This window comes from Melospiza georgiana, chromosome 4 (assembly GCF_028018845.1).
Source record: "Melospiza georgiana isolate bMelGeo1 chromosome 4, bMelGeo1.pri, whole genome shotgun sequence".
In the NCBI taxonomy this organism is placed as follows: domain Eukaryota; kingdom Metazoa; phylum Chordata; class Aves; order Passeriformes; family Passerellidae; genus Melospiza; species Melospiza georgiana.
This window is the reverse complement of record NC_080433.1, coordinates 75,446,570-75,518,658: the sequence shown is the minus strand read 5'-3', so window position 1 is coordinate 75,518,658 and position 72,089 is coordinate 75,446,570. Positions and strand designations below refer to the sequence as shown.

Here is a 72,089-nt window from a genome sequence, read left to right as displayed (position 1 = left end):
TGAGGCTGAGGACAAACCCTCTCTCTTTAATTGCAAAGAGCCCATCCCGCTACAGACCTCTCAGCTAAGCTGACGTGAAACTGCCCCCTGTGATAGTAAAGGCTTTTCCCCTGCTCCCGACCGCCGCCCCGACACTTAGCTTTTGAAAGACGAGCGGACAAAATCCATCCTCGGTCGGACGTGCGCGTTGAGATGTTCTCGATGTGTGTGATTCGGTGCTGCCGCTTCCCAGCTGTGGCTACGAGCCTGCTCAGGGTACCTAAGATACAACAGAAAATGTGACTATTGCCCTCAAAAACAGTAATCCCTGCAACTCCTCCGCACCGCAGGCCCAGCTCACCTCAAAACTTGATTTGACTCAGGAGGCATCCCAGAAGACACCTGCAAAAAGAAAATGTACACGCTTAGGGTGCTGCTGCATAACCCTCCCCTATGACTCACCCTGCCTAAACACCGACTCACCTGCCCTCCTCTGTTCCTTGGTCATGCTTAGGGCAGCGACAGCACCTGCGAGGAAACAAAGCAAAAAAGCATGCTGAGATACTGGGAAAACACAACCTCCCTACCGTGACAAGTATGCCACACCGATACCTTAGGCCTGCACCTGCCTCGCATGAGCATCCTCGGCCGGGATAGATCACAAGTGGACCACCTAAAAGAATAAAAAAAAAGAAAAAAAACAAGAGGAGACAGTTAGAGCTGCGCCAGAAACTGAGACCTCGGCAATAAAACTGCGTGTGTACGCTACGCAATGCTCACCTTGCCCGCTGGCCTGGACTGCAGCTCTCTGCCTTGACTTCCTAAAAGGAAAGGCAAAAGAGCTGTGACAGCCATAATTTATGCTTCCTCTACAGAGGAAAACAGTGACTGACCTGCTTGGGGGAAGCCCCTCACCCTAGATGCGGGGCTCGGCCCTGGATTTGATCCTTCTGCATCTGAAAGACAGTTAGGAGAAAAGTCAAAGGGCTGCAGGATAACTTAGAGGCTCCAGACATGTCATGTCCATTTACAAATCCCATCTAGAGGCCAACTAGACCCCACATTACAAATTACAAGCCCCCGAGACGCCTCCGATTGCACCCGGCTACGGGGCAGGGCGGAGCAGCTCCGGCACAAATGTGTGCGGACACCCGTGACACGGGACGGGACGAGACAAACAACGAGGACAAAACACACACAGAAACCTGTAGGCAAGGAAAATGACTGCAAGGACTGATAAGATGAAAAATGAGATGACCAAAGTTAGACTGATGGTGAGCTGATGAGCCTCAGAGATGCCTGGCAAAAGAAAATGCTAAACTTAATGATTCGGTCCAAGAACTGCAAAGATGAATGCCCAGGAGCCCTAGAGTCACAATGCTCTAACTCAGCTCACATGCTCACAAGTGCTAATCGGCCATAACGGAACCTTGCAGGGTGCAAGTGTCCATACAGCTGAGAACAAGACCTGAAAAGACCTCTGACAGACTGCTTCTAAAAAGAGATGCAATTCTGATGCCTGTCTGGGCTCCCGGGTGAAGAGTTCCGTGGCACGGCTGCCAGGGCAAAGAACGCTGAGATCACGGATGCTAGGAAAGGTTACTGAGAGGCCCCTCATAGTGCTAAGATAAAGAGACATGACATATCCAGACAGACAACACACAAAAGACAAGGGACACAAGACACACCGGGACTGCTCTGCCCTGCTGCCCGCCTCAGCACCGTAACCAAAACTGAGGCTTTGCTTTTGTGAGGCCTAAGGGGCCACATGTTGGCTACCCTCATCTCCAGAGCCAATTCAAACACCCCACCCTGGGAGTCTGACCTAGCACCCCACTTTCATCCCCTCTGTGGTTCATAGCCCTCTACTTATCTCACAGACATCTGGCGATACTGCTCTGTATCGGGTGCGAAGGAAGGCGGCCTCAGCAGCTGCGGAGTTCCTGCTGCCACCGGGCTGGTGTCTCTCAGACAGCTAGATTAAAGAAAACCAAACATCAGTGCCTGATCTTGGCACCGCATGGGCCAAAAGCCACAAGTCTGCTACTCACTGTTGTCCTACCAATGGCCGATCGCCTGGAGTCACACACATCACCATGCTGAGACACCGATGCCACCATCACAGAGTACACCTGCAGGAAGAGGACAGGAGATGATGTGGGATTGCTCAAAACTGCATGGACCCACGCTCCTCATCCCTACTTGCCCGACTTACCGGAATTCCTCAGTGGATCCGGACACCTACGCAGAAGACAGGGCTGACAAAGTCAGCAAACCCAGTCCTTCATCTGGTGGGGGATGGCAGCTTGACGTGCTCAGAGCGGCTTGACTAAGGCACAAAAACAAGAATGGAGACTTAGACTGGCCCCGGAAAGTGAGACCTCAGCAACAAGGAAGGCTACTGGTCACTGCTCACCTTGCCTTCTTGAACTTGACTGCTGAGATCCAGCTTTCCATCCTAAAAATAAAGACAAAGAACAGACCTGTAACAGGGTCACACTTAGCACACACCCTGCACAGACAACTGTTGACTGACCTGATTTCAGGAACCCCCTCACCCAGAATGGGAGGCGCAGCCAATGGATGCAATGCACCTGCACCTGAAAGAAAGTAAGAACATAGATAGGTCAAATACCAGGAGGATAACTCAAAATCTGCAAAAACCTTCTATCAACCTAGGAATATCATCTAGAGTCAAAGTACACCCAACATTACAAATTCCAAGTCCGCAGGATTACTCCAATTACACCAGGCTAGGCAACAGGGCAGAGCAGCTCCGGCACAAATGTGTGCAGACACCCGTGACACAGGACAGGCAGGACAGGACAGACAACGGGGACACAACAAGAACAGAAATCTACCGGCAAGGAAAATGGCTGCAAGGACTGAGAGAATGCAAAAGGAGATGACTGAGTTCAAACTGACGGTCAGCTGATGAGGCTCACAGAACCCTGGAGGAAGAAGATGCTAACTGAAGGATTTATTCCAAGAACAGCAAAGATCAATGCCTAGGAATCCTATGCTCAGAATCCTCTGCCTGCCCTCAAATTCTTACAAGTCCTAATCCACCACAATGGATCCAGGTGGGGCATAGCTGTCCGGACAGCTCAGAACAAGACCTGGCAAGACACCTGACTGGATGCTTCCAAAGAGAGAACTTTTGACCGGGGAGCTCAGACAGGTATCAGAATCGCATCTATGGCCTGGGTGCCAGGCCAGGGAATGCAGAGATCACAGATGCTAACAAGGATGCCAGGGTTTCTGACAGGCCCCCCTAAGGTAAAAGACATGGCATACACAAACAACACATAATGCACAACAGACAAGTGACACGAGACACACCGGGACTGCTCTGCCCTGCGCTCCTCAGCACTGGGACCAAAAGTGAGACGTGGCTTTTATGGGGCCTAAGGGGCCACTTCATGAACACCCCCCACCTCCAAATCGGACTCAAATACCCCTCCCGGTAATTCCCGAACCAGCACCATGCCTTCATCCCCTCTGTGGGTCACAGCCCTCTACTTATCTCTCAGACATCCGGGGATGCCAGTCTGTCTCAGGTGCAGACAAAGGCCACCTCGTCAGCTGGGAAGGTCCTGCTGGCAACGGGCTGGTGTCTCTCAGACAGCTACATTAAAGACAACCAAACATCAGTGCCTGACCTTGGCACCGCATCGGCCAAAACCCCACCGCTCTGCTACTCACCGCGCTCCTAAGAAGGCCCGGCACCTCCTAACCCTGACCCTCTGCCACACCTGGAATGCAGCTGCACCTGAAAGAAAGTTAGAACATATGTCAAACACCACCAGGGTAACTCAAAAGCAGCAAACACCTTATGTCAATCTAGGAAGAGCATCTAGAGCCCAAGTACAGGCCACATTACAAATTCCAACTCCCCATGGTTTGTCCTATTGCAGCAGGCCAGGCGGCAGGGCAAAAGAGCTCCGGCACAAATATGTGCAGACACCCGTGACACAGAACGTGACAAACAGAGGGACGTGAAACACGACACATCATGCTTGCGGTGAGGGCCTCGAGGGAAGAGGGCAAAAGGGACCCCAAAGACACACCAGGTAACAGGCACAGATGACAACATCAGACACACCGGAGCTGTTCTGCACTGCCCGCCTAAAAGCTGCCATCAAAAGTAGAGTCTCTCCCTTCACTTGTGCTAACATGCCCTTGGACATGATTGCTTCTGCCTCCGCTATTGGTGAAATCTGGCCCAAAAACTCCCAATCTCCTACACTCCCATCTCCAGGCCATGGCCCCCAACTTATCTTTTGGATGATGAGTGATGGCAATCCACGTTGGTCCTGAAATGAGTCTACCTCGGAGGGCCCGTGATAGCCTGTTAGCCTCTTGGTCAGCTACAAGAAAGAAAACCAAAACCAAAGTGTGAGTCCAGAATTATGGGGGACATACCCCAGCCACACAGCTACTTGCCCTCTCCTGAGTCTGCCTGGCTCCCTCAGGCTCCAGCTTCATCCTGATTCAAAGGCTGTGGCCTTCATTAGGGGTGGCACCTGGGTTAGAGAAAGGCAAAGTTAAATGCCATTGCTGTGAGTGCAGTGGATGACCTTGTGTGCTGCAAGACACGGCAATGCCTCTGCTAGGCTTCTGAACAGCCTTGTGTGGGGGGGCCCTCAAATAAACAAATAAACACCCTTTCTCACCCTGCTGCCTGCAAACCCCCTCCCAAGAACTCCTAACTGGATACCTGATCACCCACCCTCTCCCAGTCACAATCCTCAACTCACCTGAAGCCTCAATCTCAAACATCATCCTTGACACTGGGCAGATCTCTCTTGCGACATGATCGATCCGCTGAAATATTGTTGTTCTTGAGAGCTGAGCAATAACAACCACTTCTCTCTGCTGCTCACCTAGGCTGCTGGTATCCAGATTGACTTCCTAAAAAGAAAGACAAAGAACAGAGCTGTAACACAGTCACCATACACACTTCTGCTGCAGAGACAAATGGGGCCTCACCTGCTCGGGGCAATCCCCTCACCCGGGATGGGGCCCTCTGGCACAGATTTAATCCATCTCAATCTGAAAAAAAAGGTAGGACAAGAGTCAAACTGTTGCAGGATAACTGAGGAGCTCCAGATATCCTGCGTCCATCTACAAATCCCACCTAGAGTCCAACTACAGCCCACATTACACATTCCAAGTCCCCGGGCCCTCTCCTATCGCACCAGGCTATGCGGCAGGGCAGAGCAGCTGCGGCACATATGTGTGCTGACACCCGTGACGCAGGACAGGCAGGACAGGACAGGACAGACAACGGGGACACAACAGGAACAGAAATCTCTTGGCAAGGAAAATAGCTGCAAGGACTGAGAGAATGCAAAAGGAGATGACTGAGTTCAAACTGACGGTCAGCTGATGAGGCTCAGAGAACCCTGGAGGAAGAAGATGCTAACTGAAGGATTTATTCCAAGAACAGCAAAGATCGATGCCTAGGAATCCTATGCTCGGAATCCTCTGCCTGCCCTCACATTCTTACAAGTCCTAATCCACCATAATAGATCCAGGTGGGGCATAGCTGTCCGGACAGCTCAGAACAAGACCTGGCAAGACACCTGACTGGATGCTTCCAAAGAGAGAAGAGAGTCTGATGCCTGTCTGACCTCCCCAGTCAAAAGTTTTGTGGCCGGGCTGCCAGGCCAGGGAATGCAGTGATCACAGATGCTAACAAGGATGCCAAGGTTTCTGACAGGCCCCCCTAAGGTAAAAGACATGGAATACACAAACAACACATAATGCACAACAGACAAAGGACACGAGACACACCGGGACTGCTCTGCCCTGCGCACTGCAGCACTGGGATCAAAAGTGAGACGTGGCTATTATGGGGCCAAAGGGGCCACTTCATGAACACCCCCCCACCTCCAAATCGGACTCAAAAACCCCTCCCAGTAATTCCCAAACCAGCACCATGCCTTCATCCCCTCTGTGGGTCACAGCCCTCTACTTATCTCTCAGACATCTGGGGAGGCCAGTCCGTCTCAGGTGCATAGAAAGGCCACCTCGTCAGCTGGGAAGGTCCTGCTGGCACCGGGCTGGTGTCTCTCAGACAGCTAGATTAAAGAGAACCAAACATCAGTGCCTGACCTTGGCACCGCATCGGCCAAAACCCCACCGCTCTGCTACTCACCGCGCTCCTAAGAAGGCCCGGCACCTCCTAACCCTGACCCTCTGCCACACCCGGAATGCAGCTGCACCTGAAAGAAAGTTAGAACATATGTCAAACACCACCAGGATAACTCACAAGCAGCAAACACCTTATGTAAATCTAGGAAGAGCATCTAGAGCTCAAGTACATCCCACATTACAAATTCCAACTCCCCAGGGTTTGTCCTATTGCAGCAGGCCTGGCGGCAGGGCAAAAGAGCTCCGGCACAAATATGGGCAGACACCCGTGACACGGAACGTGACCAACAGGGGGACGTGAAACACGACACATCATGCTTGCGGTGAGGGCCTCGAGCGGAGAAGGCAAAAGGGACCCCAAAGACACACCAGGTAACAGGCACACGGCACAACACCAGACAGACCGGAGCTGTTCTGCACTGCCCGCCTAAAAGATGCCATTAAAAGTAGAGTCTCTCCCTTCACTTGTCCTAACATGCCCTTGGACAACATTGCTTTTCCCTCCACTAGTTGTTAAATCTGGCCCAAAAACTCCCAATCTCCTACACTCCCATCTCCAGGCAAAGGCTCCCAACTTATCTTTTGGATGATGAGTGATGGCAATCCACGTTGCTCCTGAAATGAGTCTGCCTCGGAGGGCCCCTGATAGCCTGTTAGCCTCTTGGTCAGCTACAAGAAAGAAAACCAAAACAAAAGTATGAGTCCAGAATTATGGGGGACATATCCCAGCCAGTCAGCTACTTGCCCTCTCCTGAGTGTGCCTGGCTCCCTCAGGCTCCAGCTTCATCCTGATTCAAAGGCTGTGGCCTGCAGTAGGGGCGGTACCTGGGTAAGAGAAAGGCAAAGTTAAAAGGCATTGCTGTGAGTGCAGTGGATGACCTTGTGTGCTGCGAGACATGGGAATGCCTCTGCTAGGCTTCTGAACAGCCTTGTGTGGGGTGGCCCTCAAATAAACAAATAAACACCCTTTCTCACCCTGCTGCCTGCAAACCCCCTCCCAAGAACTCCCAACTGGATACCTGAGCACCCTCTCTCTCCCAGTCACAACCCTCAACTCACCTGAAGCTTCAATCTCAAACATCATCCTTGACACTGGGCAGATCTCTCTTGCGACATGATCCACCTGCTGAAAAATTGTTGTTCTTGAGAGCTGAGCAATAAGAACCACTTCTCTCCGCTGCTCACCTTGGCTGCTGGTATCCAGATTGACTTCCTAAAAAGAAAGACAAAGAACAGTGCTTTAACACAGTCACCATATACACTTCTGCTGCAGAGACAAATGGGGCCTCACCTGCTCGGGGCAACCCCCTCAAGGGGATGGGGCCCTCTGACACATATTCAATCCATCTCAATCTGAAAAAAAAGATAGGACAAGAGTCAAACTGTTACAGGATAACTGAGGAGCTCCAGATATCCTTTGTCCATCTACAAATCCCACCTAGAGTCCAACTACACCCCACATTACACATTCCAAGTCCCCGGGCCCTCTCCTATCGCACCAGGCTATGCGGCAGGGCAGAGCAGCTCCGGCACAAATGTGTGCTGACACCCATGACGCAGGACAGACAGGACATGACAAACAAAGCACACAACACACAGACAGAAATCTACTGGCAAAGAAAATGGGCGCAAGGACTGATAGAATGCAAAAGGACATGACCGAGTTGAAACTGATGGTGAGCTAATGAAGCTCAGAGAACCCTGGAGGAAGAAGGTAACTGAAGGATTTATTCCAAGAACAGCAAAACCGGATGCCTAAGAATCCTATGGTCGGAATCCTCTGCCTGCCCTCACATTCTTACAAGTCCTAATCCACCATAATGGATCCAGGTGGGGCATAGCTGTCCGGACAGCTCAGAACAAGACCTGACAAGACACCTGACTGGATGCTTCCAAAGAGAGAAGAGAGTCTGATGCCTGTCTGAGCTCCCCAGTCAAAAGTTCTGTGGCCAGGCTGCCAGGCCAGGGAATGCAGAGATCACAGATGCTAACAAGGATGCCAGGGTTTCTGACAGGCCCCCCTAAGGTAAAAGACATGGCATACACAAACAACACATAATGCACAACAGACAAGTGACACGAGACACACCGGGACTGCTCTGCCCTGCGCTCCTCAGCACTGGGATCAAAAGGTAGATGTGGCTTCTATGGGGCCTAAGGGGCCACTTCATGAACACCCCCCACCTCCAAATCGGACTCAAAAACCCCTCCCGGTAATTCCCAAACCAGCACCATGCCTTCATCCCCTCTGTGGGTCACAGCCCTCTACTTATCTCTCAGACATCTGGGGAGGCCAGTCCGTCTCAGGTGCATAGAAAGGCCACCTCGTCAGCTGGGAAGGTCCTGCTGGCACCGGGCCGGTGTCTCTCAGACAGCTAGATTAAAGACAACCAAACATCAGTGCCTGACCTTGGCACCGCATCGGCCAAAACCCCACCGCTCTGCTACTCACCGCGCTCCTAAGAAGGCCCGGCACCTCCTAACCCTGACCCTCTGCCACACATGGAATGGAGCTGCACCTGAAAGAAAGTTAGAACATATGTCAAACACCACCAGGGTAACTCACAAGCAGCAAACACCTTATGTAAATCTAGGAAGAGCATCTAGAGCTCAAGTACATCCCACATTACAAATTCCAACTCCCCAGGGCTTGTCCTATTGCAGCAGGCTACACGGCAGGGCAGAACAGCTCCGGCACAAATATGTGCAGACACCCGTGACACGGAACGTGACAAACAGGGGAACGAGAAACACGAGACATAATGCTTGGTTTGAGGGCCTCTAAGGGGAGAAGGCAAAAGGCATGCCAAAGACACACTAGGGAAGACGGCACAGTGGACAACATGACGCAGACCAGAGCTGTTCTGCGCTGCCCACCGGAAAGCTGCCATCAAAAGTAGAGCCTCTCCCTTTAGCTGTCCTAAGAGGCCCTTGGACAAGATTGCTTTCCCCTCTGCTAATTTTTAAATCTGGCCCAAGAACTCCAAATGGGCTACTCTCCCATCTCCAGGCCGTGACCCCCGACTTATCTTTTCAGTGATGGGTGATGGGAATCCACGTTGCACCTGAAATAAGTCTGCCTCCGAGGGCCTCGTAATGACCTGCATGCCTCTCGGTCAGCTACAATAAAGAAAACCAAAACCAAAGTGTGAGTCCAGAGTTATGTGGGCCAAATCCCAGCAAGGCAGCTACTTGCCCTCCCCTGAGTGGGCCTGGCTCCAGCTTCATCCTGACTCCAAGGCTGCGGCCTTTATTCAGAATGGCAACTGGGTTAAACAAAGGGAATGTCAAATGGCATTCCTGTGACTGCAGTGGATGACCTTGTGTGAGAAAGACATGAAAATGCCCCTGCTATGCTTCTGAAAACCTTGTGTGGGGGAGCCCTCAAATAAACACCCTTTCACACCCTGCTGCCTACAAACCCCCCCCCAAAAACTCCCAACTGGATACCTACTCACCCTCACTTCACCTACTCTCAATTCTCAAATCCCCTGAAGCCCCAACCTCACGCATCTTCTTGGACACAGGGACAATCCCTCTTATGACAGGATTCATCTGCTGAAAAATGTACTGGAGTTGACACACCCTGGAATCTGTGAAAGCTGCCCTCCTACTAAAAACAATGGAAGGAAAAAAAAAAAAAACAAAAAAAACACAAGAACAAAACCAGAAACTACAAACATACTTTACCCCCCCTAAACACAAAACTCAAAACCACAAACCTAAATACTCCCTGTATTCCATGGCGTTTTCTTCACTGTATTTCCCAAGCCTCTGTTACTTTAGATGCCCAGAAACACCTGCTGAAAATGAGCTGAGATAAGCTAAAAGAGACTCTTCACTGAAATGAGAGGAGAGCTCTTACCCCAGCAGTTCCCAGGGAGGGAATGAAGGCCCCCAGCCAAGGCTGGGGTTAATATACCCCTGATAGTGCCCGCCTCTTGTTCCCATGATGCCCTGGAAAAGGGAGGGGACTAATCCCACCGGGTATAAAAGCCCTCAGAAGAGCTGCAGCAGTTTGGCTCCTCTGACTCAAATTCAAGAGGAGCAAAGGGCTTGTTAAAGAAGAAAGCTCTTCATTGAAAAAACAGTGCTTTCCATTTTCACAGCGACTACTTGCAGCAGAAGAACAAAAAACTGGTAAGACATTAAACTTTTTCTTAAGGTTACATAGATAGATACATTGGGTGATAAGCTGCTGCCTTACATAATTAGTCTTTGGTAATTGCTAAGTAGAACATCATGTAGGACTGAGTAGGGTGGAGAAGAAGGATAATGACATAAATAGTCTAACTCCCATTGGGACTCCTAATTAGGCCTAACTGCATTAGAAATAAAAATGAGAAAAAAAACCTCCTGGGTGGCTTACGTGTTAAGTACACGCCGGGCTTGCTCTTCTCTAAGATACCGGCTCCAAAGGCACGGAAAAAAAGTGGCCAGAAATGAATACTTAAATCCTAAAAATGCTGAAAAAGACACAGCTTCCTTCAAATGAACCCATAGAAATTAGACAGCGGGGCAGTTAGGTCCACTGAAACTGATAACATGACAAATAAACTGATTCTACCCTATAATTCGTTCTCCGAAAATATTGTGAAACGAAGGATTCTCCTCAATTTAAATTCCTCAAGCAATGAAAAAACAGAATTTTTTCTGTCAATCAAAACCCTTAACAACGAGGGACAGCTGGGGAAGGTTTGCAGGAGGCACTTACGACTCACAAACTGACCTGACTTTCCGGTGGTGACGGCTTGTGTCTGTGAGACGTCTGACGCGAGGCACGTTTTTCGGCAAGCGGCCGGCCGCTCTGGTCCGTAGACCTCTGAATGCCGGTGCTGGCCCTTTTCCCTAGCAATGACAGCTAACTAACTCAGATTCAAGATGGCGATTTGCAAGAGGCACTTGGCACTACCAAAGTACCTTGAGGTGTCCCTGGTGCCAGCTGGAATCTGGAAGGCATACTTCACAAAATAGAATTTCAGGAGACACCGCACCGCTCCGGGCTACAGGCCCGTGAACGCGAACACCGGCCCTTTCCCCTGGCAAACGAAACTCACCTGCCCGGGTTGGTTCAGAGAAGGCGCTTGGGACTGACTACGCGGCCTGATTTTGCAGAGGTGCCGGTGTGGGCTTGAGAGGCATCCTGTGCCATGCAAAATATGAGGAGCCGGCTGGGCACTCGTGGCGGCTGAGTCCTGACCAAAAATGCCACCCCGTTTCCTAGGTAAACAAAACTAACCGTTCCGGGTTCCTGGTGTCCCTTTGCAGAAGGCGCTTGTTATTGTTAATGCAGCCTGAGTGTTCACTGCTGCCGGCTTGGGTCTGCAAGGCATCTGACACAATGCAGAATTTTAGGAGCCAAACAGCCGCTCCAGGCCACGGGCACCCAAACACCAAAGCTAGGTCTTTTCCCTGGAAAGAAAATGCAACAGACTACGTTCCTGATGGCAGATTGCGGGAGCGCCTTAAGACACTCAAACCAGCCTGACCTGCAAGTTGTGCCAGCTTACGACCTGGAAGCATCCTGTGCAATAGGGAATTTCAACAGGCAGCGGAACACGCTGGGCCTGAGGCGCCTGAAAAAAAATGCTGACCCGTTGCCCTGGGAAACGACGCTCAACGGTGCAGGGTCCTGATGGCAGACTCCGGGAGACGCTGGGCGCTGTCAAAGTAGCCTGACTTTGCAGTGGTGGCAGCTAGAGTCCGGGAGGCAATCTCTGCAATGCAGAAGTTCAGCAGGCGATGGGCCTCTCCGGACAACTGGCCCCTCAACACGGAGACCGGCCTTTTCCCCTATCAATCCACACTCACCAGATCACGTTCCAGATGGCAGATTACAGAAGCCACTTAGCGCTGCGAAACCAGCTAGAGTTGGAACTGATTCCACCTGAGGTCTAGGGGGCACCTGCGCAAGGCAAAAGGTCAGTAGGCGGACGACCCCTAGGACCTGAACACAATAGGCAGCCCTTTACACAGGGAAGTGTAACTCACCGGCCGAGGTTCCTGATGGCAGACGGCAGGAGACGCATGCTGAGGAAAAAACAGCTGGAGTTGGAACTCGTGCCACCTTGGCTCGAAGAGGCATATTTGGCAATACAGAAATTTCAGCAGGCAGCCAGCAACTCTGGGCAAGGCCTCCTGAACACCAATGCCGGCCCTTTCCCAGAAGAAGACAACTCAGCATCCCAGGTTCCTGATGGAATATTGCTGGAGCCATTTGGGACCCTCAAACGAGACTGACTGTACGGTGGTGGCAGCTTGGGTCTGGGAGCCATCCTGCGCAATGCAGAATTTTAGCCGGCTGATGGCCACGAAGGGCCCCTGGGCCCTGAATGTGAACACCAGCCCTTTTCTCAGGTAAGCGTGACTCAGCTGCCAGGTTCCTGATGGGAGATAGGAGACACGTGCCGAGGCCAAAGCAGCTGGTATTGGGACAGGGGCCAACTGGGTCTGGGAGGCAGATTGGGAAATGCAGAAGTTCAGAAGGCAAACAGCCGGCCACTCCGGGCCAAACGCCCCTGAACACTAATGCTGACCCTTTTCCCAGGTAAAGAAAACCGAGCAACCCGGGTTCCTGATTTCAAATTGCTGGAGGCGCTTGGGAGTCTCAAACCATCTCGACTCGGCACCTATGGCAACTTGGATCTGGGAGGCATCCTGCGCAATGCGGAATTTCAGGAGCTAGCCGTCCACTAAGGGCCCCCGGCCCCTGAACAGGAAGGCCAGCCCATTTCTCAGGGAAGCGTTACTCAGCCACCCGGGTTCCTGATGGCAGATGGCAGGAGACACGTGCCGAGGGAAAAGGAGCTGGACTTGGAACTGGTGCCGGCTTGGGTCTGGGAGGGACATTTGGCAATGCAGAATTTCAGCAGGCAGTCAGCCGCTCGAGGCAAGGCCTCCTGAACAACGCCAGCCCTGTCCCAGAAGAAGAAAACTCAGCAGCCCAGGTTCCTGATGGAATATTGCTGGAGCTATTTGTGACCCTGAAACCAGCCTGACTAGGCGGTGGTGGCAGCTTGGGTCCGGGAGGGATCCTGCGCAATACAGAATTTCACCAGACAGCCGTCCACAAAGGGCCCCTGCGCCCTGGACACAAATGCCACCCGTTACCCCAGGTAAGTGTAACTCACCAGCTCGGGTTCTTCATGGAAGATTGCTGGGGACATTCTGAACCTTCAAACCAGCCTGACTTTGCGGTGCAGGCAGCTAGGGTCTGGGAGGCATACTGTGCGATGCAGAATTTCAGATGGCAGACAGCCAGCCCCTCTGGACCAGAGGCTCCTAAACACTAGTGCTGTCCCTTTTCCCAGGTAAGCAAAACTCAGCCCCCCAGGTTCCTTGTTGCAGATTAGTGGAGGCACTTGGGACTCTCAAATGAGCTCGACGCGAGTGAGGTGGCAGCTTTGGTCGGGGAGGCATCCTGAGCAATGCAGAACTTCAGCAGGCAGACAGCCGGCTGCTCCGGGCCACGGGATCCTTAAAATTGGTCCTGTCCCTTTTCCCAGATAAGGAAAACTCAGCCACCCAAGTTCCTGGTGGCATATTGTTCGAGGCGCTTGGGACTCTCAAAAAGATCAGCTAGGCACAGGTGGCAGCTTGGGGCTGGGACGCATCCAGACCAATGCAGAATTTCAGGACACAGCAGGCCACTACGGGCCACTAAGGGCCCGGGACACCAATGCCGCCCATTACACAGGGAAGTGTAACTCAGCAGCTCAGGTTCCTGAAGGAAGATTGCTGGAGCCACTTGAGACTCCCAAACCAGGTTGACTTTGCGGTGGTGGCAGCTGGGGTGCGGGAGGCATCCTGCCCAATGTGGAATTTCACCAGGCGGCCGGCCGCTAAGGGCCCCTGGGCACTGGACAAAAATGCCGCCCATTACGCAGGGAAATGTAACCCAGCCACCTGGGTTCCTGATGGCAGATGGCAGGAGACACGTGCCGAGGACAAAGCAGCTGGAGTTGGAACTGGTGCCGGCTTCGGTCTGGGAGGCACGTTTGGCAAAGCAGAAATATCAGCAGGCAGCCAGCCAATCCAGTCAGGGCCTCCTGAACACAAATGCCAGCCCTGTCCCAGAAGAAGAAAACTCAGCACCCCAAGTTCCTGATGGGAGATTGCTGAAGCCATTTGGGAGCCTCAAAGCCTCCTCACTCTGCAGCGGTGGCAGCTTGGTTCAGGGTGGCATCCTGCGTAATGCAGAAATTCAGCACACAGCAGGTCACTAAGGGCCCCTGGGCCCTGAAAAAAGATGCTGCCCTTTACACAGGGAAGTGTAACTCACCAGCTTAGGTTCTTGATGGCAGATTTCTGGGGCCATTTGGGACCCTCAAACCAGCCTGACTCTGCGGTGGAGGCACCTTGGTCCGGCAGGCGTCCTGCGCAATGCGGAATTTCAGCAGGCAGACAGCCACTCCAGGCAAGACCTCCGGAACACCACTGCCAGCCCTTTCCCAGAAGAAGAAAACTCAGCAGCCCAGGTTCCTGATGGCATATTGCTGTAGGAGCTTGGGAGTCTCAAACAAGTTCGACTCAGGTGAGGTGGCAGCGTGGGTCTGGGAGGGATCCTGCGCATTGCAGAATTTCAGAATGCAACCGGCCACTAAAGGCCCCTGGGCCCTGTATACAAATAATGCCCTTTACACAGGGAAGTGGAACTCACCAGCTCCGGTTCCTGATGTCAGATTGGTGGAGCCATTTGGGACCTTCAAACCAGCCTGACTTTGCGGTGGTGGCAGCTGGGGTCGGGGAGGCATCCTGCGCACTGCAGAATATGAAGAGCCAGCCGGCCACTAAGGGCCCCTGGGCCCTGAAAACAAAAGCCGCCCTTTACACAGGGAAGTGTAACTCACCAGCTCAGGTTCCTGATGGCAGATTGCTGGAGTTACGTGGGACTCTCAAACCAGCCTGACTTTACGGTGGGGGCAGCTTGGGTCTGGGAGGCATCCTGCGCAGTCCTAAATTTCAGAAGGCAGCCGGTCCCTCCGGTCCCCCGGCTCCTGAACAGTCATGCTGACCCTTTCCCCAGGTAAGCAAAAGTCAGCAACCCAAGTTCCTGGTGGCATATTCCTCGAGGCGCTTGGGACTCTCAATCGAGCTCAACTCGGCTGTGGCAGCAGCTTGGGTCTGGGAGGCATCCTGCGCAATGTGGAATTTCAGAAGTCAGCCGGCCACTAAGGGCCCCTGGGCCCTGAAAACCAAAGCCGCCCTTTACACAGGGAAGTGTAACTCACCAGTTCAGGTTCCTGATGGCAGACTGCTGGGCCCATTTGGGACCTTCAAACCAGCCTGACTTTGCGGTGGTGGCAGCTTTGGTCGGGGGGGCATCCTGCGCAATCTTAAATTTCAGAAGACAGCCGGCAACTCCGGTCCCCAGGCTCCTGAACTGTCATGCTGACCCTTTCCCCAGGTAAGCAAAAGTCAGCAGCCCAAGTTCCTGGTGGCATATTCCTCGAGGCGCTTGGGACTCTCAATCGAGCTCAACTCGGCTGTGGCAGCAGCTTGGGTCTGGGAGGCATCCTGCGCAATGGAGAATTTCAGCAAGCAAACGGCCGGCCACTCCAGACCGCAGGTCCCTGATCATTAGGGCTGACCCTTTCCACACGTAAGCAAAAGTCAGCAGCCCAAGTTCCTGGTGGCAGATTGTTTAAGGCGCTTGGGACTCTCAATCGAGCTCAACTCGGCTGTGGCAGCAGCTTGGGTCTGGGAGGCATCCTACGCCATGTGGAATTTCAGAAGTCAGCCGGCCACTAAGGGCCTCTGGGCCCTGAAAACCAAAGCCGCCCTTTACACAGGGAAGTGTAACTCACCAGCTCAGGTTCCTGATGGCAGATTGCTGGGCCCATTTGGGACCTTCAAACCAGCCTGACTTTGCGGTGGTGGCGGCTGGGGTCGGGGAGGCATCCTGCGCACTGCAGAATATGAAGAGCCAGCCGGCCACTAAGGGCCCCTGGGCACTGGAACCAAATGCCGCCCATTACACAGGGAACTGTAACTCACCAGCACAGGTTCCTGATGGCAGATTGCTGGGCCCATTTGGGACCTTCAAACCAGCCTGACTTTGCGGTGGTGGCAGCTTTGGTCGGAGAGGCATCCTGCGCAATCCTAAATTTCAGAAGACAGCCGGCCCCTCCGGTCCCCAGACTCCTGAACTCTAATGCTGACCCTTTCCCCAGGTAAGCAAAAGTCAGCAGCCCAAGTTCCTGGTGGCATATTCCTCGAGGCGCTTGGGACTCTCAATTGAGCTCAACTCGGCTGTGGCAGCAGCTTGGGTCTGGGAGGCATCCTGCGCAATGGAGAACTTCAGCAGGCAGACGGCCGGCCACTCCAGACCACAGGCCCCTGATCATTAGGGCTGACCCTTTCCCCACGTAAGCAAAAGTCAGCAGTCCAAATTCCTGGTGGCAGATTGCTCAAGGCGCTTGGGACTCTCAAATGAGCTTGACTCAGGTGAGGTGGCATCTTGGGTCTGGGAGGCATCCTGCACAATGTGGAATTTCGGAAGTCAGCTGGCCACTAAGGGCCCCTGGGCCCTGAAAAACAAAGCCGCCCTTTACACAGGGAAGTGTAACTCGCCAGCACAGGTTCCTGATGGCATATTGCTGGGCCCATTTGGGACCTTCAAACCAGCCTGACTTTGCGGTGGTGGCAGCTTTGGTCGGGGAGGCATCCTGCGCAATCTTAAATTTCAGAAGACAGCCGGCCACTCCCGTCCCCAGGCTCCTGAACAATCATGCTGACCCTTTCCCCAGGTAAGCAAAAGTCAGCAGCCCAAGTTCCTGGTGGCATATTGTTCGAGGCGCTTGGGACTCTCAAAAAGATCAGCTAGGCACAGGTGGCAGCTTGGGGCTGGGACGCATCCAGACCAATGCAGAATTTCAGGACACAGCAGGCCACTACGGGCCACTAAGGGCCCGGGACACCAATGCCGCCCATTACACAGGGAAGTGTAACTCAGCAGCTCAGGTTCCTGAAGGAAGATTGCTGGAGCCACTTGAGACTCCCAAACCTGGTTGACTTTGCGGTGGTGGCAGCTGGGGTGCGGGAGGCATCCTGCCCAATGTGGAATTTCACCAGGCGGCCGGCCGCTAAGGGCCCCTGGGCACTGGACAAAAATGCCGCCCATTACGCAGGGAAATGTAACCCAGCCACCTGGGTTCCTGATGGCAGATGGCAGGAGACACGTGCCGAGGACAAAGCAGCTGGAGTTGGAACTGGTGCCGGCTTCGGTCTGGGAGGCACGTTTGGCAAAGCAGAAATATCAGCAGGCAGCCAGCCAATCCAGTCAGGGCCTCCTGAACACAAATGCCAGCCCTGTCCCAGAAGAAGAAAACTCAGCACCCCAAGTTCCTGATGGGAGATTGCTGAAGCCATTTGGGAGCCTCAAAGCCTCCTCACTCTGCAGCGGTGGCAGCTTGGTTCAGGGTGGCATCCTGCGTAATGCAGAAATTCAGCACACAGCAGGTCACTAAGGGCCCCTGGGCCCTGAAAAAAGATGCTGCCCTTTACACAGGGAAGTGTAACTCACCAGCTTAGGTTCTTGATGGCAGATTTCTGGGGCCATTTGGGACCCTCAAACCAGCCTGACTCTGCGGTGGAGGCACCTTGGTCTGGCAGGCATCCTGCGCAATGCGGAATTTCAGCAGGCAGACAGCCACTCCAGGCAAGACCTCCGGAACACCACTGCCAGCCCTTTCCCAGAAGAAGAAAACTCAGCAGCCCAGGTTCCTGATGGCATATTGCTGTAGGAGCTTGGGAGTCTCAAACAAGTTCGACTCAGGTGAGGTGGCAGCGTGGGTCTGGGAGGGATCCTGCGCATTGCAGAATTTCAGAATGCAACCGGCCACTAAAGGCCCCTGGGCCCTGTATACAAATAATGCCCTTTACACAGGGAAGTGGAACTCACCAGCTCCGGTTCCTGATGTCAGATTGGTGGAGCCATTTGGGACCCTCAAACCAGCCTGACTTTTAGGTGGTGGCAGCTTGGGTCTGGGAGGCATCCTGTGCAATGTGAAATTTCAGCAGACATCCGGACACTCCTGTCCCCAGCCTCCTGAAGACACATGCTGACCCTGTACCCAGGTGAGCAAAACTCAACCCCCAGGTTCCTTGTTGCAGATTGGTGGAGGCGCTTGGGACTCTCAAACCAGCTCGACTCGGCTGAGGTGGCAGTTTGGGTCTGGGAGGCATCCTGCGCAATGTGGAATTTCAGAAGTCAGCCGGCCACTAAGGGCCCCTGGGCCCTGAAAAACAAAGCCGCCCTTTACACAGGGAAGTGTAACTCGCCAGCACAGGTTCCTGATGGCAGATTGCTGGGCCCATTTGGGACCTTCAAACCAGCCTGACTTTGCGGTGGTGGCAGTTTTGGTCGGGGAGGCATCCTGCGCAATCTTAAATTTCAGAAGACAGCTGGCCCCTCCGGTCCCCAGGCTCCTGAACAGTCATGCTGACCCTTTCCCCAGGTAAGCAAAAGTCAGCAGCCCAAGTTCCTGGTGGCATATTCCTCGAGGCGCTTGGGACTCTCAATCGAGCTCAACTCGGCTGTGGCAGCAGCTTGGGTCTGGGAGGCATCCTGCACAATGTGGAATTTCAGAAGTCAGCCGGCCACTAAGGGCCCCAGGACCCTGAAAATCAAAGCCGCCCTTTACACAGGGAAGTGTAACTACCAGCTCAGGTTCCTGATGGCAGATGGCTGGGCCCATTTGGGACCTTCAAACCAGCCTGACTTTGCGGTGGTGGCAGCTGGGGTCGGGGAGGCATCCTGCGCACTGCAGAATATGAAGAGCCAGCCGGCCACTAAGGGCCTCTGGGCCCTGAAAACCAAAGCCGCCCTTTACACAGGGAAGTGTAACTCACCAGCTCAGGTTCCTGATGGCAGATTGCTGGAGTTACGTGGGACTCTCAAACCAGCCTGACTTTACGGTGGGGGCAGCTTGGGTCTGGGAGGCATCCTGCGCAGTCCTAAATTTCAGAAGGCAGCCGGTCCCTCCGGTCCCCAGGCTCCTGAACTGTCATGCTGACCCTTTCCCCAGGTAAGCAAAAGTCAGCAGCCCAAGTTCGTGGTGGCATATTCCTCGAGGCGCTTGGGACTCTCAATCGAGCTCAACTCGGCTGTGGCAGCAGCTTGGGTCTGGGAGGCATCCTGCGCAATGTGGAATTTCAGAAGTCAGCCGGCCACTAAGGGCCCTTGGGCCCTGAAAACCAAAGCCGCCCTTTACACAGGGAAGTGTAACTCACCAGTTCAGGTTCCTGATGGCAGACTGCTGGGCCCATTTGGGACCTTCAAACCAGCCTGACTTTGCGGAGGTGGCAGCTTTGGTCGGGGGGGGCATCCTGCGCAATCTTAAATTTCAGAAGACAGCCGGCAACTCCGGTCCCCAGGCTCCTGAACTGTCATGCTGACCCTTTCCCCAGGTAAGCAAAAGTCAGCAGCCCAAGTTCCTGGTGGCATATTCCTCGAGGCGCTTGGGACTCTCAATCGAGCTCAACTCGGCTGTGGCAGCAGCTTGGGTCTGGGAGGCATCCTGCGCAATGGAGAATTTCAGCAGGCAAACGGCCGGCCACTCCAGACCGCAGGTCCCTGATCATTAGGGCTGACCCTTTCCACACGTAAGGAAAAGTCAGCAGCCCAAGTTCCTGGTGGCAGATTGTTTAAGGCGCTTGGGACTCTCAATCGAGCTCAACTCGGCTGTGGCAGCAGCTTGGGTCTGGGAGGCATCCTGCGCCATGTGGAATTTCAGAAGTCAGCCGGCCACTAAGGGCCTCTGGGCCCTGAAAACCAAAGCTGCCCTTTACACAGGGAAGTGTAACTCACCAGCTCAGGTTCCTGATGGCAGATTGCTGGGCCCATTTGGGACCTTCAAACCAGCCTGACTTTGCGGTGGTGGCGGCTGGGGTCGGGGAGGCATCCTGCGCACTGCAGAATATGAAGAGCCAGCCGGCCACTAAGGGCCCCTGGGCACTGTAACAAAATGCCGCCCATTACACAGGGAACTGTAACTCACCAGCACAGGTTCCTGATGGCAGATTGCTGGAGTTACTTGGGACTCTCAAACCAGCCTGACTTTACGGTGGGGGCAGCTTGGGTCTGGGAGGCATCCTGCACAATGTGGAATTTCAGAAGTCAGCTGGCCACTAAGGGCCCCTCGGCCCTGAAAACCAAAGCCGCCCTTTACACAGGGAAGTGTAACTCGCCAGCACAGGTTCCTGATGGCAGATTGCTGGGCCCATTTGGGACTCTCAAACCAGCCTGACTTTGCGGTGGTGGCAGCTTTGGTCGGGGAGGCATCCTGCACAATGTGGAATTTCAGAAGTCAGCCGGCCACTAAGCGCCCCTGGGCCGTGAAAACCAAAGCTACCCTTTACACAGGGAAGTGTAACTCACCAGCTCAGGTTCTTGATGGCAGATTGCTGGAGGCACTGGGGACCCTCAAACCAGCTTGACTTTGCGGTGGTGGCAGCTTTGGTCGGGAAGGCATCCTGCGCAGTCTTAAATTTCAGAAGACAGCCGGCCCCTCCGGTCCCCAGGCTCCTGAACTGTCATGCTGACCCTTTCCCCAGGTAAGCAAAAGTCAGCAGCCCAAGTTCCTGGTGGCATATTCCTCGAGGCGCTTGGGACTCTCAATTGAGCTCAACTCGGCTGTGGCAGCAGCTTGGGTCTGGGAGGCATCCTGCGCAATGGAGAACTTCAGCAGGCAGACGGCCGGCCACTCCAGACCACAGGCCCCTGATCATTAGGGCTGACCCTTTCCCCACGTAAGCAAAAGTCAGCAGTCCAAATTCCTGGTGGCAGATTGCTCAAGGCGCTTGGGACTCTCAAATGAGCTTGACTCAGGTGAGGTGGCAGCTTGGGTCTGGGAGGCATCCTGCACAATGTGGAATTTCAGAAGTCAGCCGGCCACTAAGAGCCCCTGGGCCCTGAAAACAAAAGCCGCCCTTTACACAGGGAAGTGTAACTCACCAGCTCAGGTTCCTGATGGCAGATTGCTGGGCCCATTTGGGACCTTCAAACCAGCCTGACTTTGCGGTGGTGGCAGCTTTGGTCGGGGAGGCATCCTGCGCACTGCAGAATATGAAGAGCCAGCCGGCCACTAAGACCCCCTGGGCACTGGGAAGCAAAGCCGCCCATTACACAGGGAAGTGTAACTCACCAGCACAGGTTCTTGATGGCAGATTGCTGGAGGCACTGGGGACCCTCAAACCAGCTTGACTTTGCGGTGGTGGTAGATTTGGTCGGGGAGGCATCCTGCACAATCCTAAATTTCAGAAGACAGCCGGCCCCTCCGGTCCCCAGGCTCCTGAACAGTCATGCTGACCCTTTCCCCGGGTAAGCAAAAGTCAGCCGCCCAAGTTCCTGGTGGCATATTTCTTGAGGCGCTTGGGACTCTCAATCGAGCTCAACTCGGCTGTGGCAGCAGCTTGGGTCTGGGAGGCATCTTGCGTAATGTGGAATTTCAGAAGTCAGCCGGCCACTAAGGGCCCCTCGGCCCTGAAAACCAAAGCCGCCCATTACACAGGGAAGTGTAACTCACCAGCACAGGTTCCTGATGGCAGATTGCTGGAGTTACTTGGGACTCTCAAACCAGCCTGACTTTACAGTGGGGGAAGCTTGGGTCTGGGAGGCATCTTGCGCAATCTTAAATTTCAGAAGACAGCCGGCCACTCTGGTCCCCAGGCTCCTGAACACTAATGCTGACCCTTTCCCCAGGTAAGCAAAAGTCAGCTGCCCAAGTTCCTGGTGGCATATTCCTTGAGGCGCTTGGGACTCTCAATCGAGCTCAACTCGGCTGTGGCAGCAGCTTGGGTCTGGGAGGCATCCTGCGCAATGTGGAATTTCAGAAGTCAGCCGGCCACTAAGGGCCCCTGGGCCCTGAAAAGCAAAGCCGCCCTTTACACAGGGAAGTGTAACTCACCAGCTCAGGTTCTTGATGGCAGATTGCTGGAGGCACTTGGGACCCTCAAACCAGCCTGACTTTGCGGTGGTGGCAGCTTTTGTCGGGAAGGCATCCTGCGCAGTCTTAAATTTCAGAAGACAGCCGGCCCCTCCGGTCCCCAGGCTCCTGAACTGTCATGCTGACCCTTTCCCCAGGTAAGCAAAAGTCAGCAGCCCAAGTTCCTGGTGGCATATTCCTCGAGGCGCTTGGGACTCTCAATCGAGCTCAACTCAGCTGTGGCGGCAGCTTGGGTCTGGGAGGCATCTTGCGTAATGTGGAATTTCAGAAGTCAGCCGGCCACTAAGGGCCCCTCGGCCCTGAAAACCAAAGCCGCCCATTACACAGGGAAGTGTAACTCACCAGCACAGGTTCCTGATGGCAGATTGCTGGAGTTACTTGGGACTCTCAAACCAGCCTGACTTTACAGTGGGGGAAGCTTGGGTCTGGGAGGCATCCTGCGCAATCTTAAATTTCAGAAGACAGCCGGCCACTCTGGTCCCCAGGCTCCTGAACAGTAATGCTGACACTTCCCCCAGATAAGCAAAACTCAGATGCCCAGGTTCCTTGTTGCAGATTGCTGGTGGTGCTTGGACTCTCAAACGAGCTCGACTCGGCTTAGGTGGCAGCTTACCTCTGGGAGGTATCCTGCGCAATGCGGAATTTCAGAAGGCACACAGACAGCCACTCCGGGCCACAGGCTCCTGAAAACTAATGATGACCCTTTCCCCAGGAAAGCAAAAGTCAGCAGCCCAAGTTCCTGGTGGCATATTCCTCGAGGCGCTTGGGACTCTCAAACAAGCTCGACTCAGCTGAGGTGGCAGCTTGGATCCGGGAGGCATCCTGCGCACTGGAGAACTTCAGCAGGCAGACGGCCAGCCACTCAGACCACAGGCCCCTGATCATTAGGGCTGACCCTTTCCCCACGTAAGCAAAAGTCAGCAGTCCAAATTCCTGGTGGCAGATTGCTCAAGGCGCTTGGGACCCTCAAATGAGCTTGACTCAGGTGAGGTGGCAGCTTGGCTCTGGGAGGAATCCTGCGCCATGTGAAATTTCAGCAGGCAGCCGGCCCCTCCAGGCCGCAGGTTCCTGAAAACTAATGCTGCCCCTTACCCAGGTAAGAAAACCTCAGTCCCCCATGTTCCTAGTTGCAGATTGGTGGAGGCGCTTGGGACTCTCAAATGAGCTCGATTCGGCTGAGGTGGCAGCTTGGCTCTGAGAGGCAGCCTGCGCAATGCAGAATTTCAGCAGACAGCCTGTCACTAAGGGCCCCTGAGTCCTCAACACCAATGCTGCCCTTTACACAGGTAAGTGTAACTCACCAGCTCAGGTTCCTGATGGCAGATTGCTGGACACATTTGGGGGCCCTCAAAGCAGCCTGACTCTCCAGTGCTGGCAGCTTGGGTCTGGGAGGCATACTGCGCAATGCAGAATTTCAGCAGGCAGACGGCTGGCCACTCCGGGCCACAGGCTCCTGAACACTAGTCCTGTCTCTTTTCTCAGGTAAGCCAAACTCAGCCGCCCAGGTTCCTTGTTGCAGATTGCTGGTGGTACTTGGGACTCTCAAATGAGCTCGATTTGGCTGAGGTGGCAGCTTACATCTAGGAGGCATCCTGTGCAAGGCAGAATATCAGAAGTCACACAGACAGCCACTCCGGGCCGCCGGCTCTCTAAAACTAATGCTGACCCTTTGCCCAGGTAAGCAAAACTCAGCCCCCCAGGTTCCTTGTTGCAGATTGATGGAGCTGCTTGGGACTCTCAAACGAGCTCGTCTCAGGTGAGGTGGCAGCTTGGGTCTGGGAGGCATCCAGGTGTTCCCCCCGACCCTGTGAGAAGCTCTCGCAGTCCTTCCATGAGACAGTGCCGGGAGCGGCTCATAAACCCCTCCACTCAGCAGCTCCATGCAAAAGGGAGCTGAGGCAAAGCCTCCCCCTAAAACAGCCTCGCCCCGGCAGGAGCCACCCCCTCATCATCCTCACACTCACACCTGGGCTGCTCCGAGCCCCCATCATCCTAACAGCTCATACCTGGGCTGCTCCCAGCCCCCATCATCCTCACACTCACACCTGGGCTGCTCCGAGCCCCCATCATATATTTTTCATATTTATATTCACATGTATATTTAGAATTTATATTACTGTATAATAAAAATTATATATTGCATCTCTTCATGTTACTTACATAGATTTCTATTTCTATTTCTATTCATAGTTTGGTATTATATAATAAATATATAGAGATATAAAGATATATTTCTGTATGTCGATTTACATTTCTATAGTACTTATATTATTTAAAATAAAACCCCTGCCTCTAACGACATAAAAAGCTAAGACACCCCTTTCTTTAAAACACATTTAAAATTTTAAAAATAATTTTGTTTGTCATAATTCTATTCACATCTATTTTTGTAATTTTCATTTGTTATATTTATAGATATTATATATATTGGAGAGAATACCTTTTTATATAATAATAGATACATTCTTTTGACACAATATATTTCTTTTACTTATATAAATATATATTAAATATTTATTGATATCGACATATATCTGATATATTTGCATTTCTAGTTTTATATTTTTTATGAAATCTCCAGCCCATACCCCAATAAAAGCCAAACAATCCCCAATTCATTTAAACTATATTTAAACATAAATCCTGTCACAGCTGCGTTGCTCAGCAGTGCCCCAAGCTAATCTGACACTTGTTCATCTCCTGGACCTGAATCTGAACCCGGTCACCTTGATCGCACCTGGCAGAACCATTTTCGTACCTTTTTCTGGCATGTCTTGTTTTTGCTTTTTTTTGTCTTGAGTTTTTGTGCCCTTTATTGCCTCTCTTTCTTGCCTTGTTTCTTGGGGCTTTTACTCCCTTTTTCCTTGATTTTTTTCTGGCATTTCTTGGGGTTTTTTCTTCGTTTCTTCTTGCCCATTTTGGTGTTTATTCTGGTTTTTCCTTGCCCCCCTTGGGGGTTTTTTTTCAGTTTGTTTTTTTTTTTTTTCTTCCCCATCTTGGTTTTTTGTTGTGATTTTGTTTCTTGCCCATCTTGGGGTTTTTCTCTGGTCTGTTTTCAGGGATTTTTCTTGCCCATCTTGGTTTTCTTCTGTGGGTTTGTTTTTTGTTGTTTTTTTTTCTTTTCTTTTCTTTTTCTTTTTTTCCCCCCTAGGTTTCTCCTTGCCCTCCTTGTTTTTGGTTTTTTTTGTCTGTCTTCCTCCCTTCCTTCTTTCTTCCTTTCAGTTCCTTTCCTTATTTTCTTTTTTTCTTTCTCTTCCTTTCTTTCTTTCTTTCCCTGTATTTCTAATCTTGGTTTTCATTTCTAGCTTTAGAATAAAAAAGCAGCAGTAGAAACTGCCAGGCTATCTGGGATTAAAAAAACTCCAAAATGTAAATGATTTAAAGAAAACTATTTATTTTCTGGGAACCTGAAATTTTCTACTGCTGCACGTGACATAGAGCGTTTATTCCTTCTTATAGATAGTTGATATTTCATACTTACTTTATACAGCGCTCCCTGCTGTGTGCACCGGCGCGCTGCAGGCACAGCGCCCCCTGCTGTCTGCACAGGCACACTGCAGGCACAGCGGTGCGGCGACGTTCAGTTCTGTTTAATGAAACTCGGCTGAATTCGGCTTGGTTCGGCTCTTGGTCTAAACACATTTAAGTTCGGCTCTTCGAAACAATTCGCACAGTAACGCTTTACGACACCTTTTACGACAGTCGCGCTTTACGACACCTTTTACGACAGTCGCGCTTTACGACACCTTTTACGACAGTCGCACTTTACGGCACCTTTTACGACAGTCGCACTTTACGGCAGTCTTTACGACAGTCGCGCTTTACGGCACCTTTTACGACAGTCGCACTTTACGGCACCTTTTACGACAGTCGCGCATTACGGCAGCCTTTTACGACAGTCGCGCTTTACGGCACCTTTTACGACAGTCGCGCTTTACGGCAGCCTTTACGACAGTCGCGCTTTACGGCACCTTTTACGACAGTCGCGCTTTACGGCAGCCTTTACGACAGTCGCGCTTTACGGCACCTTTTACGACAGTCGCGCTTTACGGCACCTTTTACGACAGTCGCGCTTTACGGCACCTTTTACGACAGTCGCGCTTTACGACACCTTTTACGACAGTCGCGCTTTACGGCAGTCTTTACGACAGTCGCGCTTTACGGCACCTTTTACGACAGTCGCGCTTTACGACAGTCGCGCTTTACGGCACCTTTTACGACAGTCGCGCTTTACGGCAGTCTTTACGACAGTCGCGCTTTACGGCAGTCTTTGCGACAGTCGCGCTTTACGGCACCTTTTGCGACAGTCGCGCTTTACGGCACCTTTTACGACAGTCGCGCTTTACGGCACCTTTTACGACAGTCGCGCTTTACGGCAGTCTTTACGACAGTCGCGCTTTACGACACCTTTTACGACAGTTTTTTTTCTTCCCAATTTGGAGTTTTTCCTGGGTTTTTTTTGCTAGTCTTGCGGGGTTTTTCCAGGTTTATTCTTGCCCATCTTGAATTTTTTTTCTGGGTTTTTTTTCTGGGTTTTTTCTTGCCCATCTTGGTGGTTTTTTCCCCTTTTTTTTTTTTCCTTTTTTTTTTTTCTTGGTTTTTTCAGGTTTTTTCTGGTCCATCTTGCTTTTTTTCTTGCCCATCTTGGGGGGATTTTCTGTGATTTTTCTGGGTTTTTTGAGGATCTTCTCCTTGCCCATCTTGGTTTTTTTTTTTTGCGTTTTTTCCTGCCAGTCTCGGGTTTTTGTTCTTGGTTTTTTTCTGGGTTTTTCCTTGCCCATCTTGGGATTTTTTTTCCGTTTTTTTTTTCCTGGTTTATTTTTCCTGGTTTTTCCTGCGTTTTTTCTGGTTCATCTTGTGGGGGTTTTTTGGGATTCTTCTTGCCCATCTGGTTTTCTGTGGGTGTTTTCTGCGTTTTTTCTTGCCCATCTTGGGGTTTTTTTCTGGGTATTCTCGCCCATGTTTGGTTTTTTTCCTTGGTTTTTTCTGGGTTTTCCTTGCCCACCTTGGGGGTTCTTCCGGTTTCTTTTTCCTGGTTTTTTTTTTTTTTTTCTGGGTTTTTTCTGGGTTATTCTTGCCCATCTTGGTTTTTTTTCCTGGTTTTTTCTTGCCCATCTTGGGGTTTTTAGCTTTTTTTCCCGGGTTTGCTCTTGCCCCTCTTGAGATTTTTTCCCTGGGATTGTTCTGGGTTTTTTCTTGATTTTTTTCTTCCCCATCTTGCAGTTTTTTTCCTGGATTTTTGTGGGGTTTCTTTGTTGCCCATTTTGGGGTTTTTTTCTGCTTTTTTCTGGGTTTTTCTTGCCCATCTTGGGTTTTTTTACTGGGTTTTTTGGGCCTTTTCTTGCCTATCTTGGAGTATTTTTCTGGGTTTTTACTTGGCCGGGACCAAAAAAAAAAAAACAGCCAGGGTGGAAGGCAGCTGGGGATTTTTTATTCTCAATTTAACAATGAGTTGCAAAACCTGAAAAGCAAAAGTCATATACACAAGGTTAAATCCAGTCAGCATGCCCTCACACACGCAGAGACGAACAGACAGACACAGCCACGTGCTCTCACACACACTCCTTCTTACACGCTCACTGTGGCCCTTCTCTGAGATGCTGAAGAAGGTGCTTTGACACATCTTCTGGCTGCCGCTCCTTGAGCTAAATGGCAGATCCTGGGGAAATCAGCAGCCTCGGGGACCTGTGAGACAACAGGAAGGGTCAACAAGTGGCTATCTGACAGCTAGGACTTGTCCCCACTCTGGACTGATGAATTTTCTACCCAAAATCCCACAAAAGACAGATGAACAGTAAAGTTGTTATAACTGTTCTACCTAACTGTGACTATGTGCCAGGGCAGGGCAGCTCCGATCATAAGTGGTACAGTCTACACACAATATAAGCTGACGCATACAGTGCAAGTGTACACAGAGTGTAAGTACACACAATATAAGGCGACATGCTTACATGCAGTGTAAGTACAGACAATATAAGGCGATGCACTTACATTGCACGTACCTATGCTGGCTTATACTGTACGTACTTATACTGTATGTAAGTACATACAATATAAGCCAACATAGGAACATACAATATAAACCACGACTTAAGAAAACTCTCTGGAAGATTACTTATTGAGCCCTGTATCCTTTGAGAAGATGGAACCTATAGAACTACTGCAGTCACGTGAGGAGGGTGTAAGATGCTCCCTCTAGAAGTTCAAGAAAATGGAAAAAAACCCACTACCAAAGCTGATAGTGAGAAGGAAGATGGATGAGAACATCTTGTCCCTGTGAGACATTCCTGTCTCAAAGAGTAAAAATGTAAAGATGCTGGAATAAGAGATATCCGGCAAGGAATGTGAGTAGAACATGGCACAGAAGAGAGCCGATAAAGCATTGAGATGTAACAAAGGCCTATGCCGTGGAAGACAATGGACACACACACCATAACATAGACACAGATGACATAACACAGAGACAAGTTGCAACTGCTTGGCACTTTCCCTTTAGGGACCCGAGAGTCCTAGCACAAGACGAGCCAGAGGCCAATGAGGCCAAGGGAAAGGAAGCCCTATGACAACAGCACGTGATGATGAAATGCAACTCATTAAAGGAAGTTAGGGCCAAAGCAGTTAGGAAGATGCTCGAGAGGCTCAGCAAGCCTAGAGAAGGAAGCGGACTGCCAGGTGACTGCGGCTACAGCTCCGGACCTGAAGGCAAGCTCCACGGGGGAAAGAGCCGTGACGACTTCAAGTCGAGGAAGGCAGATGACGCAAAGTTCACGAGAATGTGGAGATGGGTAGGAACTGCCCTGCCCGGCAAAGGCTCTGGTGAGGCTGAGGAGAAACCCTCTCCCTTTACTTCCAGGGAGCCTGTCCCACTACAGACCTCTCCGCTAAGCTGACATCAGATTGCCTCCTGTGATAGTAAAGGCTTTTCCCCTTCTCCCAACCACTGGCCCCGACACTTAGCTTTTGGAAGACAAGCAGACAAAATCCATCCTCGGTCGGACGTGGACGTTGAGACGTTCTCAATGTGTGCGCTTCGGTGCTGCCGCTTCCAAGCTGTGGCTACAAGCCTGCCCAGGGTACCTAAGGCAAAACAGAAAACGTGACTATTGCCCTCAAAAACAGTAATCCCCGGGACTCCTTCGCACCCCTGCCCCAGCTCACCTCAAGTCTTGATTTGACTCCAGAGGCCGCCTGGAAGATACCTGCAAAAAGAAAATGTACACACTTAGCATGCTGCTGCATAACGCTCACCTAGGAATCACCCCGCCTAAACTCCGAGTCACCTGCCCTCCTCTCTTCCCTGGCATGCCTAGGGCAGCGACAGCACCTGCAAAGAAACAAAGCAGAAAAGCATGCTGAGATACTGTGAAAACACAACCTCCCAACCCTGACAAGTATGCCACACTGATACCTTAAGCTTGAACCCACCTGGCATGGGCATGCTGGGCTAGGATAGATGGCAAGCAGTCCATCTAAAATAAAAAGAGGAATAATACATACCTAGAGCTGCACCAGAAACTGAGACCTCAGCAATAACAACTATTTCGGTACCCTACTGAATGCTCACCTTGCCCACTCAGCCTTGACAGCTGCTCTCTGCCTTGACTTCCTAAAAATAAAGACAAAGAGCAGAGCTGCAGCAGCCACAATTTATGCTTCCTCTGCAGAGACAAACAGTGACTGACCTTCACAGGGGAATCCCCTCACCCAGAATGGGGGGCTCTGCCCTGGATTTATCCTTCTGCAACTAAAAGAAAGTTAGGATGAAAGTGAAAGGGCTGCAGGATAACTTATGGGCTCCACGTATCCTGTGTCCATCTACAAATCCCATCTAGAATCCAACTACACATTACAAATTCCAAGTCCCTGAGACTTCTCATATTGCAGCAGGGCAGAACAGCAGCTCCAGCACAAATGTGTGCAGACACCCGTGACACAGGACAGACAAGACGTGACAAACACTGGGGACACAACAGGAACGGAAATCTCTTAGCAAGGAAAATGGCTGCAAGGACTGAGAGAATGCAAAAGAAGAAGAGTTGAAGCTGATGGCGAGCTGATGAGGCTCAGAGAACCCTGGAGGAAGAAGATGCAAACAGAATGATTTATTCCAAAAACTGCAAAGATGGATGCCCGAGAATCCTACAGTCAGAATCCTCTCCCTAACCTCACATCCTTACAAGTCCTACTCTGCTATAATGGATCATTGCGCAGCATGGCTGTCCGTACAGGTCAGAACAAGACATGACAAGACATTTGACTGGACGCTTCTAAAGAGAGATGCATTTCTGATGCCTGTGTGAGCTCCCCAGTCAAAAGATCTATGGCATGGGTGCCAGGGCGAGGAACGCTGAGATCACGGATGCTAGGAAAGGTTTCTGAGAGGCCCCTCACAGGGCTAAGATAAGAGACATGAGATATCCAGGAAAACACACAATACACAAGTGACACAAGACACACCAGGACTGCTCTGCCCTGCTGCGCACCTCAGCACTGTGACCAAAAGGGAGACTTTGCTTTTATGGGGCCTAAGGGGCAACATCTTGGCTAACCTCATTGCCAGAGCCAACTCAGACCCCCACCTCAGGGAGGCCTGACAAAGTACCCCACGTTCATCCCCTCTGAGGGTTGCAGCCCTCTGCTTATCTCTCAGACATCAGGGGATGCCTGTGTCAGGTGCAAAGAAAGGCCACCTCGTCAGCTGGGAAGGTCCTGCTGGCACCGGGCTGGTGTCTCTCAGACAGCTAGATTAAAGAGAACCAAACATCAGTGCCTGACCTTGGCACCGCATCGGCCAAAACCCCACCAGTCTGCTACTCACCATGCTCCTAGGAATGCCCAGCACCTCCTAACCCTGACCCTCTGCCATGGATGCAATGCATCCACACCTGAAAGAAAGTTAGAACATATGTCACACACCTCCACAATAACTTTAACTTTCAAGCTGGAAACACCTTATGTAAACCTAGGAATAGCACCTAGTGCCCAAGTAGAGCCCACATTCAAATTTCAACTCCCCAGGCTTGTCCCATTGCAGCACGCCATGCGGCAGGGCAGAACAGCTCCGGCACAAATACCTGCAGACACCCGTGACACAGAACGTGACAAACAGGGGGACACCAAACACAACACATCATGCTTGTGGTGAGGGCCTCGAGGGAAGAGGGCAAAAGGGACCCCAAAGACACACTAGGGAACACAGCACACCAGACAACAGGATACAGACCGGAGCTGTTCTGCACTGCCCGCCTGAAAGCTGCCATCAAAAGAAGAGCCTCTCCCTTTAGCTGTCCTAACAGGCCCTTGGAGAAGATTGCTTTTCCCTCTGCTGTTTTTAACTCTGCCCCAAGAACTCCCAACCTGCTACACTCCCATCTCCAGGCCATGGCCCCCAACTTATCTTTTGGATGATTGGTGATGGGAATCCACGCTGCACCTGAAATGAGTCTGCCTCGGAGGGCTCTGTGATGGCCTGTGAGCCTCCCAGTCAGCTACAATAAAGAAAACCAAAACCAAAGTATGAGTTCAGACTTATGTGGGCCAAATCCCAGCAAGGCAGCTACTTGCCCTTTCCTGAGCGTGCCTGGCTCCCTCAGGCTCCAGCTTCATCCTGATTCCAAGGATGTGGCCTTCCATAGGAGTGGCACCTGGCTTAGAGAAAGGCAAAGTTAAATGGCATTGCTGTGAGTGCAGTGGATGACCTTGTGTGCTCTAAGACATGGCAATGCCTCTGCTAGGCTTCTGAACAGCCTTGTGTTGGGGGGGCCCTCAAATAAACACCCTTTCTCACCCTGCTGCCTGCAAACCCCCTCCCAAGAACTCCTTACTGGATACCTGATCACCCTCCCTCTCCCAGTCACCATCCTCAACTCACCTGAAGCCTCAATCCCAAACATCATCCTTGACACTGGGCAGATCCCTCTTGTGACACAATGAATCTGCTGAAAAATTGTTGTGCTTCAGAGCTGAGCAATAACAACCACTTCTCTCTGCTGCTCACCTTGGCTGCTGGTATCCAGAGTTACTTCCTAAAAAGAAAGACAAAGAACAGAGCTGTAACACAGTCACCATACACACTTCTGCTGCAGAGACAAATGGGGCCTCACCTGCTCAGGGGAATCCCCTCAACGGGACGGGGCCCTCTGGCACAGATTTAATCCATCTCAATCTGAAAAAAAAGGTAGGACAAGAGTCAAACTGTTGCAGGATAACTGAGGAGCTCCAGATATCCTGTGTCCATCTACAAATCCCATCTAGAGTCCAACTACACCCTGCATTACACATTCCAAGTCCCCAGGACTTCTCCTATCGCAGCTGGCTATGCCGCAGGGCAGAGCAGCCCCGTCCCAAATGTGTGCAGACACCCGTGACACAGGACAGACAGGACAGGACAGACAACGGGGACACAACGGGAACAGAAATCTCTTGGCAAGGAAAATGGCTGCAAGGACTGAGAGAATGCAAAAGGAGATGACTGAGTTCAAACTGACGGTCAGCTGATGAGGCTCAGAGAACCCTGGAGGAAGGTGATGCTAACTGAAGGATTTATTTCAATAACTGCAAAGATCGATGCCTAGGAATCCTATGGTCAGAATCCTCTGCCTGCCCTCACATTTTTTACAAGTCCTAATCCACCATAATGGATCCAGGTGGGGCATAGCTGTCCCTACAGCTCAGAACAAGACCTGACAAGACACCTGACTGGATGCTTCCAAAGACAGAAGAGAGTCTGATGCCTGTCTGAGCTCCCCAGTCAAAAGTTCTATGGCCCGGGTGCCAGGCCAAGGAATGCAGAGATCACAGATGCTAACAAGGATGCCAAGGTTTCTGACAGGCCCCCCTAAGGTAAAAGACATGGCATACACAAACAACACATAATGCACAACAGACAAAGGACACGAGACACCCCGGGACTGCTCTGCCCTGCACACCGCAGCACTGCGATCCAAAGTGAGACGTGGCTTTTATAGGGCCTAAGGGGCCACTTCATGAACACCACCCACCTCCAAATTGGACTCAAAAACCCATCCCGGTCATTCCCAAACCAGCACCATGCCTTCATCCCCTCTGTGGGTCACAGCCCTCTACTTATCTCTCAGACATCTGGGGATGCTGGTCCCTGTCAGGTGCAAAGAAAGGCCACCTCGTCAGCTGGGAAGGTCCTGCTGGCACCGGGCTGGTGTCTCTCAGACAGCTAGATTAAAGAGAACCAAACATCAGTGCCTGACCTTGGCACCGCATCGGCCAAAACCCCACCACTCTGCTACTCACCGCGCTCCTAAGAAGGCCCGGCACCTCCTAACCCTGACCCTCTGCCACACCTGGAATGCATCTGCACCTGAAAGAAAGTTAGAACTTATGTCAAACACCACCAGGGTAACTCACAAGCTGCAAACACCTTATGTCAATCTAGGAAAAGCATCCAGAGCCCAAGTACACCCCACATTACAAATTTCAACTCCCCAAGGCTTGTCCTACTGCAGCAGGCCATGGGCAGGGCAGAACAGCTCCAGCACAAACGTGTGCACACACCCGTGACAGAGAACGTGACAAACAGGGGGGACAAGAAACACGACACATCATGCTTGTGGTGAGGGCCTCAAGGGGAGAAGGGAAAAGGGACCCCAAAGACACACTAGGGAACACGGCACACCGGACAACACCAGACAGACCAGAGCTGTTCTGCACTGCCCGCCTGAAAGCTGCCATCAAAAGTAGAGCCTCGCCCTTTAGCTGTCCTAAGAGGCCCTTGGAGAAGATTGCTTTTCCCACAGCCAATTTTTAATTCTGGCACAAGAACTCCCAACCTGATACACTCCCATCTCCAGGCCGTGGCACCCGACTTATCTTTTGGATGATTGGTGATGGGAATCCACGCTGCACCTGAAATGCGTCTGCCTCGGAGGGCCTCGTGATGGCCTGTGAGCCTCTCGGTCAGCTGCAATAAAGAAAACCAAAACCAAAGTATAAGTCCAGAGTTATGTGGGCCAAATCCCAGTAATGCAGCTACTTGCCCTTTCCTGAGTGTGCCTGGCTCCTTCAGGCTCCAGCTTCATCCTGATTCCAAGGCTGTGGCCTTCATTAGGGGTGGCACCTGGGTTAGAGAAAGGCAAAGTTAAATGGCATTGCTGTGAGTGCAGTGGATGACCTTGTGTGCTGCAAGACATGGCAATGCCTCTGCTAGGCTTCTGAACAGCCTTGTGTGGGGGGGAGCCCTCAAATAAACAAATAAACACCCTTTCTCACCCTGCTGCCTGCAAACCCCCTCCCAAGAACTCCTAACTGCATACCTGAACACCCTCCCTCTCCCAGTCACAATCCTCAATCACCTGAAGCCTCAATCTCAAACATCAGCCTTGACACTGGGCAGATCCCTCTTGTGACACGATCAATCTGCTGAAAAATTGTTGTGCTTGAGAGCTGAGCAATAACAACCACTTCTCTCCGCTGCCCACCTTGGCTGCTGGAATCCAGATTTATTTCCTAAAAAGAAAGACAAAGAACAGAGCTGTAACACAGTCACCATACACACTTCTGCTGCAGAGACAAATGGGCCTCACCTGCTCGGGGCAATCCCCTCACCCGGGATGGGGCCCCCTGGCACAGATTTAATCCATCTGATTCTGGAAAAAAAGGTAGGACAAAAGTCACACTGTTGCAGGATAACTGATGAGCTCCAGATATGATGTGTCCATCTACAAATCCCATCTAGAGACCAACTACACTCCACATTACAAATGCCAAGTCCCCAGGACTTCTCCTATTGCACCAGGCTGTGCGGCAGGGCAGAGCAGCCCCGGCACAAATGTGTGCAGACACCCGTGACACAGGACAGGCAGGACAGGACAGGACAGACAACGGGGACACAACAGGAACAGACATCTCTTGGCAAGGAAAATGGCTGCAAGGACTGAGAGAATGCAAAAGGAGATGACTGAGTTCAAACTGACGGTCAGCTGATGAGGCTCAGAGAACCCTGGAGGAAGAAGATGCTAACTGAAGGATTTATTCCAATAACAGCAAAGATCGATGCCTAGGAATCCTATGGTCAGAATCCTCTGCCTGCCCTCACATTCTTACAAGTCCTAATCCACCATAATGGATCCAGGTGGGGCATAGCTGTCCGGACAGCTCAGAACAAGACCTGACAAGACACCTGACTGGATGCTTCCAAAGACAGAAGAGAGTCTGATGCCTGTCTGAGCTCCCCAGTCAAAAGTTCTATGGCCCGGGTGCCAGGCCAAGGAATGCAGAGATCACAGATGCTAACAAGGATGCCAAGGTTTCTGACAGGCCCCCCTAAGGTAAAAGACATGGCATACACAAACAACACATAATGCACAACAGACAAAGGACACGAGAAACACCGGGACTGCTCTGCCCTGCACACCTCAGCACTGCGATCAAAAGTGAGACTTTGCTTTTATGGGGCCTAAGGGGCCACTTCATGAACACCACCCACCTCCAAATTGGACTCAAAAACCCCTCCCGGTCATTCCCAAACCAGCACCATGCCTTCATCCCCTCTGTGGGTCACAGCCCTCTACTTATCTCTCAGACATCTGGGGATGCCGGTCCCTGTCACGTGCATAGAAAGGCCACCTCGTCAGCTGGGAAGGTCCTGCTGTCACTGGGCTGGTGTCTCTCAGACAGCTAGATTAAAGAGAACCAAACATCAGTGCCTGACCTTGGCACCGCATCGGCCAAAACCCCACCACTCTGCTACTCACCGCGCTCCTAAGAAGGCCCGGCACCTCCTAACCCTGACCCTCTGCCACACATGGAATGCATCTGCACCTGAAAGAAAGTTAGAACTTATGTCAAACAAAACCAGGGTAACTCACAAGCTGCAAACACCTTATGTCAATCTAGGAACAGCATCTAGAGCCCAAGTACAGCCCACATTACAAATTTCAACTCCCCAAGGCTTGTCCTACTGCAGCAGGCCATGGGCAGGGCAGAACAGTTCCGGCACAAATACCCGCAGACACCCGTGACACAGAACGTGACAAACAGGGGGACATGAAACACAACACATCATGCTTGTGGTGAGGGCCTAGAGGGAAGAGGGCAAAAGGGACCCCAAAGACACACTAGGGAACACGGCACACACCGGAGCTGTTCTGCACTGCCCGCCTGACATCTGCCATCAAAAGTAGAGCCTCTCCCTTTACCTGTCCTAAGAGGCCCTTGGAGAAGAATGCTCTTCTCTTTGCTAATTTCTAAATCTGCCCCAAGAACTACCAACCCACTATTCTCTCATCTCCAGGCCCTGGCCCCCAACTTATCTTTTGGATGATTGGTGATGGGAATCCACGCTGCACCTGAAATGCGTCTGCCTCGGAGGGCTCTGTGATGGCCTGTGAGCCTCTCGGTCAGCTGCAATAAAGAAAACCAAAACCAAAGTGTGAGTCCAGAGTTATGTGGGCCAAATCCCAGCAATGCAGCTACTTGCCCTTTCCTGAGTGTGCCTGGCTCCTTCAGGCTCCAGCTTCATCCTGATTCCAAGGCTGTGGCCTTCATTAGGGGTGGCACCTGGGTTAGAGAAAGGCAAAGTTAAATGGCATTGCTGTGAGTGCACTGGATGACCTTGTGTGCTGTAAGACATGGTAATGCCTCTGCTAGGCTTCTGAACAGCCTTGTGTGGGGGGGGAGCCCTCAAATAAACACCCTTTCTCACCCTGCTGCCTGCAAACCCCCTCCCAAGAACTCCTAACTGCATACCTGAACACCCTCCCTCTCCCAGTCACAATCCTCAATCACCTGAAGCCTCAATCTCAAACATCAGCCTTGACACTGGGCAGATCCCTCTTGTGACACGATCAATCTGCTGAAAAATTGTTGTGCTTGAGAGCTGAGCAATAACAACCACTTCTCTCCGCTGCCCACCTTGGCTGCTGGAATCCAGATTTATTTCCTAAAAAGAAAGACAAAGAACAGAGCTGTAACACAGTCACCATACACACTTCTGCTGCAGAGACAAATGGGGCCTCACCTGCTCGGGGCAATCCCCTCACCCGGGATGGGGCCCCCTGGCACAGATTTAATCCATCTCAATCTGAAAAAAAAGGTAGGACAAGAGTCACACTGTTGCAGGATAACTGAAGAGCTCCAGATATGATGTGTCCATCTACAAATCCCATCTAGAGTCCAACTACAGCCCGCATTACACATTCCAAGTCCCCGGGCCCTCTCCTATCGCACCAGGCTGTGCGGCAGGGCAGAGCAGCCCCGGCACAAATGTGTGCAGACACCCGTGACACAGGACAGACAGGACAGGACAGACAACGGGGACACAACAGGAACAGAAATCTCTTGGCAAGGAAAATGGCTGCAAGGACTGAGAGAATGCAAAAGGAGATGACTGAGTTCAAACTTACGGTCAGCTGATGAGGCTCAGAGAACCCTGGAGGAAGAAGATGCTAACTGAAGGATTTATTCCAATAACAGCAAAGATCGATGCCTAGGAATCCTATGGTCAGAATCCTCTGCTTGCCCTCACATTCTTACAAGTCCTAATCCACCATAATGGATCCAGGTGGGGCATAGCTGTCCGGACAGCTCAGAACAAGACCTGACAAGACACCTGACTGGATGCTTCCAAAGACAGAAGAGAGTCTGATGCCTGTCTGAGCTCCCCAGTCAAAAGTTCTATGGCCCGGGTGCCAGGCCAAGGAATGCAGAGATCACAGATGCTAACAAGGATGCCAATGTTTCTGACAGGCCCCCCTAAGGTAAAAGACATGGCATACACAAACAACACATAATGCACAACAGACAAAGGACACGAGAAACACCGGGACTGCTCTGCCCTGCACACCTCAGCACTGCGATCAAAAGTGAGACTTTGCTTTTATGGGGCCTAAGGGATCACTTCATGAACACCACCCACCTCCAAATTGGACTCAAAAACCCCTCCCGGTCATTCCCAAACCAGCACCATGCCTTCATCCCCTCTGTGGGTCATCACCCTCTACTTATCTCTCAGACATCTGGGGATGCCGGTCCCTGTCAGGTGCAAAGAAAGGCCACCTCGTCAGCTGGGAAGGTCCTGCTGTCACCGGGCTGGTGTCTCTCAGACAGCTAGATTAAAGACAACCAAACATCAGTGCCTGACCTTGGCACCGCATCGGCCAAAACCCCACCACTCTGCTACTCACCGTGCTCCTAAGAAGGCCCGGCACCTCCTAACCCTGACCCTCTGCCACACATGGAATGCATCTGCACCTGAAAGAAAGTTAGAACTTATGTCAAACAAAACCAGGGTAACTCACAAGCTGCAAACACCTTATGTCAATCTAGGAACAGCATCTAGAGCCCAAGTACAGCCCACATTACAAATTTCAACTCCCCAGGCTTGTCCTACTGCAGCAGGCCATGGGCAGGGCAGAACAGCTCCAGCACAAACGTGTGCACACACCCGTGACAGAGAACGTGACAAACAGGGGGGACAAGAAACACGACACATCATGCTTGTGGTGAGGGCCTCGAGGGAAGAGGGCAAAAGGGACCCCAAAGACACACTAGGGAACACGGCACACACCAGAGCTGTTCTGCACTGCCCACCTGAAAGCTGCCATCAAAAGTAGAGCCTCTCCCTTTAGCTGTCCTAAGAGGCCCTTGGAGAAGAATGCTCTTCTCTTTGCTAATTTCTAAATCTGCCCCAAGAACTACCAACCCACTATTCTCTCATCTCCAGGCCCTGGCCCCCAACTTATCTTTTGGATGATCGGCGATGTGGATCCACGTTGCACCTGAAATGAGTGTGCCTCGGAGGGCTCTGTGATGGCCTGTGAGCCTCTTGGTCAGCTACAATAAAGTAAACCGAAACCAAAGTGTGAGTCCAGAGTTATGTGGGCCAAATCCCAGCAAGGCAGCTACTTGCCCTTTCCTGAGTGTGCCTGGCTCCCTCAGGCTCCAGCTTCATCCTGATTCCAAGGCTGTGGCCTTCATTAGGGGTGGCACCTGGGTTAGAGAAAGGCAAAGTTAAATGCCATTGCTGTGAGTGCAGTGGATGACCTTGTGTGCTGCAAGACACGGCAATGCCTCTGCTAGGCTTCTGAACAGCCTTGTGTGGGGGGGCCCTCAAATAAACAAATAAACACCCTTTCTCACCCTGCTGCCTTCAAACCCCCTCCCAAGAACTCCTAACTGGATACCTACTCACCCTCCCTCTCCCAGTCCCAATCCTCAACTCACCTGAAGCCTCAATCTCAAACATCATCCTTGACACTGGGCAGATCCCTCTTGTGACACGATGAATCGGCTGAAAAATTGTTGTGCTTGAGAGCTGAGCAATAACAACCACTTCTCTCCGCTGCTCACCTTGGCTGCTGGTATCCAGATTGATTTCCTAAAAAGAAAGACAAAGAACAGTGCTGTAACACAGTCACCACATACACACTTCTGCTGCAGGGACAAATGGGGCCTCACCTGCTCGGGGCAATCCCCTCACCTGGGACGGGGCCCTCTGGCACAGATTTAATCCATCTCAATCTGAAAAAAAAGTTAGGACAAGAGTCACACTGTTGCAGGATAACTGATGAGCTCCAGATATGATGTGTCCATCTACAAATCCCATCTAGAGTCCAACTACACCCCACATTACAAATGCCAAGTCCCCAGGACTTCTCCTATTGCACCAGGCTGTGCGGCAGGGCAGAGCAGCCCCGGCACAAATGTGTGATGACACCCGTGACACAGGACAGACAGGACAGGACAGGACAGACAACGGGGACACAACAGGAACAGACATCTCTTGGCAAGGAAAATGGCTGCAAGGACTGAGAGAATGCAAAAGGAGATGACCGAGCTGAGACCGATGGTCAGCTGATGAGGCTCAGAGAACCCTGGAGGAAGAAGATGCTAACTGAAGGATTTATTTCAATAACTGCAAAGATGGATGCCTAGGAATCCTACAGTCAGAACCCTCTACCTAACCTCGTAATATTACAAGTCCTAATCCACCATAACGGATCCAGGTGGGGCATAGCTGTCCGGACAGCTCAGAACAAGACCTGACAAGACACCTGACTGGATGCTTCCAAAGACAGAAGAGAGTCTGATGCCTGTCTGAGCTCCCCAGTCAAAAGTTCTATGGCCCGGGTGCCAGGCCAAGGAATGCAGAGATCACAGATGCTAACAAGGATGCCAAGGTTTCTGACAGGCCCCCCTAAGGTAAAAGACATGGCATACACAAACAACACATAATGCACAACAGACAAGTGACACGAGACACACCGGGACTGCTCTGCCCTGCACTGCCCTGCCTCAGCACTGTGATCAAAAGTGAGACGTGGCTTTTATGGGGCCTAAGGGGCCACCTCATGAACACCCCCCCCCTCCAAATTGGACTCAAAAACCCCTCCCAGTAATTCCCAAACCAGCACCATGCCTTCATCCCCTCTGTGGGTCACAGCCCTCTACTTATCTCTCAGACATCTGGGGATGCCAGTCCCTGTCAGGTGCAAAGAAAGGCCACCTCGTCAGCTGGGAAGGTCCTGCTGTCACCGGGCTGGTGTCCCTCAGACAGCTAGATTAAAGAGAACCAAACATCAGTGCCTGACCTTGGCACCGCATCGGCCAAAACCCCACCACTCTGCTACTCACCGCGCTCCTAAGAAGGCCCGGCACCTCCTAACCCTGACCCTCTGCCACACCTGGAATGCATCTGCACCTGAAAGAAAGTTAGAACTTATGTCAAACAAAACCAGGGTAACTCACAAGCTGCAAACACCTTATGTCAATCTAGGAACAGCATCTAGAGCCCAAGTACACCCCACATTACAAATTTCAACTCCCCAAGGCTTGTCCTACTGCAGCAGGCCATGGGCAGGGCAGAACAGCTCCGGCACAAACGTGTGTACACACCCGTGACACAGAACGTGACAAACAGGGGGGACAAGAAACACAACACATCATGCTTGTGGTGAGGGCCTCGAGGGGAGAAGGCAAAAGGGACCCCAAAGACACACCAGGTAACACGGCACACGAGACAACACCAGACAGACCAGAGCTGTTCTGCACTGCCCGCCTGACATCTGCCATCAAAAGTAGAGCCTCTCCCTTTACCTGTCCTAAGAGGCCCTTGGAGAAGATTGCTTTTCCCACAGCCAATTTTTAAATCTGGCGCAAGAACTCCCAACCTGATACTCTCCCATCTCCAGGCCGTGGCCCCCGACTTATCTTTTGAATGATCGGCGATGTGGATCCACGTTGCACCTGAAATGAGTCTGCCTCGGAGGGCTCTGTGATGGCCTGTGAGCCTCTCGGTCAGCTGCAATAAAGAAAACCAAAACCAAAGTATGAGTTCAGACTTATGTGGGCCAAATCCCAGTAATGCAGCTACTTGCCCTTTCCTGAGCATGCCTGGCTCCCTCAGGCTCCAGCTTCATCCTGATTCCAAGGCTGTGGCCTTTATTAGGAGTGGCACCTGGGTTAGAGAAAGGCAAAGTTAAATGGCATTGCTGTGAGTGCAGTGGATGACCTTGTGTGCTCTAAGACACAGCAATGCCTCTGCTAGGCTTCTGAACAGCCTTGTGTGGGGGGGAGCCCTCAAATAAACAAATAAACACCCTTTCTCACCCTACTGCCTGCAAACCCCCTCCCAAGAACTCCTAACTGGATACCTGAACACCCTCCCTCTCCCAGTCACCATCCTCAATCACCTGAAGCCTCAATCTCAAACATCATCCTTGACACTGGGCAGATCCCTCTTGTGACACGATCAATCTGCTGAAAAATTGTTGTGCTTGAGAGCTGAGCAATAACAACCATTTCTCTCCGCTGCCCACCTTGGCTGCTGGAATCCAGATTTATTTCCTAAAAAGAAAGACAAAGAACAGAGCTGTAACACAGTCACCATACACACTTCTGCTGCAGAGACAAATGGGGCCTCACCTGCTCGGGGCAATCCCCTCACCCGGGATGGGGCCCCCTGGCACAGATTTAATCCATCTGATTCTGGAAAAAAAGGTAGGACAAGAGTCACACTGTTGCAGGATAACTGAAGAGCTCCAGATATGATGTGTCCATCTACAAATCCCATCTAGAGTCCAACTACACCCCACATTACAAATTCCAAGTCCCCAGGACTTCTCCTATTGCACCAGGCTGTGCGGCAGGGCAGAGCAGCCCCGGCACAAATGTGTGCAGACACCCGTGACACAGGACAGACAGGACAGGACAGACAACGGGGACACAACAGGAACAGACATCTCTTGGCAAGGAAAATGGCTGCAAGGACTGAGAGAATGCAAAAGGAGATGACCGAGCTGAGACCGATGGTCAGCTGATGAGGCTCAGAGAACCCTGGAGGAAGAAGATGCTAACTGAAGGATTTATTCCAATAAATGCAAAGATGGATGCCTAGGAATCCTACAGTCAGAACCCTCTACCTAACCTCATAATATTACAAGTCCTAATCCACCATAACGGATCCAGGTGGGGCATAGCTGTCCGGACAGCTCAGAACAAGACCTGGCAAGACACCTGACTGGATGCTTCCAAAGACAGAAGAGAGTCTGATGCCTGTCTGAGCTCCCCAGTCAAAAGTTCTGTGGCCTGGGTGCCAGGCCAAGGAATGCAGAGATCACAGATGCTAACAAGGATGCCAGGGTTTCTGACAGGCCCCCCTAAGGTAAAAGACATGGCATACACAAACGACACATAATGCACAACAGACAAAGGACACGAGACACACCGGGACTGCTCGGCCCTGCACACCTCAGCACTGGGATCAAAAGTGAGACTTTGCTTTTATGGGGCCTAAGGGGCCACTTCATGAACACCCCCCACCTCCAAATTGGACTCAAAAACCCCTCCCGGTCATTCCCAAACCAGCACCATGCCTTCATGCCTACTGTGGGTCATCACCCTCTACTTATCTCTCAGACATCTGGGGATGCTGGTCCCTGTCAGGTGCAAAGAAAGGCCACCTCGTCAGCTGGGAAGGTCCTGCTGGCACCGGGCTGGTGTCTCTCAGACAGCTAGATTAAAGACAACCAAACATCAGTGCCTGACCTTGGCACCGCATCGGCCAAAACCCCACCACTCTGCTACTCACCGCGCTCCTAAGAAGGCCCGGCACCTCCTAACCCTGACCCTCTGCCACACATGGAATGCAGCTGCACCTGAAAGAAAGTTAGAACATATGTCAAACACCACCAGGGTAACTCACAAGCTGCAAACACCTTTTGCCAACCTAGGAATAGCATCTAGAGCCCAAGTACAGCCCACATTACAAATTTTAACTCCCCAAGGCTTGTCCTACTGCAGCAGGCCATGGGCAGGGCAGAACAGCTCCGGCACAAACGTGTGTACACACCCGTGACACAGAACGTGACAAACAGGGGGACGTGAAACATGACACATCATGCTTGTGGTGAGGGCCTCGAGGGAAGAGGGCAAAAGGGACCCCAAAGACACACTAGGGAACACGGCACACACCGGAGCTGTTCTGCACTGCCCGCCTGAAAGCTGCCATCAAAAGTAGAGCCTCTCCCTTTAGCTGTCCTAAGAGGCCCTTGGAGAAGATTGCTTTCTCCTCTGCTCATTTTTAAATCTGTCCCAGGGATTCCCAACCTGCTACTCCACCATCTCCAGGCCGTGGCCCCAAACTTATCTTTTGAATGATCAGTGGGGGGAATCCACGTTGCACCTGAAATGAGTCTGCCTCGGAGGGCTCTGTGATGGCCTGTGAGCCTCTCGGTCAGCTGCAGTAAAGAAAACCAAAACCAAAGTGTGAGTCCAGAGTTATGTGGGCCAAATCCCAGCAAGGCAGCTACTTGCCCTTTCCTGAGCGTGCCTGGCTCCTTCAGGCTCCAGTTTCATCCTGATTCCAAGGCTGTGGCCTTCATTAGGGGTGGCACCTGGGTTAGAGAAAGGCAAAGTTAAATGGCATTGCTGTGAGTACAGTGGATGACCTTGTGTGCTGCAAGACATGGGAATGCCTCTGCTAGGCTTCTGAACAGCCTTGTGTTGGGGGGCCCTCAAACAAACAAATAAACACCCTTTCTCACCCTGCTGCCTGCAAACCCCCTCCCAAGAACTCCTAAACTGGATACCTGAACACTCTCCCTCTCCCAGTCACAATCCTCAACTCATCAGAAGCCTGAGTCTCAAACATCATCTTGGACACTGGGCAGATCCCTCTGAAGACATGATGAATCTGCTGAGAATCTGTTGTGCTTGACACAGCTTGGAATTTCAGGGAGTCCCACTCCTCCATTAAAGAAAAAAAAAAACAAAAAAAAAAAACAATAACAACAACAACAACAACAACAAAAAAACTAAACCAGAAAACAAAAATAAAAAAACCCAAAACACCTAAATCCCCACAAAAAAAAAAAAAAAAAATACAGAAACTACCAAAATATCAAAGAAAGCAATGAAAACCAACCAAAAACCCCAAAAAGAAAACCTAAGAAACAAAAAATTCCACAAAACAAAAATCCAACCAAAAAAAAAAAAAACAGTGCAAAACCAAAAATTTCAAAGGCACTTTACCACCCCTAAACACAAAACCCAAAATCACAAACCTAAATATTCCCTGTGTTCTATGCTGTTTTCTTCACAGAATCTTCCAAGCCTCTGTGCTTTAGATGCCCAGAAACACCTGCTGAAAATAAGCTGAGACAAGCTGAAAGAGCCTCTTCCCTGAAATGAGAGGAGAGCTCTTACCCCAGCACATCCCCGAGAGGGAATGAAGCCCCTCAGCCACGGCTGGGGTTAATATACCCCTGATGGTGCCCGCCTCTCGTTCCCATGGCACCCAAGAAAAGGGAGGGGGCGAATCCCACCAAGCCCTCAGAGCAGCTGCAGCTGTTTAGCTCCTCTGACTCACATTCAAGGGCAGTAAAGGGCTTGTTATAGAAGAAAACTCTTCAGAAAAGTAACTGTGCTTTCTTTTTTGCAACAACTACTTGGAGCAGAAGAACAGAAAACTGGCAAGATATAAAACTTTGTGGTAAGGTTACATAGCTGGATAAATTGGGTGATTGGGTAATTTGCTGTTACCTTACATAATTATTCTGTGTTTAACAAAAGCCATCTAATAAATTCACACCCAAAACTCCAGCAGCCCAGCTGGCCCTACCAAATCTCTATGTTTATGCATACAGTAAACAAAACCAAAATCCCAGTAATACCTATGAGAACTCTGTGAAAGAAACCTATTGAAATTGATCCTACCTCAAATACAAAACAACCCATCCAAAGTTAGCTTCACTCAAAAAACAATTTACACAGATTTAATAATACCAAGAAATAAAACAACACACCATATATCACCAATGAATATAACAGTGAAGAAAAAAAAAACATTTTTTTTTTGTTTTTTAAACTAACTTCTTTTATTAGCTAGAACAAAAGATTTTGCCAGGACTGTAACAACAACTTCTTCTCCTTCTGAAATGTCCCTTCTTCTTCCCAAATTCCTTACAACTTCTGAATTTACATCCAAGCAAAAAGCAAAATTCGTGCACTTGTGCATTCGATGCTCCTGTCAGATTCTCTGTTTCCCTCCACATCTTCTTACACTTTCAGTCTTCACGCTGTCCTGCCGTGATGAGTTTGACGGAAGAATTGGTAAACGTTAAGAGAGGATTTCCCTGCCTCCCTCCCCAAAGCTGGTTTCCTTAGCGCATTTCACTCAATCCCAAACCGGCAACGATGCACGCTCACCTCAAGGCTCACAGCTGCTCGGCTAAACTCGGCTCTAGTCGGCTAAACTCGGCCATTGTCATCTGCATTCGGCTGGACTCGACCCTTCGGCACGGCTCGGCTCCCTTCGGCCGGACTCGGAGCTGTTCTGTGCGCTCGGGGCCCCTCGGCTCGCTTCGGCCGAACTCGGAGCCGATCAGTGCGCTCAGCGCGGCTCGGCTCGCTTCGGCCGAACTCGGAGCCGATCAGTGCGCTCAGCGCGGCTCGGCTCGCTTCGGCAGAACTCGGAGCCGCTCAGTGCGCTCGGCGCGGCTCGCCTCGCTTCAGCCGAACTCGGAGCCGCTCTCTGCGCTCGGGGCGCCTCGGCTCACTTCGGCAGAACTCGGAGCCGCTCTGTGCGCTCGGCGCGGCTCGCCTCGCTTCGGCCAAACTCGGAGCCGCTCTGTACGATCGGCGCGGCTCGGCTCGCCTCGCTTCGGCCGAACTCGGAGCCGCTCTGTGCGCTCGGTGCGGCTCGGCTCGCCTCGCTTCGGCCGAACTCGGAGCCGCTCAGTGCGCGCGGCTCGGCTCGCCTCGCTTCGGCCGAACTCGGAGCCGCTCAGTGCGCTCGGCGCGGCTCGGCTTCATTCGGCCGAACTCGGAGCCGCTCTCTGCGCTCGGCGAGGCTCGGCTTCATTCGGCCGAACTCGGAGCCGCTCTCTGCGCTCGGCGCGGCCCGGCTCGCTTCGGCCCAACTCGGAGCCGCTCTGTACGTTCGGCGCGGCTCGGCTCGGCTCGGCTCCCTGACGGCGGGCAAGCGGCGCCGCCTCACGTTAAACTCGCCCGGCTCGGGGCTCTCCTGCTGCCGCGTCCCGCGGGCGGCCCGGCCATCGCACGGACACGATCGGGAGCGCGGCGTTGCACAGGAGCTCATTGGGCTGTGACCGCACTCGCGCTAATTAGCGCGCACGAGAGCAGCGGGCTCGGTTCGGCTGAGCTCGGCTCGGTTCAGGCAGCCTCGCAAGCCTGGCCTCGGTTCGCTCGAGGCCGTCAGACTCCGCCGGTCTCGCCTTGGTTCGGCTGAGCTCGTTCCATTAGGCCGGAGGAGGCGTCGTTCGCTCGTGTTTTTTACAAATATCTTTCCATATTGACTGTATATTTCTATATTTAGTTTTATACTTCTATAATACTTCCATTATTTCAAATAAAAACCCCGTCTCTAACCAAATAAATAAAAAAAACCCTTCTTTTAAAGGATATTGAAATATTTTTTATTTATACTTTGTATAATTATACATTCATATTTTAATTTATCGTTTCTTTGGATGTATTACATTAATAATGATATATTATATATATAAAATTTTAAAATAGATTTAAATTATTATTTAAATTATGTATAATATCTACTGCTACAACTAATTTTTTCTTATATTTTTAATTTTTATATTTATCTGTATGTATTTATTATATATTTCTAAACTTAGATTTCTACCTTTATATTATTTGTATTTATAATTTTTACTATCAAAACCCTGCCTATTGACCAATAAAGAAAACCCGCTTTATTTAAGTATTTTAAAAATATTTTCATGCTTATAATTGTCATATTTATATTTATAATTTGTTCATTATTAGATGAGAACACACCTGCTCCTGCACCCCAGTGGGGCTCCTTGTCCTTGGGACCTTGGGGTGCCCCAACGGCATCAGAGCCCCGAGTCTTCACCCCCTTCTCCTCTATTTAGAAACTACACTACAACTTTTTTCTGGAAACAAAGACATTACCTAAATCCTCTCCCCGTGTCCCAGACAGATGGATATTCAGTTATTAGTTGGCTGGGCAGCAGTTTCTTAAATATAATGATAAACAAGATGTGAACATTTTAGCTACAAGCAAATAGGCAAATCTGAACAAGGTACTGATGGCCAGCCACTGAAGTTATTTTGAAGGAATTTTTTAAACAATAAAATACTGATACCACAAAAATAAAGCAAAAAGCTAACTACTGGCTAAGAAAAAATTAACTTTTGACAGCAACAACATTCTAACCACACAGGCTTTTCCCCGATGTCATACCTTATAACTACCTCTCTTGGGAATTCTCATCATGTATCCCAAAAGGAATAAATACCTCAGAGCGTCCTAAAGCAAAAAGTAGCACACATGAGCTCCTCACACTCCCGGGAGGCCAGCACAGCGTGCACTGAGTCTGCAATGAATTCTGCTCAGTGAGGGTCTGCAAACAAAGGTTCAACTGATGAATTTAACTGATTTTAAAGGGAGGTTTTCTAAGCACTGAGGCACAACAAAGAACAAGAAACAACAATTCTTAAAAAAATCTGCAAGTTTTATTTAGCATATATGCGACTGATTTCCACGCTGTGGCTTCTCACTTTGATTCGTCTGTAGGTTCAGGAAGATGACAATGCACACTCTGCCTTCCGTGAGCCCCCCACAGCAGCTGAGCGCTGCTCCGTGTGCTCAGATCATCAGGAACTGGATTACACGTGCCCGGATGGACTGGAACTGCTCTGCTGCAGATTCAGGAGACGATGGCAGAGAGGGGCTGGCCGAGGCGTCGTCCCAATTCCATTTCTGTGTGACGAGAAGCGGTTTGTTCCCAACAGCTGCAACAATCCCCAGCTCCCTTCCGTGGTGAGTACCGATGGCACACAAATGGCAGCCTGAGGAAATCGTGTTCTGGGCTCTAAGTGCTTGGGACAGGGTCTGATTTTTTGTTTTGTACTTGTATGATGATTAGTACAGCAGGGCTCTGATGGATGACATGGCAACACAGAACTAAAAACTCCTCGACAGGATTACATCGACTTCTAGGCAAAGACAAAAGCTTAGGACCCTTCTGAAATCTACTTTTAATCCAAAGCACGGGGATTGTCAGCATGCTGCACCTTCCAGCTTTTCAAAGCAGCTTACCTCTGAAGACCAGGAAACATTGATTTCTACAGAAACAATGGGCAACCCCCAGGCTAATCTCAGCACTACTGTTTAATAGGGGACCTGCCAGCGTGCCAGTCCAGCTTCAAGTGTGCTTTACTTCAGTCTAACATCCCCACACAATTCTTCTCACATCTCCCAACCCTGACATCTTATTTTCCCCTAAAGCTTCTCTTCATTAGCCATTTCCAAGTAACATGGTATTTTTACAACATTCAAAAATGTCATGCTGGACTGTGCTAGAGAGTAATCTGCAAATATAAGCTTAGCAAAGTTTGAATTGCCTTGTCCAGAGAAAAAACCTACAAGTGAACACCTACACCTGCCTACAAAGAGCTAACAAGCCCCTGGCAGCTGCCAGCATCAAAGCACAGCGGATGTCTCTAATACAGGGTAAGGATAACAATATCACCTTCTGTTCTCTCCAGCTTCTTTTCCCTGCAGTCATATTTTGCTTCTTATGATTTTTTTAGTCTCTGTATCTTCTTGGGCAGCACCGAGCCCGACGACAAGGATATGAGAGTCTTTCCCTGCCGGGCGGAGAGAACCAGGAAAACAGTTAAAATAAGAACAGGACAGTTTGAAATTCGTACTTGCAATGAGAAGCAGCGCCTAACCAACAGAACAAAAGTAAACAAAGCACGACACCTCCCTGGGGACAGAAGACTTATAAACACTCCAGGATTTACAATTCTAGCCACCAACCCCTTCAGGACAGCAGCCAAGTGTCCCATGGGGTGGTGCTGCACCAAAGAACCATCTGAGAGTGCCCAAAGAGTGAAATGCACAATATTTTGCAAAGACAAAAAATCTTGCAAAATAACAAAAATACAATAGATGTAAACTACAGGGCAAGAGTACAAGTGTTACCTTTGGCAGCTGGAACCATCCAGGTGAGCACCTGATAACTGGATCCTCACCAGAGTTTGAACCCTTCAGGACACAGAAGGGTTTTCCCAGAAACTTCACAGACTGAGTTTTGACAGAAGCACGCTCGCCGGATCATCAGAAACATCGCCCCTTCTCCAGGTGTCTGGAGAGAACTGCAAATGGCTCTCACGTAGTTGGAGCTGGTTCTGTAAGGTCTCAGGGTGAATTTCACCAGATGCAACCAAATTGGGCCACTCCCAGTGGGACAGAAGGAACCCAAAGCTTGGGTAAGCAGAGCTGCAGCAAATACTGAGGAAACAAACATAACAGCGTAAAAAATAATAAACCATCTTTTTTTTTTTCTCTTGCTTTTGTTTTTTCTTTTCTTAGTCAGATCAGCATAGCAATTAAAGAGAAGGTGAAAAACTCACCATTACTGAACATTTCATCATCGGTAAGCTGAGCATCCTTAGCACAGAGGACTCCAAAGTTAAAATTCACCGATCCCTGGGAAATAAAACCAAATATTGTATAGTAAACAATCAAACAGCAGACATAAAAATTTGTTTCCTCTCAGGACTTTCAGGTATGTATGTATCTTTGCATTACACATTAGAACATACACTTTATACCATCACCTAATACATAATAATTTACCTTTAAATTTTGATAGTATAGCATGAATTTTTAACTTAAACTGGTGATCTATCATTATTAAGTTGGTGCATAAAGTTATTTCTGCTGTCACGTTCAAAAAAACATGAATTTTTTTTAACTGTAATGAGCAATTGATTTCGAAGTCATCACAAGCCCATCAAAATACAAAGCTGGGTTCACCGGACGGGTCTGTGAGCTAGAAGAAGTTAGGCTTGTACTTCCCTCTTGTTCTTCCAGAACCAATAAATCCTGTCAACAAAACCAGGATCTTTAGCCCGCTGCTGTGAAAGATTCTACAAGGATGATGGTTTGATTTGTGTTTAGAAGTTTTGATTTGAAATGGCCAGTCCAATGGATAAAGACAGTTTAAGTAGTATTACATTACTATTATTATTATTTCTATTATTATTTTTGCTACTACTACTACTATTATTATCACCTGCTACTGGAAGAAACAAACCAGTAGCACCTATACTTAATTACTTTTATTTCCAGGAAATAATAAAGAAAAAGAACCAAACCAAAAAAAGTCACTTCCTACCTTTTATATCAAGGGATGAAAAATTTCTCTTGGGCTCTTCTCCCATTTATCAAGACTCATAGCACTGAAAGGCAAACAAAACAGTGCTTTATAGAAGGTCAAGTGCACGTTTCAAGGCTGAACCACCAACTGATTGCAGTGACAGCAGTTACAAAATGAATCCTTCCAAGGGCCTCTCTTAAATGGAATGTTCTGTGGAACTGCCATTTCTTTCCCAAAACACTAACTTCCAACACTTCCTAAACTTATTTTGCATTTTAAAAATAGAAATTAGTAAGACTCTGTGTGGAGGTCAGGTTTATTTCCTTCTAACGCACAGAGCTCTGTTCCATCACCCTTCACTTTGGCTCTACACAGAATCATGGTGAGCTTTTTAGGTGGGCTCAATAATCAATTCTATTTCTCTCTTTTCCTAGTTCTCTCTCTTCTTCAATAATTCAAGGCAAGTCAAATGAAAAATGACAAGTTCAGCATCAGAGTCACACTTTTTCCCTTTGTCTGGTCAAGAACAGGCTCTAAATCCACTTATTGCTGCCTTCAACGATTCAGACTTGCAAAACCATTCTTACATGTTTTACAGGTTTATCATAAAACCCACAGAACGCAAGCTCTGAATTACAGGAAAAGGTACACAGGCAAATATCTAAAGGGATCACTTAATTTTAAATACATACCTTGATAGAGAGCGCACTGAGAACCTTTCCGTGGGACTCTAAGGGACGCATGCTTTCTGAGCACCCTGTAAACAAGAAAAGCTACGATATGCTACAGGACATCCCCACTTTTTCCACATATTCAAATAGGATTTTTAATAAAAACAGTTCAGTTACAAAAGAAGGAAGAAAGCCAAGCTAATTTTACTCAGCTGTATTTACTGCCGATTTAGAGAAAAATGCCGGGCCGCGTCGCCCGTTGCGTCACACGCCGCGCCGGCAGCAGGGCCTGGCGGGAGCTGGAGTCTCGGGCTGACAGCCACTCATGTGCCGCGTCAGCCGTTGCGTCACACGCCGCGCCGGCAGCACGGCCTGCCGGGAGCTGTAGTCTCGGGCTGACAGCCACGGCTCCGTCCCCCGCCACCGGGAGTTGCAGTCCTTCCCGGGCATCAAATGGATCCTTCGCCCCCGGGCAGGGAAGGACCTGAGGCAGCACCGCTCCTCCCGAATGCCCTCTCTTTTTCCCTCCAACTCTTTTTCTTTTTTTAACTCTGTTTTTCACCCCTTTCCCTTCCCTTCCCTTCTGCTCTCCTGCTTTCTTTCCTTTCCTTTCCTTTTTTTTCCCCCCCCTTTTTTTTCCCTTTCCCTTTCCCTTTCTTTTTCTTGTATTTCTAATCTTGGTTTTCCTTTCTAGCTTTAGAATAAAAAAGCAGCAGTAGTAACTTTCAGGCTACCTGGGAGTAAAAAAAATCCCAAAACTATAATGACTGAAAGAAAACTATTTATTCCCTGGGAGCCTGAAATTTTCTACTGCTGCACATGACACAGAGCTTTTTATTCCTTCTTATATATAGTTGGTATTTTATACTCACTTTATACACCGCCCCCTGCCGTCTGCACCGGCGCTGTGCAGGCAGAGCGCTGCGGCGTCGTTCGGTTCTGTTTAAATAAACTCGGCTAAATTAGGCTTGGTTCGGCTTAGGTCTAAAATCGTTTCGGTTCGGCTTTTCGTCTAAATTCGGCTTTTCCGGCTCTTCGGCAGAACTTCGGCCCGGTTGGGCTAAAGTCGGTCATATTCGGCTCTTTGCCTAAATGCGGCCAATGTCGGCTACACTCGGTACCGGTTACACTCGGCTATCATCGGCTCTTCGTCTCAAGTCGGCCGTGTTCGGCTACAGTCGGTTCTTCGTCTCAAGTCGGCTGTTGTCGGCCACACTCGTCTCTTCGGCTCAACTCGGCTATTTTCGGCTGCACTGGGCTCTTCGGTTAAACTCGGCTGTTGTCGGCTAAACTCGGCTCTTCGGCTCAACTCGGCTGTGTCCGGCCACACTCGGTCTTCGGGGAAACTCGGCTGTGTCCGGCCACACTCGGCTCTTCGGCTCTTCGGAACTATTCGGCCCGGCTCGGCTCCCTCGGGGCGGGAAGGCGGCCGTGAGAGGACCCCGGCACAGCGAGGCGTTTACCCAGATGCCTCTCACAAACCCGCCGAAACACGCCCGCCCGCGGCGCCGCTGAGACCACAGCATGTGTCGGGTACACATGAAACGCCATAGAAAATACCACCGGGGCCGCGCCGGGGTCGGTATTCCATGCAGGCAGTCCAGTTACACCCACCCCGGTCCTCCACTTCCCCGCCCTTTTCGCCGCCCTGCTGAGAAGGTCAATTAAAAGTCCGCAACATCCGCGACGCGCCACTCCCAAGCTGGCGGCCTCTCGCTGCACGGCTGCAGTACCGCGCTCTGCCCACAAGGCGGCAGCACTGCCGCCCGCCCCAGCCGGGGGCGCAGCGCGCCTCGGGGCTGCGGGCAGCGAAGGCGGCAAAAGAGAACAGGGGCGATCCCCGCCGAAAACTGCTCTGAAATAAACGCCCCAAAACAACCGGGAAGAGGGAAAAAAACCTTCTGCCTCTAATCTAATAGGATAAAACAAAACAAAACCCCAACCATTTCTTTAAAAAACAAAATTAAATATTTTATAAATTTTTTTTGTCATATTCATATTCACATTTCTATTTAATAATGTATATTGATCTACACTGTCCATTTATACATTTGTTTTTATGAATACATTTCTATTCCATATTGCATATATCCCTAAAACTTAAATTTATTTTTATATTTTTATACATATTTTTACATAGTAAGTATATATTTCTGTTAGGATTTTTACTTCTCTAACACTCACAGTACTCAAAATAAAACCCCTGCCTCTACCCCATACATGGCAAATAAAACCCCCTTTCATTTCAACTGTATTTAAATTTTTTTAAAAAATATTTTTCAAATTTATATTTAAAATGTTTACTGATGTATGATCGATTTTGCATTTATATTTAGCGATTTATTTATAAATTTATATTCTATGTTACATGTGTTCCTATTACTTATATTTTTATATACTTTTACTCATATCTTTATATATTTATTATATCTTTCTGTGTTAGGATTTTTACATCTGTAACACATTATTTAAAATAAAACCCCTGCCTCTACCCACATTAAATCCAAAAAGAACCTCAGTCTTCTCAACTGTATTTAAATATTTTTTAAAATTCTATTTTCCAGGTTCATATTCACTTTTACATTTAAAATGTATACTAATGTATACTCTTATTTGTATTCTCCATTCCATCTCTTCCTATTATTTATATTTACTTATATTTTGTGTTTATATATATATTTATATCTTGATTTTATATCTCAATATTTAGAAATATATAACAATAATATCTACATTCATATTATTTAAAATAAAAACCCTGCCTCTAACCCAATAATAAAAAAGACCCAAACCCTTTCTTTTAAAAAATATTTAAATAGCTTTTATCCTTATGTCTGATTTTTATATTCCTATTTGTATTTATAATAATGTATGTTAATGTCTATTGCTTACTTATACATTTATCTTTAGCAATGTCAAGTTATGAATAAATTTACATTCTATATTACATCTGATGCGAGTAGTTATTTATATATTTTTATACATATTTTTATACATTGATTAAATATTTCTGCGTCAAGATTTTTACTTCTCTAACACTTATAATATTCAAAATAAAACCCCTGCCTCTACTTAAATAAAAGCCAAAACATTCCCTTTCTTTTAAACTATATTTACATATTTTTATATTTATATTCTCGTATAATGTTATTTATATGCTATACTACAACTCTTCATATTACTTACATATATTTATATATAAATTTATATTCATGCTTTAGCAATTTCTCTTTATATATTTATTATATATTCCTATCTTAAGATCCACATTTCTATATTCCTTATATTATTTAAAATAAAACTCCTGCCTCTAACCAAATAAAAACCAAGGACACCCCTTTATTTGAACCAGATTTAAAATGCAGGAAGTAAATTTATTTTTCAAAATTATAGTGATATTTATATGGATATTTTTATTTATTCTATTCATAGATATATATATATTAGAGAGAACCTTCTAATATAATAATAGATATATATTTTCTGTATTGTATATTTCTTTTACTCATATTTATTTAAATATTTATAGAGATTTGTATTTGTATATATATTTGTATATCTGAATTGATATTTTATTTCTGTCATTTATTTAAAAACCCCAGCCTATAACCTAATAACACCCCCAATTTATTTTAACTCTATTTAAATATTTTTATATTTACAATCTATATTTATTTATCTTTGTGTGTATATATATAAATATAATAGACTATCATTTATCTATGTGATATTATGTTACAATTATATACCATGTATTATAGTTTTATGTATGTATCTGTTATCTATATTTATGTTTACCACTCTAATGTTATATTTATTTTTAAATGTATATTTATTTCTGTTTTCATCTCTATATTAAACCCATGTCAGTTCATTAACCCGACACACCAGAGCCACAACAATACTGTACCTTTGTCAGCACCGGCACGCAGCACACGCCCATCCCATCGCAGCACAGCAAAACAAAACCTATTTCTGTTACTAACGGAACAAACATCCCACAACACTGAACCCTAATAAAAACTCAAATAAACCTAACTGTAAATAAATTTTAAATCCCACTATAAAGTAGCCCAAAACCTCCGCACATGCTCATCATAAACTTCCTCCTAAACCAGTATCTCAAAAAACTCAAAAACAACTCAAAAACAACTCAAAAATGACACAACTGCTAATAAAAACAAACACCCATTAACAATTAAATCAAACCAACTCACTAGACTCAAAACTGCACAGCTGACCCTAAACATTACTAAAAAAAGTCCCCAAAGCTCTACCTTTATGTTAATGCACAAATAATAACCTATCATCTATAAAAGTTATTTGAAAAAATTTTAAAAAATAATTAAAACCATGAAAAAGAAAAACCTAAACCATTAAAATACTAAAAAATATCACTACCCAAATTAAAAAACGTATTGCCTATAAAAACCCACCATATAAACGCCCCTGTCCCAAAAAATAAAAAAAACTATCGAACCAGAAAGAAATCAGAACTTAGGAACCCTAAAACCATAGCGTTCAAAAAGTCACACCGCATCCCTTATCATACAGCAACTACAAACAAGATAAAACAATACAAGGAATTCTTAAAAACCACCTTAAAACCACTACATTGAAAAACATTTCAAAAATGAAAAACTGCATTTAACAAAAGCCATCTAATAAATTCACACCCAAAACTCCAGCAGCCCAGCTGGCCCTACCAAAGCTGTATGTTTATACATACAACAAACAAAACCAAAATCCCAGTAATACCCATCAGAAATCTATGAAAGAATCCTACTGAAATTAATCCTGCCTCAAATACAAACCAACCCATCCAGAAAGTCAGCTTCACTCAAAAAACAATTTACACAGAGTTAATAATACCAAGAAATAAAACAACACACCATATACCACCAATGAATATCATAGCGAAGGAAAAAAAAAAACACTACATTTTTTTCTTTTTGTTTTTTAAGCTAACTTCTTTTATTAGCTAGAACAAAAGCTTTTGCCAGGACTGTAACAACAACAACAACTTCTTTTTCTTCTTCTCCTTCTAAAATGTCCCTTCTCACTCCAAAATTCCTTTCAACTCCTGAGTTTATATCCAAGCAAAAAGCAAAATTCGTGCACTCGTGCGTTCGCTGCTCCTGTCAGATTCTCTGTTTCCCTCCACATCTTCTTACACTTTCAGTCCTCACGCTGTCCCGCCGTGATGAGTCTGACAGAAGAATTGGCACAAGTTAACAGAGCATTTCCCTCCCTCCCTCTGGTTTCCTCAGCGCATTTCAATCCATCCCAGGCCTGCAGTGATGCACGCTCACCCCAAAGCTCACAGCAAGCATGCAGCTGCTCAGGCTCACTCGGCTCCAGGGCTCTATGCCTTGGATAGCCGAGGAAACTTCTGATGAGCCTCTGTTCCAATACACTGGAATGCAAACTCACCTCCATCTCAGAGCCTCGGCCAGTGACCTCGGCCAGCCCTTCCCTCACTTCCCTGGGGCACAATGACTTGCAGGCACAAGGATGCAAAGCAGGTTTTTGTCTTTTCTCTTGAGTGCCAACAGGTCAAATATGTAGGCTTTGACATATCTAATTACCCTCTCTTTGAACTCTCCCAAGGACACTTTCAAAGAAAAGACAGAAGACTGCTGGTACATCCATATGGGATCAGGAGCAAAGCAGCAAGGATCCGAGGCCAGCGGCGCGGCCGGGCAGTGTCGCATCCCTGCCACCCTGTGACAAGGCACACGGCTGCAGAGCCCCAGAGCCTGCAGGCCCTGCAGCTGCCACACGGATGGACCTGGTTCCCTCCCCGGGTGCCCAGAGGGAAACCTGAGGGCAGGCGTCCACCCCGAGGGTGCACCCGCAGCCCCGGGCAGGCATGGAGTCGCCGGCTGCTCTCTGGGGACGACACCCTCCCTGCAGGCCACACTGCCTCGTCCTCTCCCTCCCTGGGGGACAGGCACCTCCAGGGTCTGTGACCAGCCCCCTTCCGTCAGCATCCAGGGGCTCTGTCAGAGCCAGAGGGCTCAATTCGTGGTGAGTACCGATGGCACGCAAATGGCAGCCCGAGGAAATCGTGTTCTGGTCTCTAAGTGCTTGGGACAGGGTCTGATTTTTTGTTTTGTACTTGTATGAAGATTAGTACAACAGGGCTCTGATGGATGACATGGCAACACAGAACTAAAAACTCCTCGACAGGATTACATCGACTTCTAGGCAAAGACAAAAGCTTAGGACCCTTCTGAAATCTACTTTTAATCCAAAGCACGGGGATTGTCAGCATGCTGCACCTTCCAGCTTTTCAAAGCAGCTTACCTCTGAAGACCAGGAAACATTGATTTCTACAGAAACAATGGGCAACCCCCAGGCTAATCTCAGCACTACTGTTTAATAGGGGACCTGCCAGCGTGCCAGTCCAGCTTCAAGTGTGCTTTACTTCAGTCTAACGTCCCCACAAAATTCTTCTCACATCTTCCAACCCTGACATCTTATTTTCCCCTAAAGCTTCTCTTCATTAGCAATTTCCAAGTAACATGGTATTTTTACAACATTCAGAAATGTCATGCTGGACTGTGCTAGAGAGTAATCTGCAAATATAAGCTTAGCAAAGTTTGAATTGCCTTGTCCAGAGAAAAAACCTACAAGTGAACACCTACACCTGCCTACAAAGAGCTAACAAGCCCCTGGCAGCTGCCAGCATCAAAGCACAGCGGATGTCTCTAATACAGGGTAAGGATAACAACATCACCTTCTGTTCTCTCCAGCTTCTTTTCCCTGCAGTCATATTTTGCTTCTTATGATTTTTTTAGTCTCTGTATCTTCTTGGACAGCACTGAGCCCGACGACAAGGATACGAGAGTCTTTCCCTGCCGGACGGAGAGAACCAGGAAAACAGTTAAAATAAGAACAGGGCAGTTTGAAATTCATACTTGCAACGAGAAGCACCGCCTAACCAACAGAACAAAAGTAAACAAAGCACGACACCTCCCTGGGGACAGAAGACTTATAAACACTCCAGGATTTACAATTCTAGCCACCAACCCCTTCAGGACAGCAGCCAAGTGTCCCATGGGGTGGTGCTGCACCAAAGAACCATCTGAGAGTGCCCAAAGAGTGAAATGCACAATATTTTGCAAAGACAAAAAATCTTGCAAAATAACAAAAATACAATAGATGTAAACTACAGGGCAAGAGTACAAGTGTTACCTTTGGCAGCTGGAACCATCCAGGTGAGCACCTGATAACTGGATCCTCACCAGAGTTTGAACCCTTCAGGACACAGAAGGGTTTTCCCAGAAACTTCACAGACTGAGTTTTGACAGAAGCACGCTCGCCGGATCATCAGAAACATCGCCCCTTCTCCAGGTGTCTGGAGAGAACTGCAAATGGCTCTCACGTAGTTGGAGCTGGTTCTGTAAGGTCTCAGGGTGAATTTCACCAGATGCAACCAAATTGGGCAACTCCCAGTGGGACAGAAGGAACCCAAAGCTTGGGTAAGCAGAGCTGCAGCAAATACTGAGGAAACAAACATAACAGCGTAAAAAATAATAAACCATCCTTTTTTTTCTCTTGCTTTTGTTTTTTTTTCTTATTCAGATCAGCATAGCAATTAAAGAGAAGGTGAAAAACTCACCATTACTGAACATTTCATCATCGGTAAGCTGAGCATCCTTAGCACAGAGGACTCCAAAGTTAAAATTCACCGATCCCTGGGAAATAAAACCAAATATCGTATGGTAAACAATCAAACAGCAGACATAAAAATTTGTTTCCTCTAAGGACTTTCAGGTACGTATGTATCTTTGCATTACACATGAGAACATACACTTTATACCATCACCTAACACATAATAATTTACCTTTAAATTTTGATAGTATAGCATGAATTTTTAACTTAAACTGGTGATCTATTATTATTCAGTTGGTGCCTAAAGTTATTTCTGCTGTCACGTTCAAAAAAACATTAATTTTTTTTAACTGTAATGAGCAATTGATTTCAAAGTCATCACAAGCCCATCAAAATACAAAGCTGGGTTCACCGGACGGGTCTGTGAGCTAGAAGTAGTTAGGCTTGTACTTCCCTCTTGTTCTTCCAGAACCAATAAATCCTGTCAACAAAACCAGGATCTTTAGCCCGCTGCTGTGAAAGATTCTACAATGATGATGGTTTGATTTGTGTTTAGAAGTTTTGATTTGAAATGGCCAGTTCAATGGATAAAGACAGTTTACGTAGTATTACATTACTATTATTATTATTATTTCTATTATTATTTTTACTAGTACTACTGCTACTGTTATCACCTGCTACTGGAAGAAACAAACCAGTAGTACCTATACTTAATTGCTTTTATTTCCAGAAAATAATAAAGAAAAAGAACCAAACCAAAAAAAGTCACTTCCTACCTTTTATATCAAGGGATGAAAAATTTCTCTTGGGCTCTTCTCCAATCTATCAAGACTCATAGCACTGAAAGGCAAACAAAACAGTGCTTTATAGAAGGCCAAGTGCACGTTTCAAGGCTGAACCACCAACTGATTGCAGTGACAGCACTTACAACATGAATCGTTCCCAGAGCCTCTGTTCAATGCAATGTTCTGTGGAACTGCCGTTTCTTTCCCAAAACACTAACTTCCAACACTTCCTAATCGTATTTTGTATTTTTAAACAAAAGAAGTTAGTGAGACTCTGTGAGGAGGTCAGGTTTAAATTTATTTCCTTCCAAAGCTCAGAGCTCTGTTCCATCACCCTTCCCTTTGGCTCTACACTGAATCATGGTGAGCATTTGAGGAGTGCTCAATAATCAATTCTATTTCTCTCTTTTTCTAGTTCTCTCTATTCCTAAATCATTCAAGACAAGTCAAATGAAAAATGACAAGTTCAGCATCAAAGTCACACTTTTTCCCTTTGTCTGGTCAAGAACAGGCTCTAAATCCACTTATTGCTGCCTTCAACGATTCAGACTTGCAAAACCATTTTTACATGTTTTACAGGTTTATCATAAAACCCACAGAACGCAAGCTCTGAATTACAGGAAAAGGTACACAGGCAAATATCTAAAGGGATCACTTATTTGTAAATACATACCTTGATAGAGAGCGCACTGAGAACCTTTCCGTGGGACTCTAAGGGAGACGGATTTTCTCAGTACCCTGTAAACAAGAAAAGCGACGATATATTACAGGACATCCCCACTTTTTCCACATATTCAAATAGGATTTTTAATAAAAACAGTTCAGTTACAAAAGAAGGAAGAAAGCCAAGCTAATTTTACTCAGCTGTATTTACCGCCGATTTAGAGAAAAATGCCGGGCCGCGTCGCCCGTTGCATCACACGCCGCGCCGGCAGCAGGGCCTGGCGGGAGTTGGAGTCTCGGGCTGGCAGCCACTCATGTGCCGCGATAGCCGTTGCGTCACACGCCGCGCCGGCAGCACGGCCTGCCGGGAGTTGGAGTCTCGGGCTGACAGCCACCGCTCCGTCCCCCGGGAGCCACCGGCAGCTGCAGTCCCTCCAGGGCATGAAACGGGTCCTTCGCCCCCGGGCGGGGAAGGACCTGAGGCAGCACCGCTCCTCCCCAATGCCCTCTCTTTTTCCCTCCAACTCTTTTTCTTTTTTTAACTCTGTTTTTCACCCCTTTCCCTTCCCTTCCCTTCTGCTCTCCTGCTTTCTTTCCTTTCCTTTCCTTTTTTTTCCCCCCCCTTTTTTTTCCCTTTCCCTTTCCCTTTCTTTTTCTTGTATTTCTAATCTTGGTTTTCCTTTCTAGCTTTAGAATAAAAAAGCAGCAGTAGTAACTTTCAGGCTACCTGGGAGTAAAAAAAACCCCAAAACTATAATGATTGAAAGAAAGGTATTTATTTCCCTGGGAGCCTGAAATTTTCTACTGCTGCACATGACACAGAGCTTTTTATTCCTTCTTATATATAGTTAATATTTTATACTCACTTTATACACCGCCCCCTGCCGTCTGCACCGGCGCTCTGCAGGCAGAGCGCTGCGGCGTCGTTCGGTTCCGTTTAAATAAACTCAGCTAAATTAGGCTTGGTTCGGCTTAGGTCTAAAATCGTTTCGGTTCGGCTTTTCGTCTAAATTCGGCTTTTCCGGCTCTTCGGCTGAACTCGGCCCGGTTGGGCTAAACTCGGTCATATTCGGCTCTTTGTCTAAACGCGGCCAATGTCGGCTACACTCGGCTCTTCGTCTCAAGTCGGCTGTGTTCGGCTACACTCGGCTCTTCGTCTCAAGTCGGCTGTTGTCGGCTAAACTCGTCTCTTCGGCTCATCTCGGCTCTTTTCGGCCACACTCGGCTCTTCGGGGAAACTCGGCTGTTTTCGCCCACACTCGGCTCTTCGGAATAATTCGGCCCGGCTCGGCTCCCTCGGGGCGGGAAGGCGGCCGTGAGAGGACCCCGGCACAGCGAGGCGTTTACCCAGATGCCTCTCACAAACCCGCCGAAATACGCCCGCCCGCGGCGCCCCTGACACCATAGCATGTGTCGGGTACACTTGAAACGCCACAGAAAATACCACCGGGGCCGCGCCGGGGTCGGTATTCCATGCAGGCAGTCCAGTTACACCCACCCGGTCCTCCACTTCCCCGCCCTTTTCGCCGCCATGCTGAGAAGGTCAATTAAAACTCCGCGACATCCGCGACGCGCCACTCCCAAGCTGGCGGCCTCTCGCTGCACGGCTGCAGTACCGCGCTTTGCCCGCAAGGCGGCAGCACTGCCGCCCGCCCCAGCCGGGGGCGCAGCGCGCCTCGGGGCTGCGGCAGCGAAGGCGGCAAAAGAGAACAGGGGCGATCCCCGCCGAAAACTGCTCTGAAATAAATGCCGCAAAACAACCGGGAAGAGGGAAAAAAAAACTTCTGCCTCTAATCTAATAGGATAAAACAAAACAAAACCCCAACAATTCCTTTAAAAAAACAAATTAAATATTTAAAATTTTTCTTTCATATTAATATTCACATTTCTATTTAATAATGTATATTGATGTACACTGTCCATTTATACATTTGTTTTTATGAATACATTTCTATTCCATATTGCATATATCCCTAAAATTTAAATTTATTTTTATATTTTTATACATATTTTTACATAGTAAGTATATATTTCTGTTTGGATTTTTACTTCTGTAACACTCACAGTACTCAAAATAAAACCCCTGCCTCTACCCCATACATGGCAAATAAAACCCCCTTTCATTTCAACTGTATTTAAATTTTTTAAAAAAATATTTTTCAAATTTATATTTAAAATGTTTACTGATGTATGATCGATTTTGCATTCATATTTAGCGATTTATTTATAAATTTATATTCTATGTTACATGTGTTCCTATTACTTATATTTTTATATACTTTTATTCAAATCTTTATATATTTATTATATCTTTCTGTGTTAGGATTTTTCCATCTGTAACACTTACATTATTTAAAATAAAACCCCTGCCTCTACCCACATTAAATCCAAAAAGAACCTCAGTCTTCTCAACTGTATTTAAATATTTTTTAAAATTCTATTTTCCAGGTTCATATTCACTTTTATATTTAAAATGTATACTAATGTATACTCTTATTTGTATTCTCCATTACATCTCTTCCTATTATTTATATTTACTTATATTTTGTGTTTATATATATATATTTATATCTTGATTTTATATCTCACTATTTAGAAATATATAACAGTAATATCTACATTCATATTATCTAAAATAAAAACCCTGCCTCTAACCCAATAATAAAAAAGACCCCAACCCTTTCTTTTAAAAAATATTTAAATAGCTTTTATCCTTATGTCTGATATTTATATTCCTATTTGTATTTATAATAACGTATATTAATGTCTATTACTTACTTATACATTTATCTTTACCAATGTCAAGTTATGAATAAATTTACATTCTATATTACATCTGATGCGAGGAGTTATTTATATATTTTTATACATATTTTTATACATTGATTAAATATTTCTGCGTCAAGATTTTTACTTCTCTAACACTTATAATATTCAAAATAAAACCCCTGCCTCTACTTAAATAAAAGCCAAAACATTCCCTTTCTTTTAAACTATATTTACATATTTTTATATTTATATTCCCGTATAATGTTATTTATATTCTATACTACAACTCTTCATATTACTTACATATATTTATATATAAATTTATATTCATGCTTTAGCAATTTCTCTTCATATATTTATTATATATTTCTATCTTAAGATCCACATTTCTGTATTACTTATATTATTTAAAATAAAACTCCTGCCTCTAACCAAATAAAAACTAAGGACATCCCTTTATTTGAACCAGATTTAAAATGCAGGAAGTAAATTTATTTTTCAAAATTATAATGATATTTATATGGATATTTTTGTTTATTTTATTCATAGATATTATATATATTAGAGAGAATACCTTCTAATATAATCATAGATATATATTTTCTGTATTATATATATTTTCTTACTTATATTTGTTTAAATTAAATATGTATAGATATTTGTATTTCTATATATATTTGTATATCTGAATTTATATTTTATTTCTAGCATTTAAAAACCCCAGACTATAACCTAATAACACCCCCCAATTTACTTTAACTCTATTTAAATATTTTTATATTTACAATCTATATTTATATATCTTTTTGTATATATATATATAAAATAGACTATCATTTATCTGTATGATATGTTACAATTATATACCATATATTATAGTTCTATGTATGTATCTGTTATCTATATTTATGTTTACCACTCTAATGTTAGATTTATTTTTAAATGTATATTTATTTCTATTTTCATCTCTATATTAAACCATATCAGTTCATTAACCCGACACACCAGAGCCACAACAATACTGTACCTTTGTCAGCGCCGGCACGCAGCACACGCCCATCCCATCGCAGCACAGCAAAACAAAACCTATTTCTGTTACTAACGGAACAAACATCCCACAACGTCATTGAACCCTAATAAAAACTCAAATAAACCTAACTGTAAATAAATTTTAAATCCCACTATAAAGTAGCCCGAAACCTCCGCACATGCTCATCATAAACTTCCTCCTAAACCAGTATCTCAAAAACCCCAAAAAACTCAAACACACCTTGAAAATGACACAACTGCTAATAAAAACAAACACACAATAAAAATTCAAGCAAAGCAACTCACTAGACTCAAAACTGTACAACTGACCCTAAACATTACTAAAAAAAGTCCCCAAAGCTCTACCTTTATGCTAATGCACAAATAATAACCTATGATCTATCAAAGTTATTTGAAAAAATTAAAACAAAAAATAAAAACCATGAAAATAAAAAACCTAAACCATTAAAATACTAAAAAATATCACTACCTAAATTAAAAAACATATTGCCTATAAAAACCCACCATATAAATGCTCCTGTCCCAAAAAATAAAAATAAAAAAAACTATTGAACCACAAAGAAATCAGAACTTAGGAACACCAAAACCATAATGTTCAAAAAGTCACACCACATCCCTTATCATACACCAACTACAAACAAGATAAAACAATACAATGAATTCTTAAAAACCACCTTAAAACCACTACATTGAAAAACATTTCAAAAATTAAAAACTGCATTTAACAAAAGCCATCTAATAAATTCACACCCAAATCTCCAGCAGCCCAGCTGGCCCTACCAAAGCTCAAGGTTTATACATACAGTAAACAAAACCAAAATCCCAGTAATACCCATCAGAAATCTATGAAAGAACCCTATTGAAATTAATCCTGCCTCAAATACAAACCAACCCATCCAGAAAGTCAGCTTCACTCAAAAAACAATTTACACAGACTTAATAATACCAAGAAATAAAACAACACACCATATACCACCAATGAATATAAGAGTGAAGGAAAAAAAAAAAAAAACCATTACATTTTTTCCTTTTTGTTTTTTAAGCTAACTTCTTTTATTAGCTAGAACAAAATCTTTTGCCAGGACTGTAGCAACAACTTCTTTTTCTTCTTCTCCTTCTAAAATGTCCCTTCTCACTCCCAAATTCCTCTCAACTCCTGAGTTTACATCCAAGCAAAAAGCAAAATTCGTGCACTCGTCCGTCCGATGCTCCTGTCAGATTCTCTGTTTCCCTCCACATCTTCTTACACTTTAGTCCTCACGCTGTCCCGCCGTGATGAGTCTGACAGAAGAATTGGCACATGTTAACAGAGCATTTCCCTCCCTCCCTCCCTCCCTGTGCTTTCCTCAGCGCATTTCAATCCATCCCAGGCCTGCAGTGATGCACCCTCACCCCAAAGCTCACAGCAAGCGTGCAGCAGCTCAGGCTCACTCGGCTCCAGGGCCCAGAGCCTGCAGGCCCTGCAGCTGCCACACGGATGGACCTGGTTCCCTCCCCGGGTGCCCAGAGGGAAACCTGAGGGCAGGCGTCCACCCCGAGGGGGCACCCGCAGCCCCGGGCAGGCATGGAGTCGCCGGCTGCTCTCTGGGGACGAGACCCTCCCTGCAGGCCACACTGCCTCGTCCTCTCCCTCCCTGGGGGACAGGCACCTCCAGGGTCTGTGACCAGCCCCCTTCCGTCAGCATCCAGGGGCTCTGTCAGAGCCAGAGGGCTCAATTCGTGGTGAGTACCGATGGCACACAAATGGCAGCCCGAGGAAATCGTGTTCTGGGCTCTAAGTGCTTGGGACAGGGTCTGATTTTTTGTTTTGCATCTGTATGATGATTAGTACAACAGGGCTCTGATGGATGACATGGCAACACAGAATTAAAAACTCCTCGATAGGATTACATCAACTTCTAGGAAAAGACAAAAGCTTAGGACCCTTCTGAAATCTACTTTTAATCCAAAGCACGGGGATTGTCAGCATGCTGCACCTTCCAGCTTTTCAAAGCAGCTTACCTCTGAAGACCAGGAAACATTGATTTCTACAGAAACAATGGGCAACCCCCAGGCTAATCTCAGCACTACTGTTTAATAGGGGACCTGCCAGCGTGCCAGTCCAGCTTCAAGTGTGCTTTACTTCAGTCTAACATCCCCACACAATTCTTCTCACATCTCCCAACCCTGACATCTTATTTTCCCCTAAAGCTTCTCTTCATTAGCAATTTCCAAGTAACATGGTATTTTTACAACATTCAAAAATGTCATGCTGGACTGTGCTAGAGAGTAATCTGCAAATATAAGCTGAGCAAAGTTTGAATTGACTTGTCCAGAGAAAAAACCTACAAGTGAACACCTACACCTGCCTACAAAGAGCTAACAAGCCCCTGGCAGCTGCCAGCATCAAAGCACAGCGGATGTTTCTAATACAGGGTAAGGATAACAATATCACCTTCTGTTCTCTCCAGCTTCTTTTCCCTGCAGTCATATTTTGCTTCTTATGATTTTTTTAGTCTCTGTATCTTCTTGGGCAGCACCGAGCCCGACGACAAGGATACGAGGGTCTTTCCCTGCCGGACGGAGAGAACCAGGAAAACAGTTAAAATAAGAACAGGGCAGTTTGAAATTCATACTTGCAACGAGAAGCAGCGCCTAACCAACAGAACAAAAGTAAACCAAGCATGATACCTCCCTGGGGACAGAAGACTCACAAACTCTCCAGGATTCACAATTCTAGCGACCAAACCCTTCAGGACAGCAGCCAAGTGTCCCATGGGGTGGTGCTGCACCAAAGAACCATCTGAGAGGTTCCAAAGAGTGAAATGCACAATATTTTGCAAAGACAAAAAATCCTGCAAAATAACAAAAATACAATAGATGTAAACTACAGGGCAAGAGTACAAGTGTTACCTTTGGCAGCTGGAACCATCCAGGTGAGCACCTGATAACTGGATCCTCGCCAGAGTTTGAACCCTTCAGGACACAGAAGGGTTTTCCCCAGAAACTTCACAGACTGAGTTTTGACAGAAGCACGCTCGCCGGATCCTCAGAAACGTCGCCCATTCTCCAGGTGTCTGGAGAGAACTGCAAATGGCTCTCACGTAGTTGGAGCTGGTTCTGTAAGGTCTCAGGGTGAATTTCACCAGATGCAACTGAATTGGGCAACTCCCAGTGAGACAGAAGGAACCCAAAGCTTGTTCTACCCAAACCTTGGGTAAGCAGAGCTGCAGCAAATACTGAGGAAACAGACATAACAGGGTAAAAATAATAAAACTATTGCTTTTTCTTTAATCTTGCCTTTTTTTTTTTTATTCAGATGAGCAGTACAATGAAGGAGAAGGTGAAAAACTCACCATTACTGAACATTTCATCATCTGTAAGCTGAGCATCCTTAGCATAGAGGACTCCAGAGTTAAAATTCACTGATCCCTGGGAAATAAAACCAAATATATGACAAACAGTCAAACAGAAGGTGTAAAAATTTGTTTCCTCTACGGACTTTCAAGTATGTATCTTTGTATATATCCTACACATTACAACATACACTTTACACCATCTCCTAATATATAATAATTTACCTTTAAACTTTGATAGAGGTCACGCAGACATTCGCTCGTTAGCCGACCAGGAGCTGGGAAAGTACCGAACACAGGTATTTTTGAGTTTTGCACCTGCAAGATAGCGTGTGCCTGGGCCTAGCTGGGTAGGATAACAAGTAGACAGAGAGACGTGGGAAATAGGGAATGTAGGCCCAAAGGAATGAGGAAGAGTTGATGGTATAGTTTAACCAATAGATCGCTTGGCTTACACAATATTCATAAGCTTATTATGTGCTGTATAAGTGTCTGATACTCTCTGCAATAAACATAGCTTGCTGATCTCATATTGAGTGTCCGAGTCTTCCCTCACCCAAGAGTATAGCATAAAATTATTAACTAAAATTGGTGATCTATTATTATTAAGTTGTGCTTAAAGTTATTTTTGCTGTCATGTTCAAAACAATTTTTTTTTTTTTACTGTAATGAATGAGCAATTGATCTCAAAGTCATCACAAGCCCATCAAAAAAACAAAGCTCTATTCACCGGGCAGGTCTGTGAGCTAGAGGGTAGTTAGGCTTGTACTTACCTCTTGCTCTTCATGAACCAATAAATCCTGTCAACAAAACCAGGATCTTTAGCCCACTCCTATTAAAGATTCTACAAGGATGATGGTTTGATTTGTGTTTAGAAGTTTAGATTTAAAATGGCCAGTTCAATGGATAAATAAAGACAGTTTAAGTAGTATTACTTTACTCTTATTATTATTATTATTGGTATTAGTATTATCAGCTACTGGAAGAAACAAACCAGTAGTATCTATACTTAATTACTTCTATTTCCAGAAAACAATAAAAAAAAAGAACCAAACCAAAAAAAGTCACTTCCTACCTTTTGTATCTCAGGATGATGAATTTCTCTTGGGCACTTCTCCAATTTATCAAGACTCATAGCACTGAAAGGCAAACAAAACAGTGCTTTATAGAAGGCCAAGTGCACGTTTCAAGGCTGAACCACCAACTGATTGCAGTGACAGCAGTTACAACATGAATCAGTCCAAGGGCCTCTCTTAAATGGAATGGAATGTTTTGTGGAACTGCCATTTCTTTCCCAAAATACTAACTTCCAACACTTCCTAAACTTATTTTGCATTTTAAAAACAGAAATTAGTAAGACTCTGTGTGGACATCAGGTTTATTTCCTTCTAATGCACAGAGCATCATCCTGTTCCATCATCCTTCACTTTGGCTCTACACAGAATCATGGTGAGCTTTTTAGGAGTGCTCAATAATCAATTCTATTTCTTTTCCTAGTTCTCTCTCTTCTTCAATAATTAAAGGCAAGTCAAATGAAAAATGACAAGTTCAGCATCAGAGTCACACTTTTCCCCTTTGTCTGCTCAAGAACAGGCTTTAAATCCACTTATTGCTGCCTTCAACGATTCAGACTTGCAAAACCATTCTTACATGTTTTACAGGTTTATCATAAAACCCACAGAACACAAGCTCTGAATTACAGGAAAAGGTACACAGGCAAATATCTAAACTGATTACTTATTTGAAAACACATACCTTAATTCAGATTTCACCCAGAATGTTTCTGTGGGACACTAAGGGAGACATATTTTGTGAGTACCCTGTAAACGAGAAAAGCTAGCATAGATTACAGGACATACCCACTTTTTCTGCATATTCAAATAGAATTATTAATAAAAACAATTAAGTTTAAAAAGAAGGAAGATAACCAAGGTAATTTTACTCAGCTATATTTACTCCCGATGTAGAGAAAAAAAAAAAGGCCTGGGTGCTGCAAAGAAAAAAAAAGTGAACCACAAACGCTTACAGTAGAATTTTAAAACAATCGCTTGGATAAAAGAATCTTATGGAACGTGAAGTAGAAAAAAAGTGAAACCACTATCAGACCTGCCTATTTTCTCACCAGTGTACAAGAAAATCCTAAAAGCAGTATGAAGTCACTGCCTAAAACCGGTCATGGGATGTAACCAAGAACAATTTAGGCATTTGCTAATCTAGACAGAAACCTTTTCTGGATGCTAGTGTCAAATCACAAGTTTTGTCTCTCAGAAGCTCGACAATGCTGGAAAGCATTTTCCCCGGGGCTCGGGAGGGCAGGGGCGGAAGCGGGGGTGGCTTTGCAGCTCGCACCTGTGCCAACCGAAGCACACAGCCCGGCCGCTCCCTGCGCTGGGCATTCTCCCGGCCATCTCTGGCTTTACCGCCCAGCGCCGCTCCATCCGCTGTCACGGCACAAGGAGCCACGAGCACTAACGCAGGCAGCAGCCCCGTCATGCCGGCGATACCGCAGCGCTCCCTGCTCGCAGCGCCCAACACGGGCGGAGCCGCCTCCGCCCGCAGCACCGGCAGCAGCCCGAGGGAGACGGCTGCAGCTCGGGGGCTCCTCCGGCGCCTCCGCCAGCCCGAGGGCGGCCGCCCCACCGGGACCGCGGGAGCGCCCGGCGCCGCTCGCCCGGGGCGGCTCCTGCAGCTTCCGGCCCGCGGCAGCAAAGCACCGCCTCGCCCTCCGCCATCGGCGGGCGGCAGCGCCCCCGCCCCCGGCACCTCTGAGTGCGGCCGAGGAACCGGGCGGACGCTCATTCCACGCTGCTCAGCTCCGGGCGGGCGGCCAGACGGAGGCTGCGCCCCTCCAGCGTCGCCGTCCCGCGCGGGAGAGGCGCCGGCAGCTGCCCGCGCACAGCCCCGCGCGACCGCCTGGCACGCCAGCCACTCATGTGCCGCGTCGGCCGTTGCGTCACACGCCGCGCCAGCAGCACGGCCTGCCGGGAGTTGTAGTCTCGGGCTGACAGCCACAGCTCCGTCCCCCGGGAGCCACCGGGAGCTGCAGTCCCTCCTGGGCATCAAACGGGTCCTTCGCCCCAGGGCGGGGAAGGACCTGAGGCAGCACCGCTCCTCCCGAATGCCCTCTCTTTTTCCCTCCAACTCTTTTTACTTTTTTCACTCGGTTTTTTTTTTTCACCACTTCCCTTCCTTCTTGCTCTCCTGCTTCCTTTCCTTTCCTTTCCTTTCCTTTCCTTTCCTTTCCTTTCCTTTCCTTTCCTTTCCTTGCCTTTCCTTGCCTTGCCTTGCCTTGCCTTGCCTTTTCTTTTCCCTTCCCCTTCCCCTTCCCCTTTCTTGTATTTCTAATCTTGGTTTACCTTTCCACCTTTAGAATAAAAAAGCAGCAGTAGAAACTTTCAGGCTACTCGGGAGTAAAAAAAAAAACTCCAAAACGAAAATGATTTAAAGAAAACTATTTATTCCCTGGGAGCCTGAAATTTTCTACTGCTGCACGTGACACAGAGCTTTTATTCCTTCTTATAGATAGTTGATATTTTATATAAATTTATAGTTTATATTGATGCATTATATTAATAACTATATATAATATGCACCTTATTCAAAAAATATACGGGAATTATTTTTTAAATTATTTACCATATCTACTGCTACAACTTATTTTTCCTTATATTTCTAATTTTTATATAAATCTTTAATGTGTTTATGATATATTTCTATGCTTGTATTTCTACCTTTATATTATTTGTATTTGTAATTTTTACACGAAAACCCCTGCTTTGGCAAAGAAAAAACAAAACCATCCATTATTTTAAACTACCTAAATTTTTTTTAATATTTATATTTATCATAATATACAACAAATGATAGATATAGATAGATAGATAGATACATATATCACATCCATATTTATATCTATTTTATATCCATTTCCTATATTATATTTAATAAAATATATGCAGTATTACGTGTATTATATACTTTACAATTCATGTTATTTTACATTTACAATTTATTATTAATTTTTAATATATCTGCATATAGTTGCAATACATTTATATATTTGTATTTTTGTTTGGGTTGTATTTACATTTATATTCTCTATTCATATATCTATAAACATACACAATACTCTATTAAAATTAGAGTAACTTATTGTAACATATAATGACTTATGTTACATGTTAAATTTTAAAAATTGACCGAATATATAAAAATAAAATTGGCCCATTCCCATTGCTACACATCTATTTCTTTTGTTTCAATATAGTTAGAGTCATAATTGCATATTTAAAATCCAATTCCTAAATGAAATGACAGAACAAACAGCATCAAATTCCCACCAATATCTTCCAAAAACATCAAGAGACCTCCAACAGCCAAACAAGTGTCAGCAAAAAAACAAAGAACACTCTTTTCAATAACAATTCTCATCACGACAGAAAAATGGAACCAAAATAAAAGAAA

General features: G+C 47.6%; 5 long non-coding RNA genes across 6 annotated transcripts; all 5 read right to left on the bottom strand.

Moving 5' to 3' along the window:
- Positions 1-48,052: 48,052 nt before the first annotated feature.
- LOC131082880 (uncharacterized) lies at positions 48,053-49,639 on the bottom strand. Its single transcript, XR_009114391.1, has 3 exons — positions 49,552-49,639; positions 49,094-49,211; positions 48,053-48,410 (listed from the first exon to the last, which is right to left on the bottom strand). It is a non-coding gene; the product is annotated as an uncharacterized LOC131082880 (long non-coding RNA).
- A 72-nt stretch (positions 49,640-49,711) lies between these two features.
- Positions 49,712-52,540, bottom strand: LOC131082197 (uncharacterized). 2 transcript variants are annotated; one of them, XR_009114340.1, is made up of 5 exons: positions 52,275-52,540; positions 51,424-51,488; positions 50,750-50,813; positions 49,983-50,058; positions 49,712-49,860 (listed from the first exon to the last, which is right to left on the bottom strand). It is a non-coding gene; the product is annotated as an uncharacterized LOC131082197 (long non-coding RNA). The 2 variants fall into 2 exon arrangements; XR_009114339.1 differs by lacking the exon at positions 52,275-52,540 and having other exon boundaries at positions 51,424-51,657.
- A 3,803-nt stretch (positions 52,541-56,343) lies between these two features.
- On the bottom strand, positions 56,344-58,684 carry LOC131082198 (uncharacterized). Its single transcript, XR_009114341.1, has 3 exons — positions 58,603-58,684; positions 58,145-58,262; positions 56,344-56,611 (listed from the first exon to the last, which is right to left on the bottom strand). It is a non-coding gene; the product is annotated as an uncharacterized LOC131082198 (long non-coding RNA).
- Positions 58,685-58,753: 69 nt separating this feature from the next.
- On the bottom strand, positions 58,754-61,579 carry LOC131082199 (uncharacterized). The gene is made up of 5 exons (XR_009114342.1): positions 61,338-61,579; positions 60,482-60,546; positions 59,800-59,863; positions 59,030-59,105; positions 58,754-58,911 (listed from the first exon to the last, which is right to left on the bottom strand). It is a non-coding gene; the product is annotated as an uncharacterized LOC131082199 (long non-coding RNA).
- A 3,553-nt stretch (positions 61,580-65,132) lies between these two features.
- On the bottom strand, positions 65,133-67,733 carry LOC131082196 (uncharacterized). The gene is made up of 3 exons (XR_009114338.1): positions 67,626-67,733; positions 66,725-67,508; positions 65,133-65,571 (listed from the first exon to the last, which is right to left on the bottom strand). It is a non-coding gene; the product is annotated as an uncharacterized LOC131082196 (long non-coding RNA).
- Positions 67,734-72,089: the final 4,356 nt, after the last annotated feature.